Here is a 51,321-nt window from a genome sequence, read left to right as displayed (position 1 = left end):
TCGGACATGTGTCTGACACGCATTTTTTCCTAAAAATCTCGTGTCCGTGCTTTAGAGGTTGCGGCCATGGATTGCTGACTCGTGACTCATACCACTCATCATACTTAATGGTAACTCCTAAACACTTAAAATGCTACAGTACCTAACATGATAACTAAACTAAAATTTTCCTTGCTCAAAGGGGAAGAAGGGGGGCTTTAAGAAAAGAAAACCGCAAAAGTCCAAAAATAACCAAACAACATGTATTTGCATTTAGAGAATAAGGACCAAATACCATACAACAAAAGAAAATCGAAGGCAAAGTGTTTGGGTTACCTGTTCGGCGGAGGAGAAGGAAATAAACGAAGAAGTAGGAACAATAAACACCCCACGCGAATACCAAATGAATGGAGTACAAGAAATCTTGAGAAAGCAGAGCACTTACGAAACAAGTCACTTAGGGTAGTTAAGACCCAAATCCAATACGACAAGCACTATAAATAAAGGCAGAGGACACCAAGTATACACTTTTGTCTCATCTTTATTTCTGTTATCTTTGTGCACATACTCACATCTTGACTATGTCATTACCGTTTAGTACACAATGATCCATATACCATTGTGGTATCTCCCTTATAGATATCCACGAGTGTACATATCCTATATTGAGACATCATCTATTCGGTAAACATTCCCGATCCACTCGAACCAAACAAATACTTTTTTCGTGAGAACGATAATCCCTTGGACCAATGCACTTATGTTAGTGTAATCATAAGTGCTCTGATGCAATCATCTAAAGATTTCTTCCAGGTGATCTGTGCTCCAACAGTTACTCGAACACTTGTCAGTACTTTGCAATATTTCATTTTATTTTGATCAACTGACCACATTTAAAGAAGCTTATCGACTGAAACGAACAATGAGTATGTACATAATCAGATTTGACTAACTACCCAATTTTTCTTGTATATAATGAATAATAATAATAATAAAAGTTGGTAGACCTTTAAATCTGAATGAAACCTAAGGCCTAGACTTAGCCTTTTATGAGCTTTAAAGATAGGGACGACCGCCCACCCGATCCCCTCCCAGAGCCGACTGTGCTTACCCGAACTGCAATGTTTTATGTTTTTTTTTTTTTTGCAAAGTGATATTTTAAAGATGCAATATCATTCGGACAAGACCACACAGAATTTTCTCTTGCCGTTAAACTTTTTTAATCAAATGAATCCCTTAATATATTAAACAATGCAGGCAACATACTTAACATCGTGTAAACATCATAACAAAGAAAATAATTAAATGATTTTTTTTTTCAATATAACCTCATTCATATTATTAAGTGCTAATCAATAAATTTTCAAAATTAAACTTGAGAATCTTTTCATGAAATTACAAATTTAGTGCTAAATTTTCAATTTTACAAAAAATAAAATAAAAATGGTTTAAAGCAATGCAAGGACTTTACAACACAAGATGAAATTTGAAGGGCCGATCCAAACATTTGAAAGCACTTGGATCTCTTAAACTAGGAAAGGTCAATGGATATCACTATTGCCTATGTCTTTTATCAAAGAAAAATAGATAGAGAATTTAATGCCGAAAAACTTAGCATGCCATCATGGCATTTCCGTCCAGTTCCATTTACAATAATTCAAAACCATCACCTGTATGACCATTACCATAATATTCATTATCAGTGTCCTCATCGTTACTGATTCCATTGGCATAATATACTTCATCATCATCATTTTCGTTATTATCAGTTTCTGTTTCACAATTGGCATCAAGAACATTATTATGCGAGGTCCAATCAGGGGGAAAGGTCTTTTGTAGAGTTTCTGTTAGTTCCCCTCCTGTCCTCTCAATCTTGCGTAAACATCTTGACCAGTGGACCGCAGTTCCCATGTCAACGGTTATCTCAGATTCAATCATCTCTTTACATATAGACAACATACCACTATAAACGTATGATTGAGATAAGGTGGCTCTTGAAAGCAAAGATGTCATAAGACAATGGTACACTGCTTTGTCTGGTTTCAATCCAGCCACTTTCATCTCTTCAAAACACCTCAGAGCCTTCTCTGGAAAAGAGGCACGTGCCCAACCATGTATTAGAGTGGTGTAGGTTTTGAGGTTTGGTTTTATACCAGATGCTTCCATTTCTTGGATAATCTCTGTTGCTTTCTGGCAGGAAAAATAAAAATCTAATTAACAGGTGATGTGTAAATAAATTACTACAATTTGACAAATATCTTAAAATTTATTATTCAAAACTATGCTTTGAGGAAGTTTAGCACCCCAGGATGAGTATTATGAAATAAGTCTTACATAAACCAAAAGGATCTTTTGAGAAAGCGTGAAGAATGAATTGAAATGAGATGCATAACAAGAAATGATTCCCCACACAATTCATGCTTCTTATGCTAAATGATAATGAAGATGCATGAAATGAGACACTTATACCCTTACTTTTAGTCCAATACAAGTAATCACAAACTTAATTATATTTCTGAACAAACATCATACCTGCATGTCTCCAGCTTTACAACAAGCATTTATAAACGACGTGTAGGTATGGATGTCAGGTTGAACTTCTTCCTTTCTCATCTGTTGCATTAGGTCTGCAGCCTCCCAAACATCACCTCTCCGAGCCCAACTAAGAAAATAAACTAGGTTAATAAAGTATAAAGCAGGTTGGGAAGCCACTGAAGGATGAAAATATTAAAAATTCAGGTGTATACTGTTATGGAACCAGTCATATGGAATTCCTAGATAAGAACCATATTATATACACATGAAAAAAAAGTAATAGAGAAAAATAGGCAATGCCATAATTCAAGAATATACGACCAAATATTAGATAAAAGTGAAAATATCAAGTTTAATTCTGTCAGATGAAAATTATTCATACCCATCAATGAGTATGTTATAGACAAAAGTGTTTCTTGGAATCTTTCTTGCACTCATTTCTTTTGTGACTGCTAGGGCACTCTGCATTCTGCCTGACTTGCAACATGCCTTCAACAATGCCTCATAAGTATATACATCAATCTCCAGGCCCTCATTCTTCAATGTCGTGAAGTACTGAAAGGCCTTTCCAGTATCACCCAGTGCAGCATAACCTTGCATAAGAGTTGTATATGTATGTTCATTTGGGCTAACGCCTGCCAGATTCATTTCATCCAATACTCCTACGGCCTTTGCCATCTACATGAAATGTAACATAATTTACAGGAAGTGTTACATAATGAGGGAGGAGATGTATAACAAATCAACAAGTAATTTTAAATATAAAAAAGGAAAGGTGCATTTTTTTCCTAATAAAATACAAAGGTTTAAGAGGACGAGCTTGGAGTAGGGGTAAAGCTGCTCGTTGATGGCTAAGAGGTCAAAGGTTCGAAACTAGAAAACAACTTTTTTGCAAAAATGCAAGTGTAAGGCTACGCACAAGGATTTCCCTCATTCCAACCTTTGCGACTCAGAATTTGATGTCTGCATTTTCTATTTTGTTTCATGGATAAATGAGTTTTTTTTTACATGTCCTTATCATGTCACATGACTCACATCACACATCAATCTCCATGCTAGAACTCCACACGGTATGTAAGGTTAGGATTTAATGAGTTAGGTTTAGGGTTTTCTTGGGTGGATTAATGACAGAAATAGAAATTGAAGGCTCATTTGGCATATGTGAGAATAAGGCTGGTATTAACTGGTAGGGAAGGATTTATAGGTAAAATTGGGGGCTGTTTGGCTTGTGAACAATATTTGCAAGATTAACATTTATATTAATAGAAAGAGACAAACCCAAAGGAGAAGAACGAATTTCATGACCTGCTCAGTGGCTGTGCTCTAAATTTTATTACGTAAATAGAGCTCTTTCACAAGCTTTTACAGCTGTACCAAATAACATAAAATAATAATCCGTAAAGCTTGTTGAAAATATAGGAATTCACGTAGGGGGGGAAGAAAAGAGAGAATAAAGACTGAAAAATCTAAAATCTATATTGATTTGATATGAAGGATGTGTTACAAAAGACAAAGCACTAAGCTCTGTTTATACTAAATAGAAAACTCCTAATCCAAATACTAGAAAAGAAGATTTGTAAATTATTGGATTATAACATATTTGTACAAGAGTTCTCTATTTAAAGAGATTAAAAAACCTAATGGGCTAAGCCCAAATACACTGATAGAGTATTCTATTACAAAAAAATAATAAAATAATTCTATTATTTACAATACTCCCCCTCAAGCTAAGGAATGGATATTTATCATTCCCAGCTTGGTAGTAAGTTCCTGAAATCTATCATTAGGAAGACCCTTGGTTAAGACATCAGCCAATTGACGACTAGAAGGAATTTATGGAGTAGTGATCAGTCCACTGTCTAATTTCTCTTTAATGAAGTAGCGATCAATCTCAATATGTTTGGTTCGATCGTGTTGAACTGGATTGTGGGCTATACAAATAGCTGACTTGTTATCACAAAGTAACTTCATAGATCCTTCATATCTCACCTTGAGATCATCTAAAATGATTTTCAACCATAATAACTCACAGATACCTTGAGCCATAGCTCGAAATTCTGCTTCTGCACTTGATCTAGCAACCACATTTTGCTTTTTACTTCTCCATGTTATAAGATTTCCACAGAGAAACATACAATATCCCGAAGTAGACCGTCGGTCAGTCACAGATCCAGCATAATCGGCGTCTGTATAAACTTCTAAGGATAAGTCTCCTCCTCTCTGGAACAATAGTCCTCTACCTGGTGTGCCTTTCAGATATTGGAGAATCCTGTCCACAGCTTGCAAGTGTTTCTCCCTCAGATCATGCATAAATTGGCTAACAACACTAACTGCATAAGCTAGATCAGGTCTAGTATGAGCTAGATATATCAATCTGCCCACTATTCGTTGATATTGTCCTTTGTCAACTGGAGAGCTCTCATTTTCACTTCCTAGTCTGTGATTCTGCTCAATCGGAGTACTGGAAGGTTTACACCCAAGTTTTCGTGCTTCTTTAAGGAGGTCAAGAACATACTTCCTTTGACAAATAAATATCCCTTGCTTCGAATGAGCAACTTCTATCCCAAGAAAATATCTCAGTTTTTCAAGATCTTTAACTTCAAATTCAGCAGTCCGTCTTTTTTTCAGAGCACATTTCTCACCTATATCATCCCCTGTTATAATAATGTCATCAACATAAACTAGAAGCATAGTGGTCTTCCCTTCCAGAGAATGTTTAAGGAAAAGTATATGATCCCCTTGGCTTTGCTTGTATCCCAATGAAAACATGACTTTGGTAAATCTTCCAAACCAAGCACGCGGGGATTGCTTCAAACCATACAATGCCTTCTTTAACCTGCAAACTTTATTATCTCCATTTGTAGAGTTAAATCCTGGTGGAATCTCCATGTAAACCTCCTCTTCTAATTCTCCATTGAGAAAGACATTTTTCACATCAAATTGGTTCAAATCCCAGCTAAAATGAGCAGCGAGGGACAATAGAACTCTTACAGTGTTCATTTTGGCCACTGGAGCAAATGTTTCTTCGTAATCAATGCCATAGGTCTGTGTGTATCCCTTGGCTATCAATCGAGCTTTGTACCTTTCAAGAGTCCCATCAGAATTATACTTCGGAGTATACACCCATCTGCACCCTACTGTCCTTTTTCCATTTGGCCTGTCAACAACTTTCCATGTATTATTCTTCTCCAATGCATTCATCTCCTCATGCATGGCTTGAACCCAATTATCATCTTTTAATGCTTCATGTACTGATTTCGGGATTGAAATGGAGTCAAGTGCTGTAATAAAACTTCTATGCTGCATAGAAAGATTCTTAGAGGAGACAAAATGAGAAATAGGATGTTGGGTACAAGACCTTTTCCCCTTTTCTTACAGCAATGGGTAAGTCATCAGAATTAATATCAGGCTCAGGAATAAAAGTAGTAGTGTGTTCAGTACTTACCAGCGGTTCGGGCGATTGCCTGCTGTTGGGGCAGTGTGGGTTGTTTCTTCCTTTGGTACAATAGTTTGGGTGTCCCAGCTTTGCGTACTTTCTGTCTATCAATAGGAGGCATGTCACATGAGGAATCAGATGAATTTTCAACCTCAGCAATTAAGTCTTCCTTCTCATTGTCATGTAGTGTAACTACTGGAGTAGAAGATATAGGTAACTCAGATGAATTTTCAACCTCAGCAATTAAGTCTTCCTTCTCATTGTCATGTAGTGTAACTACTGGAGTAGAAGATGTAGGTAACAGAAAGGGAGACTCAGACTCGAAGAAGATGGATGAAGCTTCTACACTATTCTCCCCCTGAAGCTGAGGGTGTAGAAAGTAAGACTCAGATTCATGAAAGCTAACATCCATAGAGACAAAGAATTTACGACTTGGAGGGTGGTAACATTTGTATCCTTTCTTGTTGGGAGCATAACCAAGGAAGACACACTTAAGGGCTCTAGGCTCTAATTTACTCCGATGTTGTTTATGGATATGGACTAAGGCAACACATCCAAAGATACGAGACTGGAGACTTTGCATAATTGGAACAGAAGGAAAAAAAGAGGTCATGAGATCAACAGGACTTACATAGCCAAGGACTCTGGAAGGCAAGCGGTTGATCAAATAGGTTGCAGTTAATAAGGCTTCTCCCCAGTAAGAGTTGGGTACAAATGTCTGAAATAATAATGCTCTGGTGACTTCAAGCAAATGTCGATTTTTCCTTTCAGCAACCCCATTCTGTTGAAGGGTATCCACGCATGTGAGCTCATGAATCATACCTTTGTCTGAAACGAATTGTGACAGATGCTGGTTGACATACTCCGTATCATTGTCAGATCTTAATCTTTTAATACTTTTACCAAACTGTGTCTCAATCATTTGATAAAATCGAATAAACAATTCTGGTACTTCTGACTTATCTTTCATCAAGAATATCCATGTCACCCAAGTGCAATCATCAATAAAAGAAACAAACCACCTAGCACCTGAAATAATATGTACTTTAGAAAGGCCCCAAACATCTAAATGGATAAGAGTAAAAAGCTCAATGCTCTTTATTGAACTTGAAGGAAAGGGCACGACGCGGTGGTGTTTCACAAGCTCACAAACATCACAATGGAAGGAGTCAATTGCCTGATCCTTAAACAAAGAAGAAAACATTGACTTTAATAAGCCAAATGACGGGTGCCCCAGGCGTTTGTGATGAAGCCAAATCTGTGAGAATGAAGTAGACGGGTGATGACTCATCAATAATTGATTCCCGGTATCCCTTGTAGCATGCTCTGGAATGAGATAGTACAACCCACCTTGCTCCTTAGCAACTCCAACCGTCTTCCCCGTGGTGATATCCTGAATAACACAATGGGTAGGAAAAAAAATGACAGCACAATTCATGTCAGTTGTAAGCTTATAAGTGGAGATAAGATTGGTAGAGAGCTGAGGAACATAAAGAGCATTCTTTAAAAATAAGGAAGGTTGAATTTGAATGTTACCAGAACCCATAACTGATTTGTGGGATCCATCAGCTATAGCTATAGTACGGATACCACTAGTAGGGTGATATGAAAGAAAAGAATCAGTAAGACAGGTCATATGATCAGTTGCACCAGAATCCATAATCCATGAATTTTTGAAATCAATGCAAGATGTAAGAAGAGATGTAGGGTGTGTGATCTTACCAAACATAGTTGATCAGAAAAATAAATTTTTTTTTTTTTTTTTTAGCAGTACGAGTGAACAGTGCGCATGAACAGTGCGCGCGAACAGTACCGGTGAACAGTAGCGATGAACAGTGCTGTGAACAGTGTTTTTTTTTTTTGTTGATCGTCTGATGAAAAAGAAACCTCCGTAGAATGATAGATCTGAGAAAATGGAGTGAAACAGGGGTTCTCAAGGTCCAAAAGGTCCCCGGAAATTTTTTCCGGCGGCGGCGAGAGGCAAATAGGGTTTGATTTTTTTTTTTAAAAGCGGTGATTTGCGGAAGCAGAGCCCTCAGAATCGAGAGCTCTGATACCAACTAGAAAAGAAGATTTGTATATTATTTGTACAAGAGTTCTCTATTTAAAGAGATTAAAAAACCTAATGGGCTAAGCCCAAATACACTGATAGAGTATTCTATTACAAAATAATAATAAAATAATTCTATTATTTAGAATACAAATTAAATAAGAAAACAAATCATCAAATATAAGGATACATGAAAACCAGTCCTAAGAGAAAAAAATCTAAGATATTCTAAATTACTTTAAGATACAATCAAGATATCGTAAAATGTTTTCTCAAGCTAAAACTTACTAAGCTCTAAGCATGTAACAAATAAACCTCCTTAAAAAGGAAAATTAACCACACAATATAATTTGGGCTCCATAAAAAATGGCTAGAAAGGAAACTTAGAGATATTGGAAATATCAGAGATGACCATTGCTGGAATGACAACTTAGCAAGATGACTGGAATAATTATAAGCCTAAAGTGCGGGATGAAGTGTTGCATGACCAAGGAAGAAGAGATTTCACTGAAATGATCATCAGCACAAATTTCTTAGCAAGTAAACATACACAACAAAAACTAAAACTTCTCCTCCCAGTTCATCATGAACAACATTTAGAAGCTTCAACCCACAAGAAAACATAGGAAACCCAAAAAAATTGAAAGTGAAACTGAAGCTAGGGAAAATCATAGCCACGGAGAATTCATGGCTGGCATAACTCATCAGTGTCATAGGAGAAATCACCATTGGTATGATTCAAAATCCATCACTGTACAGCTCATAGGTAAGAAAAAAGTCATTGGAATGATTGCCGGTGGGAAGAGAACATTATGACAAACACTGGATGGTTTGGATCACAAAACAAATATAAGTGCAGCACATACAACAAATCTACAAAAAGAAATAATTGAAACCACATAACGGAAGAACCCCTTGTGATACACTTAACAAGTCTATGAACGGTCTACCAAAACAAACCAGTCTATAACAGATCAAGGATAGATCTGCAATATCAACGTGGCAGTGGTGCCAGAAGCTGACAGCGTATGGTCAGAGAAGGAACGATGAAGGCGGGTGACGAAGACAGCTGCTGGAAAGAGTATCAGATGGTGTCATCATTGGCTGCAAAGCTCACAGTTGAAAGCTTGTAACAGTTTCAAGCAATGGAAGCAGGCTATGCAAGCCACAGTTGTGCCATTTCAACTACATAGCAATCAATTGAATAGGAAAGCTTCCAAATCTCAAAACTTAAAGAAATAAATTTTAAAAAATAAATAAATTCAACCTTCAAAAATGTTAAATGTAGTTGCAAAATAACTGTTATGTAATATGTTTATTTAATTTACAGCAGTTAACTCTATAGCTATTCATTTTTCCTAGTAAAAATTACAAATAAACATATGATAAAAATAGGGAAAAGTAGTAAGAACCAAGTCATGTCATTCACGTATTTAAATCAACAATTGCTTGTCAACCACAAGTTACCTGACGTTTCTCAACAAGGCCAAGAATAAGAGCATTATATGTGTGTACAGTGGGAATGCAGCCACTCCTCCTCATCATATCAAAAATCTCCAGGGCTCTCCTCACCTCTCCAGCTCTTGAAAAACCATGTATAATGGGCAAAAATGTGCGTGTTGTAGGTCTATGCCTATCCCTCTGCATTTGCTTCACAATACAAATGGCACGATCCATATTACCCATCCAACAAAAAGCTCTTACAATGTTATTGTAGAGTACTACATCAGGCTTCAAACCATCTTTAGTAATCTCTTCAAATATGTAAAATACATTGGCCCAATCTTTTAACTTCAAGAATCCATTGATCAACATAGAGTAGGTCTTCATGTTATGTTTTATGCCAGCCATTGTCATCATTTTGCTAATCTCCAATGCTTTAGAAACTTTTCCTATCTGCAAAGGAAGAAGATAAAACAGATTTGTGTCAGCAAGCCAGAATTAATGGTGGGGCATATATTTGTTTGCTTGAACAAAATTAATTTACCAACTTTCTAAAAAGATGGTAGCCAAAGTATGCGTTAAGCAAGGCAACTACAATATGAGATTTGAAGGAAGGATCACATCATATCACAAGCAACATAGACATTTGGGTTTAAATCAGCGAGTTTATTCGCCTCATATAAATGAAAGAAATGAAAGAAAGTCTTATGTAGTAGTAAGGCTTGCAATGTTATGAGGAGCTGAATGTTGGCCACTAAAACATGAGCATAAAATGGGAGTACTGAAATGAGGATGTATAGTCATACTAAGATGGATGAGATAAAAACTGGAACATATTTGACGAAAAGTTAAAGTAATACCAGTGAAAGAAAGGATGAGAAAACATCGATTGAGATGGTCTGGCCATTTTTTCGAAGACCCTTAGATGCTCTGGTAAGAAAAGAAACTTGACACTCAAGAGTATGACATGGAAGGAAGGAAGAGGTGCCGAAACTCTACTAAGAAAGGTAGTAAAGTAGGATATAATGAAGTGGGAAATAAATTGGTTTGTGGTTTGTCATAGGATGGAGTGGAGAGAAGTTATTAGTATAGTGGAAGCGTAGAAATTTTCTTAGTTTTTATTTTTCATATATATATATAGGATAGGATCCTTTGACACCGGAGTTTTTAGTTTGACAACTCATATGAGTCATTGATCTTGTCTTGATCTAACGACTCTGGTTTGTAAGATGTGACACCCGTTAATCTGCCTTGATCTAACAACTCTCAGGTGAGTTGTTTGACACCGGTGTCAAAGGATCATACCCCTATATATATATATATTTTCCTTAATATGTTCCTTTTTTCATGGGTTCATCGATTGCTGATCCCAACTAGTTTGGGATTAAGATGATGTTTGATAATCTTTGTCAGTACAGCCAATCAACTATAATTATTCATCATCTTGATATTTCATGTCAAATGTTTAAAAAATTGAACATCAACAAGAATGTAATAAAATCATACATATATTTGAACTGTTATATTAATCTTAATATTGATGGAGTATTACAACGAGAAGTTTTATTAATATGATCTACATTATTGGATCTTTCAAACAAATGTTCGAAACAAGCCAACATTTGCAAGAAAACAAAGCAGTAATAACAGGCAAAAAGAGATAGGTGAGCTGGATAACATAAACGATCAAATTAATGTAATACATGAAATATGTCTTACCTTGGAGTAAAGATTAATAAGACAACCATAGCTGACAACTGAGGGAGAGAAGCCACATTCCTTCATCAAAACCAAGAAATGTTACTGTGCCATTCAATGTCAAGTGCAGTGGTGCACAACAGTTTAAGATATCACATCCTAATATATCAAGGTGACTATAAGCAATATATATCAAATGCTGACTTGAAAAAAAGGGCTACAAATTTCAAACAAAAATCGGATACTCCTGTCCTAAGAATCAAGAAATAAAAAAACAAGTTAACTTGATGAATGAAATATAGACCATCATTAAATAATTGGAAATAATTTATAATATTTTTCTCAATTAAAATCAGGATAGTGAGAAAGATAAGTTTCCTTGAAAAGCAAGTTGGAAATTTGAAAAAATCAATCTGTCATGAATCGGTTCAAAAATGGCTCGACTCGCCTCAATCAACTACTAGCAGATGGAAGAACACAACAAACAAGGCAAGAGCAAAACAGTCAACTGGGGCCAAGAACACAGCAACCCATACAGGAACATAGCCAGAAACACCAATCTGATCCAAACAATAGAAAACATAGGGATGGAAATTCAAAATAGAGGAAAACTTAAGAGGACAAGATTGAAGCAGTGATAAAATTACTTCTTTGTGACTGAAAGATCACGTATTCAAATATGGGACATAGCCTCGTTACAAATATGTAAGAGTAAGGCTGCGTATAAGGATTGACTTCACTCCTACCCTCACTAGTCGGGTTTAATGGGGAGTGGACTTTTATTTTCTTAGGATAGGAGAACTTGCTCAAAAATTCAAATTATGATGCAAAACTCAAGAGGAAAGCTAGAGTACAAGCAAAAGAAGCAAAGAAGAAACTTAACCCTTTCAAAAAGAATCCTATATTACAATCTGGAATTTTTATGTTAGAAATTTATGTTTAAGTCGTCCTTTGGTTTTTTTGATCTTCTAATGGAGTAGGACATTTTCTTTTTAAAAGATATTACTGATGACAGCACATAGCATATTAAGACTACAAAGTCTATCAACACAAAATAATCCTATGAACAAGCTATACCTTAAGCCTTTCAAACACAACCAAGCATTTATCTTCATTGCCAATCATTGTATAACCATCCATCATGGTATGATATATGTCAATGGGAGCATCTATCCCTTGTTCTTCCATCTCCCTCACCAAGGCTTCAGCTTGATCCATATTGCAAGTTTGACTGTAAAACACATCAGGATATCATAAACGAAAACAAAAGGGACAGAGGAAGAAAATTGAATACAAAAAACAATCATTTGCTCATAAACAAAAATTGGGCAACTTTCAGAAACAGAAAGCTAAGTAACAATAAATACCAAGGCAGAAACATTAGTTACAGTGTTACACTAATGAATAATTGAGTAGTTGATGGCTAACCACATATTGAGTTAATTAACCACTGGAATGGTAAACGTTTTAGTCTTGGTAAACATTGTGATAGAGCCCAATTGCGTAAGGCCCAACTACGCAAGGTCTATGTAAGGGACCCAAACAGGAGACGAGCAGTGAATGAAGCCCAGGCCATGCAGCTGGCTAATGCTGAGTCAGCAATCTGTTAGAGGTGAGCAACGTGCAGCTGCTTGCAAGTTAGTTAGAGGGCAGTATTAGTAGTGAAGTGAGAGGGGAATAGAGGCACCAGGGGGTCAGTTGGTTGTGTGACTTTTCTGAGACGTTTGCAAGGGCAACTCTCATTATTTCTTTTCATGTTATTTCTTTCCTTCAAACATTGATCCATAGCAGCACTATGGAGAACCAGATGTAATGTTTCTTTATTTGCTTGTAATTCTGGAAATATCAATATAAGAGGAATATTCAGAGTACTGTTGCATTTCTTTTACTTAAATTGTACCAAATTGGTATCAAAGCTCCGACTGGGAGCTGGGGGTAAGGACGAGGACGAGAAACATGGAAGCTATGGAAGAGAGAGTTAGACGAGGAGAACAGTCGCAAGAGGAATTGATGCGAAGAATGGACACCAATGACGCGAATCAAGCAGAAATCATTCGGCAACTAAGAGAATTAAGTGCAGGGATAGAACAGCTCCGTTCTGAAGAATTTCGTCAAAGACCCAGGAACGAACCACAGCACAGGGGAAGAAACGGTTCGGAAGGATCTCATGGGAGTCACAGGGGAGGAGGATACATGGATTCTCGCGTCAGAAAATTGGACGTTCCAATTTTTTCAGGGGAAAATGCTTATGCGTGGATCAGCAAAGTTGAGAGGTACTTTCAGGTGAACGAAGTTGAGGAAGAGGACAAGGTACCTACGGTGATGTTGGTCTTAGAGGGAGAAGCTCTGAATTGGTACCGATGGTGGGAGCTAGACCAACCGGCGGCCAACTGGGTGCAGTTCCGACGAGAGGTGTTGTGTCGCTTCCAGCCGGAATTACTGGACAATCCATACGGCCCCTTGTACTCACTGAAACAGACTGGAACGATGAACGAATTCAGGCGAGAGTTTGAGACGGTGATGGGAACCATGAGGTACGCTGATGAAGAAATGCTAAAAAGGACCTAGTTGAGTGGACTTAAGCTTAGCATCAGGCAAGAGGTTCTGATGAACCCTGGGCTGAATTTAGCCTCCATGCTCAAACTGGCCCAACGAATAGATCAACGTAACTCAGCATGGGTTGACGAAGGCATGGGCTACTTTGGGCCCAAAGCCACGAATGGCCCAATTCGGGTTAATAGCCAGCCCGTACAGTACAAAGGCTCTTTCACTAAATCACAGCCACACACGTTAGTGGACGGAGGTCAACACAGCAGCGTGGGAAGTACGAAGCCCCATAACCCTGGTCGCGTGAACACAGCATCCGGGTCGCAAGGAAGCTCGACGGCGAATCATGGTGGATTTCGACAGATCTCGAACGCCGAAGCCACGGATCGACGAAATCGAGGGCTTTGCTTTCGGTGTGAAGAGAGGTGGACCCCAGAGCACCGTTGCGCAAACCGACAACTCCAGCTGCTTATTCTGGATGATGGAGAGGAAGACGAAGCGGTCAACGGTGCTAAAGGGGCTGAGGCTGAACCGGAAGGGATGCGCGAAGAGGAAGAGCATTCGTTGCAGCTGGGGTTGCACAGCATGATGAGGCTCACGTCCAATCATTCGATGAAGGTCTAGGGTGAAGTCTACGGAGAAAAGCTGGAGGTTCTCATCGACTGCGGGGCATCAAGCAACTTTGTTAAAATTGAGGTGGCACAGCGTTTGGGCCTTAAGGTGGAGAAGGTACCCATGTTCCAAGTGATAGTGGGGGACAGTCACAAAGTGGAATGCACTGGGGTGTGTAGGCAGGTTAAAATCCAGCTCCAGGGCCAAGAAATTGTACAGGATTTATTCCTGTTTGCTTTGGGGGGCGCGGATGTTGTTCTGGGGCTAGACTGGTTGAAGAAGTTAGGAGAGATAAGGGCTAATTTCAGGGAAATGACCCTCAAGTATGGCGAACCAGGTAAGGAGACCTTCATCAAGGGGGATCCTTCGTTATCCCGAACTCTCTCATCTCTAAAGGCCATGACTAAGGCCCTTCTAAACACTGGTCAGGGGTTTTATATCGAGAAGGAAGGGGTTATTCAGGAAGCTGAGGTTGAGGGCAACCTGTTTCCTCAAGGGTGGGAGGAGTTAGCCACCTTATTGGAGGATTTTGAAGATATATTTGCAAAACCAACGGGAATTCCCCCTCAACGTACCCGAGATCATTCCATAGTGTTGAAATTAGAGAGCCAAGTGCCCAATTGTCATCCTTACAGGTACCCAGACTATCAGAAAACCGAGATTGAGAAGTTGATTGCTGAGTTGTTGACTGATGGCTTCATTAGAAACAGCGATAGCCCTTATTCTAGTCCGGTTATCTTGGTTAAAAAAAAAGACGGCAGCCGGAGGGTGTGTGTAGATTACAGGGCACTGAATAAAAATACGATACCTCACAAATTCCCCATACCGGTGGTGGAAGAGTTGTTGGATGAGCTTGGGGGCTCTAGCTGGTTCAGTAAATTGGACCTGAAATCCGGGTACCATCAAATCAAGATGAAAGAGGAAGAAAACAGCTTTCAGGATGCATGAGGGTCACTACGAATACTTAGTGATGCCCTTCGGACTCACAAACGCGCCATCAACCTTCAATGCACTGATGAATGAGGTACTAAATTTTTTTTAAGGAAATTCGTACTGGTATTTTTTGACGATATCTTAATTTACAGTAAGAGTTCCTTGGAACATATTGAACACCTGCACACAGTGTTCTCGGCCCTGAGAGAGCACAAGTTGTTTGTAAACAAAAAAAAATGTAAGTTGGGGCAGAGGAGAATTGAGTATCTGGGTCATTTCATCACTGAAGAGGGAGTTGGTGCTGACCCCAACAAAATTCATGCCATGGTTAATTGGCCATGTCCCAAGAATGTTAAAGCATTGCGGGGATTTTTGGGACTCACTGGCTACTACCGAAAGTTTGTGAAGGATTATGGTAAAATTGCTCAGCCTTTGACTCAGTTGCTTAAAAAAGATGGGTTCAAGTGGGACTCCACAACAGAGGAGGCATTCCAACTGTTAAAAACTGCCATGACCAGCATGCCCGTGTTAGCATTACCAGATTTCTCAAAGTTGTTTACAGTGGTAACTGACGCTTCTGGCAAAGGGATAAGGGCGGTCCTTATGCAAGAGGGTAGACCATTGGCTTACATTAGTGAAGGGTTCTCCAAGGCAGCTTTATCTAAGTCCGTTTATGAGAAGGAACTAATGGCCATTGTGTTTGCTGTAAAGAAATGGCGTCCATACCTGTTGGGAAGGCATTTTGTCGTGAAGACAGATCAGAGGAGCCTCAGGTTCTTATGGGACCAGCATGTTCTAGGAGAAGATCAACAGAAGTGGACATCCAAGTTATTGGGGTATGACTTCGAAATTCAGTATCAACCAGGGAAGGAAAACGTAGTGGCAGATGCTCTATCAAGGACTATGTTGTACTCTTCCATTTCTCTAGTGCAGTTACCAGAGTTGGAAGAAGTGGATAGGGAAGTACAAGGTGATTCGAAGCTGCGCAAAATCATACAGGAGTTGGCCTTGAATTCTGATGCGCACTTGGGTTTTAAAATAGTGGGAGGAAGATTGTTCTACAAAGACAGGTTAGTATTATCTCCTTCCTCTAGATTTATTCCTATAATCCTACATGAGTTTCATGATTCCAAGGTTGGGGGGCATTCGGGTTTCTCCCGGACATATAACAAAATATTGGGAGTTGTTTATTGGGAAGGGATGAGAAGAGCAATTCAACAGTATGTTAAGGAGTGTGCAGTTTGTCAGCAGTACAAGGTACAGAACCTGTCACCCGCGGGTCTCCTGCAACCATTGCCCATTCCCACACAGGTTTGGTCAGAAATTTCAATGGATTTCATTGGGGGTCTCCCAAGAGCTTTTGGGGTTGATACCATTTTTGTAATGGTGGACCGCTTGACGAAATATGCTCATTTTATGGGGCTGTCTCATCCTTACTCGGCCAAGCAAGTGGCAGAATTGTTTGTGAAAGAAGTGGTTCGTTTGCATGGTTTTCCATTGGTAGTGGTGTCTGATAGAGACAAGATTTTTTTAAGTAAGTTCTGGGCGGAGCTTTTCAAATCAGCAGGTACTAAGTTGCATTATAGTACAGCGTATCATCCACAATCCAATGGCCAAACGGAGGTGGTAAATAGGGGGTTGGAAACATACCTTCGTTGTTTTTGTGGTCCTAAACCGAAGAGTTGGCCTAGGTGGCTCCATTGGGCTGAGTTTTGGTATAATACGACATACAAAGAGTCAACAGGCACCACTCCTTTCAAGGCACTTTATGGTATTGATCCTCCTCAATTGCTCAGAGTGGGTAATAGTTTTTTCAAAGTTGATGCAGTATCGTCATTGTTGGCGGATAGGGAAGTGATTTTGGAGGAGTTGAAGGCATCTCTAGAAAAGGCCCAAAATAGGATGAAAATTCAAGCGGATAAGCACCGGAGGGATGTGCGGTTTGAAGTAGGAGAAAGGGTGTACCTTTGAATCAAACCATACAGGCTGAAAACACTAGCTACCCGAATCAATGAGAAGTTGAGTCCTCGCTTTTATGGACCATTCTCAATTACAGCAAAGGTTGGAATGGCTGCCTATCGGTTAGACTTACCGTTGGGTTGTAAGGTCCATCCAATTTTCCAGGTGTCATTGCTGAAGAGGGCTGACCCAAATATTCAGAATCACCAGCCATTACCTGAAGGGCTGACAGCAGAATGGTAATTAAATGTGCAGCCTGAAGATATTCTGGATTGGCGTAGAGATGTGCAGGGGAATGTCCAAGTTCTAGTTAAATGGCTTGGCTTACCTGCATTTGAAAATACTTGGGAGAATTTTGTGGCATTGGATGCTCAATTTCCAGAACTCCACCTTGAGGACAAGGTGCTTAGCGTGGGGGGGAGTATTGATAGAGCCCAATTGCGTAAGGCCCAACTACGCAAGGTCTATGTAAGGGACCCAAACAGGAGACGAGTAGTGAATGAAGCCCAGGCCATGCAGCTGGCTAATGCTGAGTCAGCAATCTGTTAGAGGTGAGCAACGTGCAGCTGCTTGCAAGTTAGTTAGAGGGCAGTATTAGTAGTGAAGTGAGAGGGGAATAGAGGCACCAAGGGGTCAGTTGGTTGTGTGACTTTTCTGAGACGTTTGCAAGGTCAACTCTCATTATTTCTTTTCATGTTATTTCTTTCCTTCAAACATTGATCCATAGCAGCACTATGGAGAACCAGATGTAATGTTTCTTTATTTGCTTGTAATTCTGGAAATATCAATATAAGAGGAATATTCAGAGTACTGTTGCATTTCTTTTACTTAAATTGTACCACATTGCTACTTAGATTTTTTTTATTTCCCTTAGTTTTCCCTACTAAAACTATATATAATATTAAAGATAACAAAAAAAAGAAAAGAAAAGGGAATGACACAAATAAATTGAGAGCTAATCCTCCATGTAGTAATAAACTACCTACAACATAAGACAACTAAAGGTTTTGTATCATAGATATAAAAATGAAACCTTCAAAGAAATATGAATACTCACCAGTGTGCATAAATGATGCTCCCATAAATGACAGCATTTAAAGATGGAAGCTTCTCTTTGGCCTCATTAAACCAGTGATCTGCAGCACTTCCAAAACAACATCAAAGTGTTATCTCCATCATATAAAGTTGATGATTCAATCTTCACTCATTTATGAACAAGGCCCTCGAAATTATTTCCGTAAATCAAACTAGATCAAAACTCTCTCACACCAGCACCAGAAAAAAGACAAAATGTAAGAGCAGGGTTATTTAAGTATGAAAAATCAGAACAAATAAGCAAGTTCAAAGTTAATTCAATCACTTAAGAGAAAGGCACCAAAACTAACCATTGCAATACACTTCAAACTTTGGAGGCTAGGGGTGAGAAGACCAAGTGAGTTCTACTGTAACTGATACATGCAACTATATAGTTTACCATATTTTAGTGAAGAAAAGAGAATAAAAAAGCCAAATAAATGAGGTAGTTACTAATGGCATCTGACCTAGATACCATGATTAACAGATTAACTTTCACAGTAAAAGTATACAACTCAATGGCTTCTTTATAAACTGGAAAAATAGGTATTCTACTTATAAAGTTCATTGGCAATCTGTTGATAAGATTCCATTGTGAAATTAATTTACTATCAGTTTTGAGAGTTTAATTTATTGTTTGGATTCAGCTTGTCTGTTAGGTAATAAATAGAAATTATTTTCCTTTACTTATATACCACAGAAATCTGAATTTCCATTTTTCTTCCACAATAGTAAACTTCTCAATAAAAATTTAGTATAGAAACTATCCTTTATAGATTAACCCAAGGACTTAGAAGTGGAACTCTTGAAGTCTAGGAATAGCCATACACGAGAACCTTTAATTTTTTTCTCATTGACATGGTATCGAAGCTCAATAATCATGCAGTCCAAGTTCAATCCTTGCTGGCTCCATTATTCATATATCTATATTAAAAAATCTCAACACAACTAAAGTAGACATGTGCATTATCCATATTTCAAGCTCAAAGAACTCTTACATAAGAAATAGTGTTGTAAATAAAATAATATTTACAATTATTATTTACAACAGATAGGTAAAAACTATGAACCACGAACACTTCAAAAACCTTAAAAGTCGGTGTCAAACACCCCGACACGATGCGACAGGCTCCGGGCACGTGGTCAACATTTCCAACATGTTGACCAATCCAACACGCGAATTTGACCGTGTCCAACACTGTCAAAGGGCCTTTTTGTAATAAAATTATAATTTTTAAAAAATTAAAATACATTAATAAAATTATAATTTTGAAAAAATTAAAATACATTTAATAAAAACTTAAAAAAGTGTTATTCTAGATGAAAATGCTCAATGAATATAGTCTACATAATTTATGGTTTTCTATGGATATTCTATTATTTTTTCTTTATATTAATGTAATGGAATTATGGAAATGATTTATTTATTTTTTTGAATCCTTTTCGGTTAACTGATGGATATTATCAGTTTTGTTTCATTTGTTTGTTAAGTTATTGAATATAAAATGTAATATACAATATATATATTAAAGATATTATTTAATATTAAAATGTATCCCAACGTGTCAAAATCTAGATTTTTTTAAAATTGACGTGTCATAGTGTCGTACAGTGTTTTGTCGCATGCTGCGTATCGGGGTCAATGCTACATAGGGTAAAGAGGCAAGTTAGAGACAATCATTCATGATCTTCACCTAATAGCTTAAGCTTTTAAGAGAGTTGGTCTTCAACAAAATAATTAAATAAATAACTAACAACCAGAAACAATACTCATAAAAGATGCAGCAATGGGGGAAATTTGTCTGGTTTACTTACTCAGCATCACCCACTTTAGCGAATCCCCCCACAATTATACTGTATGTCACTATGCTCATTTCAATACCCTCTTCCTTCATCTTTTTAACACAATGTAAAGCTTCTTCCATGTCTCTACCAACTGCATAAGCATGAATAAGACTGCAAACATTTAACATGTATTAATTATTAAAGTCTGAAGAAAACCACAGTGCTTTTCTTTTGCATAAAAGGAACTTAATTTGAACAAAAAGAAAGAGTGCAGAGAGAAAGGGATGCAATATTCTCCTTAAACCAAAAGAAGAAAACAAAACACGGAAAAACATACAAAATACAGAACTAGCTTCCAATCCCTTTGAATATATACCACATGAAATCCCTAAAAGAATGTTAGGAAATCTCCAGTTGTGAGGGTGTATGTGAGGAAGAATTGTAGGGGATCAGAGCCCCAAGAGGGCAAGGTAATTGGCATGACTGGGGGTAAATAAACCAGTGAAGCCAGAGAGTAAAATTCTGTTGTAAGCAACAGAGAGTTATAAAATGATAGAAGAAAAGAGAGAAGAGGTTAAGGAAGTAGTGACTAAGAAGTAGACAGGAGAGATTACGGACCCCAGAAGGCTGTGTTACAGTATCTTTCTCCTCCAGTTCAGTCTTGCAATCCATTGTAAATCCATCTATTTCGCAGTTGATATCACACTGATATTAAGTGGTTTTAGTGAAATATTAAAGTACATAGTCTAGGAAACAACCTCTTTCCAAAAATGCAAAGATAAAGCTGAATACAATCGACCCTCATCTCATCCCTACCCTCACAAAGTCGGGGAGCCTTGTCCACCAAAGTTTGCCCCTTTTTTTATAGTCCCTATCAGTGCTGATCCAGTTCATATTAGAATCCTTGAGTTAAACACCAAAGAGAGGATGATATGAACATAGTACATCAACCAAAGTTCAAAAGGAGAGAGAAGAAAAAATAAAAGTGGATCTATTTGTAAAACATTACAAAGAACTTTATTTGAAAGGTTAAAAGTTTGAAATGACAGAAACTCAACAGTCAAATAAAAGTAAAAATTCTCTCTAAATCAATAATAATTTTATATTTATTCACCTTCAGAAAGAAAAATCAGTTCACTCAAATGTTCATCTCTGAAAAGATAACACATGCCAATCAAAATGTGGCATCAGCTAAAAAGTTCAAAAATGTATTTGGTCGGATTAAAATTATACCACAGTTCTAGTACAGAAGATCTTGTTTACAGAATTTGACCTTGTTTGAAGTATTTACCTACTGTACACATGTGAAGATGGCTCTATTCCTCTCGCCCGCATACTCTCAAATGTTTGACGAGCATGATGCATGTCCCCTCGACGCGCATAATATGTAACCATCAAACCATATTCTTTTCTAGCAGGCTGAAAATTTAATGAGAACAAAATAAAATCAAGAACGATTACTTATTATTCACATTACAGAAAATAAAAATGAAACCAGCAGTGCACGTGCACATTATAAATTTTCATGCAACCATCTTTATTTATGCACAAAAACATACATGTTAGCTTCCTTTTTTTAATAAAAGAAATTGTTATTAGATAGTATTAGTGATATAGCTCACTTAGCTTCTTAGTTTAGCTTTGTTAATGTTACTATACTTCTATTAGTATCAGATAGCTACTTGTATTTCTGTTTTGTATTCTGTTAGTCTGTTTAGATGTTTGTTATTTGCTGACTCAAATCTGAGTCCATATACTGCTCTATAAATAGAGCTCTATTGTATTAGTTTCATTATCTGATTATAAAGTGAATTCAATGGCTCTCTCTCTCTCTCTCTCACTCTCTCGAACTCTCTCTCTCGAACTCTGATATGGTATCAGAGCTCTCATTCTGAGGGCCTGATCAATTTATTGCTTCACTCATGGCTTCCGAAACATCATCCTCTGAAGAAAACCACAACAGTAACAACTCAAATCTCAGCTTGAATCGTACTCCTTCAACGGAGAAAATTCTAAATCTCTTCAACTATCAAATCTCCATAAAACTTACGGAAGATAATTTTCTGTTCTGGAATCAGATTGTAGAGCTGATAATAACAATCAGCTCCAACGATTCCTTGTAAATCCGAAAATTCCGTTGAAGTTTCTCACTGAAGAAGATCGAGACAATGAAACGATCAATCCAGAGTATGTAACCTGGCTCCCACAAGATCAAATGTTGTTGACTTGGTTACTTTCAATGCTTTCTGAATCTATTGTGAATGAAATCCTTGGAGTCAAACACTCTCATGAGGCCTGGGACAAGATCCATAAGTTGTTCCATGAATGATGAAGTCAAAAGCTAGAAATCTCATATCTGAGGTTCGCTCGATGAAGAAAGATGCGAAGATGATTTCAGAGTACTTGTCCAGTATCAAGACTCTTTGCAATTCGTTGAAGGCGATAAACAATCCAGTTTCTGTAGAGGATCAAATCGAGTACATACTCGAAGATTTGTCGTCAGATTACAATTCCTTCGTTCTAAGCGTTCACAGACGTGAAAAGGCATATGGCGTGGATGATATAGCAATTGAGTTAATGGCCTATGAACAGTTACTACTAAAGCAAAATGAATCACTGTTGAGTGACCTAGCCTCAACGAATGTTGCCTTAACACAGAACAAGACGGGAAAAGATACTTTGTTTGCCCCTGATTTACGAAATGAAGAACAGAGCATGAACCAAACTCAAATGCATCGCGATTCTAGTCCTTCCAATGCTGGAAACAGAGGGAGAGGAAGAGGACATGGACCTCGCTCCAATGTTCACTATCAGTTGTGCTCCAAATTTGGTCATGATGTTCGAAGTTGCTGATATAGGTTTGACAAGAACTTTATGCCAAATATTCCGCCTCCAAACTCGAACGAGTTGCAGTATTTCACTTCACAACAGTAGAAGCCTTACCAATATGTTCGTCAGCAAGCGAATCAAGCACCTCAAGCAATGGTTGCATCTCAACAGGCCTATTACCTCTTCTAATATCAGCACCTACTATTGAATGGTTCCCTGATTCTGGTCCTAGTCATCATGTCACTGCAAATCCACCAAATCTTCTTCAGAGTCAACAACTCTCTAGTACAGATCAAATTATCATTGGTAACAGACAAGGTTTGCCAATTCTTGCTATTGGTTAATCAAAATTTATGTCTCCATTTGATTGTCAAACTGAGTTGAAAATTAAAATTGTGTTGCTTGTTCCCTCAATAGTAAAGAATTTGTTAAGTGTTAGCCAATTTGCAAAAAATAACAATGTTTATTGAGTTCCATCCTTCCAAATGTTTTGTAATCGCAGGAGTCTCATAAAACTTTTCTAGAAGGAACTGTAAGAAAGGATGGATTGTACTGTTTTCCAAGTGTTCGTCTTCCTCAAGCCTCCACTCTTGTCAAGACTTCTTCAGCCTCACATGAATCTCTAGTTTCATTAGTTTCAAGTTGCAATAGTTCACAACTTCATACTTGTACTAAGCCTAGTGTTGTTTCTAATACTGCTTATTCCTTGTGGGATTGTCGTCTAGGACATCCTCATCATGTAGCCTTAAAGAATGTACATAACTCTTGTAAAATTCCTTTTGATAATAAAAAATGAATTGGACTTTTGTTCCTCTTGCTGTCTTGGAAAAGCTCACAGGCTCCATTCCCCTTCTTCCCAATCTGTTTATAATTCACCTTTTGAGTTGATCTATAATGATCTTTGGGGACCAGCTCCAATCAAGTCTGCTCTTGGAAATTCATATTATATATCCTTTGTGGATGCTAATACAAAATATTCTTGGTTGTATCCTATTCAACAAAAATCAAGGCAAATGTTATATTCAAACAATTCCATTCAATGGTCACCAATCATTTTCAAGATCCAATTAAAGCAATCCAAACTGGTAAGGGTGGGGAGTTTCAGTCATTTACCCAATACTTACAGCTCCATGGCATATTGCATAGAATAACTTGTCCACATACACACCATCAAAATGGCGTGGTAGAGAGAAAACATAGACATATTGTGGAAACGGGTTTGACTCATCCTCTCATGCATCTCTCCCTATGAAATTTTGGGACTATGCTTTTAATTCAGCAACCTTCCTTATTAATCGTTTACCCACTGCTTTCTTAAACTTTGAGGTTCCATACACCAAACTTTACAAAGCTGAGCCTGATTATAAATTTCTTAAAGTGTTCGGTTGTGCTTGTTTTCCATTTCTAAGACATTATAAAAAATATAAACTTGGATACAGATCCCAAGAGTGTGTTTTTCTTGGATATTCCTCTAGTCATAAAGGATATATTTGTCAACATAAAGATGGAAGAACCTTTGTTTCCAAAGATGTGATTTTCAATGAATACCTTTTTCCTTATGCAAAGTCATGGTCTTCTAGCCCTGCTACTTCTGCTCCTGTTGTCCCTCATTCCATTTCTCTTTTTGTTCAAGACATTTTACCATCAAACAATTCTTTTGTTAATGCACAAAGTACTGGTACATCACATTCTTCTTCTGCACAATCATCTCCTATCTCATATACAAATGTCAATCCATTGGACACCTCACCACACACACCTATTCAGTCTAACTCTCACACCTCAGATTCTGACTCTATATCTCTACCTAATCATACAAACTCAACTCAAGACTGAGACTCCCCAGCTCAATCACAGTTGGATTCTTCACCTGCTTCCTCATCATCTTCCTCTCGAGTCTTCTTCTTCTGAATTTTTACCTTCATCCTCTCTTAATCTTAACTCTCCTACTCATTCTATTCAAACCAGATCAAAAATTCTTGCTAGAGCTCAAGCTCTCCTCACTCACATTGAACCCACTTCAGTCAAAAAGGCCCTATCTAGTCCACCTTGGCACGAGGCTATGAAAGTTGAATACAATACTTTATTGGCTAGCCATACTTGGACTCTTGTTCCTCTTCCTCCTAACAGGTCTGCTATAGGGTGCAAATGGGTATTCAAGCTTAAAGAAAATCCTAATAGGTCCATAAATAAGTATAAAGCAAGGCTGGTTGCTAAAGGTTTCCACCAACTACCTGGATTTGATTACAATGAAACATTCAACCCGGTTGTTAGACCAGTAACCATTAGATTATGCTCACTTTGGCCCTAACTTATGGCTGGCCTCTTAGGCAATTGGATGTCAATAATGCCTTCTTAAATGGTGATCTTGAAGAGGAGGTGTACATGGTACAGCCCCCAGGCTTTGAAGACTCTAATAAAACACTTGTTTGCAAGCTCAACAAGGCTCTTTATGATGGGCTAAAACAGGCCCCACGAGCCTGGTTTGACAAACTGAAGAGTTATCTTATCTCCTTTGGCTTCAAGGCAAGCTATTGCGATCCTTCATTATTTACTCTTTGATCTTCCTCAAGATGCATCTATGTTCTTATCTATGTTGATGACATCATAGTAATCGGGACTGATCCTTCCTTCATTACTCATCTTATCTCAAAACTTAATGCTCAGTTTGCTAAAAAGGATTTGGATAACTTGGATTATGTCCTTGGTTTTGAGATCAAAAGGAATTCTTCAAATACATTGACGTCGTCTCAGTCAAAGTACATTCGAGATTTACTCACTAGAGCTTCTATGCAAGAAGCTAAGGGAATTTTTTCTCCTACGCCTAGTAGCTGCAAACTCTCTCGGTTTGGTTAACATTACTACCCTGATCCACATCACTACAGGTTAATTGTTGGTGCTCTCCAATATGCCACTATTACTAGACCTGATATTAGTTATGCAGTGAATAAAATTTCTCTATATATGGCCCAACCATTAGAGGAGCACTGCGCTGTTGTCAAAACAATCTTGCACGGACTGTTTCATTAGGCATGCAGCTCAAGGCAGCCTGTCCCACTAGTTCTTTGTCTCTCCGAGCTTATTGTGATGTTGATTGGGCCTCTGATCCTAACAATAGGAGGTCAACATCAGGTGCAAGCATTTTTCTTGGTACAAACCTTGTCTCTTGGTGGTCCAAGAAGCAAACTTTAATTGCCCGTTCTAGTACCGAAGTTGAGTATCGCAATTTGGCCACTACTTGTGCTGAAATCTTATGGATCCAATCTCTTCTCAGGGAACTTCATATCCCATTGTCTACTCCTTAGATTCTTTGTGACAATTATGAGCACAGTGGCTCTAACTCGCAATCCAGTTCTTCATGCTCAAACCAAACATATGGAACTTGATATTTTCTTTATCAGTGAACATGTTATCAATAAAGAATTGATGGTGTCTCATATTCCATCTTCTGATCAAGTTGTTGATACTCTTACAAAGGCTTTGTCACCTGCTCGATTTGCTGAACTGAGGTCCAAACTCAAGGTCTTGGATAGCTCATTCTTCACATCCAAGCCACCTTGAGTTTGCGGGAGGATATTAGTGATATAGCTCACTTAGCTTCTTGGTTTAGCTTTGCTAATGTTACTATACTTCTGTTTGTATCATATAGCTACTTGTATTTCTGTTTTGTATTCTGTTAGTCTGTTTAGATGTTTGTTATTTGCTGATTCATATCCGAGGCCATATACTTCTCTATAAATAGAGCTCTATTGTATTAGTTTCATTATCTGAATATAAAGTGAATTCAATGGCTCTTTCTCTGATCTCCTCTCTCTCTCTCTCTCTCGAACTCTGATAGATAGAAAAATAGAAGGTACATCTGGAGAAAGAATAATAAATTCTCCTAAAAAGTAAAAACATAATTGGTGTCAACAATCATCAGTGGATGACGAGAAAAATTCATATAAAACAATAACAGATACAAGTCTTTTACTCATAAAACCCAAAGACCCGTGCTTGAACAATACCCTTGCCAAAAGGTGACAAAAACAATCTCTGAAGACAGAAAAATCCAAGTCATCATCATTAGACATATTTAAAGAATAATAAACAGCATATATTACTACTAATGATAGCCTACCTTCATGACAATGAGCACACATAATAAAAACAAAAGAACAAACACTAGATGAAGAACAATTTTACTTTCTACAAGAATTTATATCTTCCTATTTAAATTAAGGGTAGATGACAAAAATCTTTTAATAAACCAAAAGCATAACAAAGAAAAGAAGTAAAATGAAGGTAATTATAAATCCACTATTGGCTCTAAGCTAAAACAAAGATATTATTCTCTTATATTTCACACAAGAAATATAGAAACTTAACAATCATTATTTCTAGTTTGTCATAGTTTCTGATGTCCTCTTTAATAACATTATGATGTAAACATTAATTTTCAATTATTAAAAATGAAAGTAGATTTTACAACAATGCTTACTCCCTATCTCAACGAAAATAGAATTCTCCATAGCTTTGGAACTACAAAATACATATCATTGCACATATTAGTGTCAGTGTGCAAAAAAAAATTGGACCATACAGAGTGGTATAACTGAAGAAAATCAAGGAACCTATTATCTCTCTGGCATAGTTACCCTCTAGATGCTAGAGCCCTATCTCTATGAAAACCCCTTTCCCTCTGACGAGAAATACCAAAAACAAAATCCCATCTTTTAATTTTTAAATTATTATCACTGGCCCCTTGTTTTAACATGACTTTTTGCAATGTCTCGATGCTTAACCCTTATTAGTTTAGTACACAAGGCAAAAACTTCAAACTTATCCCAATGGAAAAACTCATCCTTGTATTTTTCACACACCTCTCCCACCCACTCATTTTTTGTTTTGGTTTCCCAGGGTGTCCCCATCCATTTGGATGAGACTAACCCCCTTGGTGGTGTAGAGCCTGAACCACTGCCCCAACGTGTTCGCCTAGGAATTGAACCAAAAACCTTTTAGCCTCCGTTGACAGCACCTTTAAGGGTACACCAAAATGACTCTTACAATTGAAGTCTTGGCATAATGATTGTTGTTATCAACATGTGATATGGAGATCACAGGTTCATTTCATGTAATCAACCTCGTGCAAAAATGCAAAGTAAAACCACCTACTACAGAATCATATGCACTACTACAGTAACTTTTCTACTGATAGAGACATATATGAACTGCATACATATACTTAAGTTAAGATGATGAACCTTCTTAATTCTGTCGAAAGCAGTTACAACCGCCTGCCAATTCTCTGGCTCGGTCTCCAGAACCTTCTGGAACTCCTTCCTAGAGCCATCCCTCTCTTCATGCCACTTGGTACGGTGATATTCTCCCTTATCATCATTCCCTTCCAACCACCTTGCTCTCTCCATTGACTTCTCCTTCAACCTCTTCCCATCATCCAACTTCACCGTCAACACTCTCCCGTGAAACTCCACGCCGTCGAACTCCACCGCCTTCATCGCCGACTTATCCGCCGCCTTCTCATCGCCGCCCCCATAAATGACAAACCCGAAACCCGCATTCCTCTCCGTTTCATGGTGTCCCTTGATCAGGATCACGCTCTTAATCGTCCCGAATTGCCGAAAGAACTCTGAAACCTCGTTTTTCTTGAGCCACAAGGGTAGGTTCCCGACGAAGATTTTCCCCGGTTGCCGGAACTGAGTCCAATTATCGGAGTTTCCGGTGGTTTTTGCAGTTTCGTTCTCCTCGTCGGTGTTTGCGGTTTCATTTTCTTGCTCCGCTTCGAGCGGCGGCGGCGGAGGAAGAGGAACAGGAGGAGGGGGAGGGGGAGGAGAGAGTTTGCTAGTGAGCCACAGCTTGTTTGTGAGGGAATTTTGGGAGGAATTGAAGGGGTTTTTGAGGGGGTTTGAAATTGAAGGGGTTTTAGGGTTTGAGTTGTTGGGTGAGGTTGTTTTGAGGGGGTTGGAGGGGCGGCGGAAGTTGCCAGGGGCGGCGGAGTTGTTGGAGTCCGGTGGCGGTTTTAGAGAGAAAGATATGGTTGTGGCGGCGGAGGAGGAAGGGTGGTGTTTGGGGGAGAAAAGGGTGGTGTTGGTTGGTATGGAGAAGTGTGAAGTGGAGAACGAGAAAGATTCCATTGTTTTCGTTTTGGGTTAACTATAGGAGTGCACACACACACGACACAACCAGAACCTTGCAACCTCGCGCTATGCTCACTCACTGGTAAGTGGTAACTACATACACTGTCCAAGTACACGAACACGAGACTCGCAAGATATTTATTTTTTCCTCTGAAAAAATAGTTTTTATCTCTCTGTTTATTTATTTTTTATTTATTCACTCCGCTGCAAAACTCTTTAAAATTTTAATTTTTTATACGTGTCTATACTTTACAACTCAAGTTAAAAATAAATTGTTTCATAAAGTAATTTTCATAAACTCTGTTTTTAATTAAAATTATTATAATGGTATTAAAAATCTTTATTGTTTAGATAAATATAAGAAAAAATAAAAGACAATTGGAAGAAATGAGGACATCGATAATTTGTGATTAGAGAATAGAGTAAAATTTGTAAATATAATTCTAAAATAAGGATATAATTAGAAAAAAAAAAAAAAAAGTTGGCAATCGTGCATAGTCTTCGATAACAATGGGTAGCATGCATCACATTAGTTGGCAAAGCATGTGCACATGGAATTTACACAACGGATGATATAGAAGAAGGTTGCCGCAAGCGATTAGTCTTTAGATTAGATTGCACTCTAACTACGTTTTATTCTAAATCTTGGATTAGTATTACATTGGGCCGTTTGGTATGCAACATTTCGTAGGATTTCCGGGAAACTGAATTTTTCTAAATTTTAAATTTTCGGATATTATCGTAAATTGAATGTAAAAATCATATTTTTGAAATTCGAGATTCCCTGACAAATAAAAATTTCTTCTGTACCAAACGCCCCTAGGGGAAATTGGGATTTTCTAACCCTGTTTATCTAAATTAATGGGTTGTCACAGTGAATCTTTTGATAAGTGGTCCTTATTTTTTTTTAGGGAAGGTGTGAAAAATTAATTTATGGTTTACTAATGGATAACTATAACGTAGAGAGCAAATAAAATTTTTCTAAGCTTTTAGAAGATAAATGGACCAATCTACCCTTGCCTTTTGTATTGTCACATTTTCGTAGGAAGCGTAAAATGGTCTTTTTCATATAACCCTGCTTAAAGTTAAAACTTAGAGGACATTTTCTTTAGACCCGCACTTTATTTCCTCTTCGCCTACGTGCATCTCTTTTACTCTCCCTCTTTCTCTGTTTCTTCACCTTGGCTATCACCTCCAAACAGACAATGTTTTTCTCTCAAATATTCATCTTCCTTCAAGACTCATTCAACACCGCTCAACCTAAAAGCGTGGCATTACCTTTTCTTTTTCCCTTCCTTCCCCCCTTACTATCCTTTGGCTGAAACTGATAAGAGCAGAATTTCAAAGAACAATTGAGAACAATATTATTCAATCGATTTCTGTAAAAATCTGTTACAACTGAAACTTATACCCACCCTTTACATGCAAAAGTCAATTCCCACTACTCACACCTGAGTAACAACCTGATACTCTCAGATGTTGACACCTAAGCACATCAACAATATGTTAATCGACACATCAAAGGCTCTCAGCCACCTAAGCTAGACACACGTGCTTATACTACAAGATCAATATGCAGATCAATATGCTTGGTAGTCCAAAGCCCATGTTGGAGCGCCCAAGATCCTTTGGGCCTATTCTTTTGAACCAATTCCTGCTGGCTTGTTATCTCACTTGCAGCTAACTGATCCACATCTGTAACACTCCTTCCCTCTACAAAAGGGACTTGACCACAAGGTCCAATGCGGGATAAAATTGTTGAAGGTCCTCCTCATTCTCCTATGTTGCATCTTTTAATAAGGCATGGGACCACTGTACCAGCCATTGTTTCACAGTTGTTCCATAATGAATTAAAATCCGTGAGTTAAGAACAGAAACTGGATTCTGTATGGGCTGATTCTCATGATAGTTGGCAGGTAAATCAAGTATTGGGACATTTGGATTACCAATATATGGTTCCAAAACATAAATGTGAAATGAGGATGAATCCTAGATGCTGGAGGTAACTCTAGCTGGTATGCAACTCGGCTAAGTACCTTTTTGATAGGAAATGGCCCAAAATAGCGTTTGGCCAGCTTCTGGTTACTCCTGTGTGCTAAGGAGATCTGTCTATAAGGCTGCAATTTAACTAGAACCAAATCTCCCACAACAAACTCCTTATCTCTGCGATGCTTGTCAGCAAGAATCTTCATTCTGTTCTGGGCTGCCTGCAGATGGTGCTTAAGGCTATTGAGAAGCTCATTTTGGTGGTTCAACATATCATCTATAGCAGCTACTCGTACATAACCTTGATCATAAGAAGGAATCAAAGTAGGTTATTTTCCATATAAAGCTTGGAAGGGTGTCATACCTATGGATGAGTGGTGTGCTGTGTTATAGTGCAATTCAGCCCACCCAAGGTACAAGGACCACTTCTTGTTTTGATCATGGCAAAAAGCCCTCAGATACTGCTCCAGATATCTGTTTGTGACCTCAGTTTGACCGTCGGTCTGTGGATGGTAAGCTGAGCTCATCTTCAGTGTGGTTCCACTCAGTCTGAATAAAGAAGCCCAAAATTGGCTAACAAATACTCGGTCCCTGTCAGACACTAATGATTTTGGAAAGCCATGTAGTTTAACTACAATGTCACAAAATAGCTTGGCCACAGAAGAAGCAGTATAAGTAGCTGGAAGAGGTCCAAAGTGAGCATACTTTGTTAACCTATCAACAACCACCAAGATAGCAGAAAAAGCATTGGAAAAAGGCAATCCAGTAATGAAATCAAGACTAAGATCCTCAAACACTCCCACTGGAATTGGTAGAGGATGTAGGAGACCCAATGGAGGGGTAGTTGTTGTTTTGACATATTGACATGTCTGACATTCCTTCACAAATGCAATGACATCCTTGCGCATGTGAGTCCGATGAAAACAAGCTGACAATCTTAGAAAGGTACGGGTGATGCCTGCATGTCCCCCTACTGGTGAGGAATGTGCCTCTCTGATCAAAATCTGCTTCAAATTCAAGGTAGGACTAATCAAATACCTTCCTTTGTGAAACAACAACCCATCACGAAAGGTGAATGAGTGATCCATGTACTTGTTATCCCCAATCTGCTGCTGTATATCGATCAGATATGGATCAGAAGTATTTTCCTCCTGAAGTTGATCCAAAAATGCATAAGTTGGATTGGAGACCAAACACAGCAGTGAAGCTTCAGCAGGTGTGCTATCTTCAAAGCATCTTGACAAGGCATCAGCTACAACATTGGAAGTTCCACTCTTGTACTCAATTGTGAAATCAAATCCTAGCAACTTGCACACATACTTTTGCTGCTCAGGTGTGGAGACCGTTTGTGTCAACAACTCCTTAAGGCTCCTCTGATCTGTTTTGATGACAAATCTGGATCCAAGCAAGTAGTGCCTCCAACGTTTGACTGCTTCAGTAACAATATACAATTCACGAACATAGGTGGAAGCAGCTTGCATTCTTGATCCCAATTTCTTGCTAAAATAGGAAATGGGCCTGCCTTCCTGCAATAAAACAGGCCCTACACCAGAATTAGAAGCATCAGATTCTATAATGAAGGGTAATGCAAAATTAGGGAGACATAGCACTGGAGTTTCAGTCATGACTTTTTTTAGAATCACAAAGGCATTCTCCACTTCGGAAGTCCAGTGAAATGAATCACACTTGAGAAGATCAGTGAGGGGTGTGGCTAAAGAAGCATACTGTTGTACAAAATGCCTATAGTATCCAGTTAAGCCCAAAAAGCCCCTAAGTTGCTTGAGGGTGCGTGGAGTAGGCCATTGAACCATTGCTGCAATTTTGTTTGGGTCAGCTTGGATACCATCTCCAGAAATCAGATGGCCCAAATACTCTAACCTTTCCACCCCAAAAGAGCACTTACTTAATTTGACATAGAATCCATTAGTCAGGAGGCACTGTAATGTTATTCTCAAATGGCTGAGATGATCCAACAAGGAAGCACTATACACGAGTATATCATCAAAGAACACAATGAAAAACCTGCGAAGATGCTCCTTAAACATGTGATTCATGGCAGCCTGAAAAGTGGAGGGTGCATTGGTTAAGCCAAAAGGCATGACCAAGAATTCATAATGGCCCTCATGGGTCCTAAAAGTTGTCTTAAAAACATCTGCTGAATGGACCCGAATTTGATGATAGCCACTGCGCAAATCCAACTTGGAAAACACCCTTGCTCCATATAGTTCATCCATCAATTCCTCAATGGTAGGAATAGGGAATCGGTCCTTGACTGTGATGTTGTTAAGCTGTCTATAATCTATGCACATTCGCCAAGTTCCATCCTGTTTTTTAACCAGAAGCACAGGAGAAGAGTATGGACTTCGACTTTCACGGATGTAGCCAACATTCAAGAGCTCAGCTACCTGTTTTTCTATTTCAGCTTTCTGATGATAAGCATACCTATATGGACGCACAGATATTGGTGGAGCATTAGGTAACAAATGGATGGTGTGATCACATTTCCTAGGTGGGGGTAAAACTGTTGGAACTTGGAAAACAGCACCAAATTCAACCAATATATCCCAAAGTTCCTGAGAAACCTGCGATTTCAAGGCATCTAACTCAGTAGAACCTTGTTGTGGTGCCCCTAAACAAAACAACAAAGAGGAATCTGGCTGCTTCACAGATGTGCCTTGGAGCACTACCCTCTGTTTGCACCATTGGAACTCCATAGTCATGTAAGACTCTACCCAAAGTAACCAGCCAACCAATACCCAAAATTATGCCTAATTCCTGAAGGTCAATCACCCACAGATCCACTACAAACTGATGCCCTTGGATTAAAAGTGACACACCAGTACATTTCCTGTCACAAGTCATGATCTCCCCATTACCTAAATGTACTCGCATTCTAGCTATTTTTGACATTGGTAACTCCAGTTTTTCAGCTATCTCACGATTAACAAAATTGTGAGAGCTTCCTGAATCAACTAAAACAGCCACAGTTGTGCCCTTCAGGTGAATGTCAAATTGTAAGGCTCGTGGATTACCTTCCTCAGCCATAGAATGCAAGGCAGCATCTCCTCCCTCTGCAGGCAAGGTATTGGATTGCCAAACAATCTGCTCATCTGAATCAGCCTCCACCTCATCTAATTCCCCAATCATGAGAAGCATTCTAGATTGACATCTATGTCGTGATGTCCACTTCTCATCACAATAATAGCAGAGACCTTGCTCTCTCTGTTTCTGCATAGTTTCATGAGATACCTTCTTGTAAGCAGTAGGAGATGCTGGTAATGCAGGTAACTTGGAAAGTGGTGTTGGTTGGGGTAAGGGTGAAGCAGTAATTAATTGAGAATTATTCACTGTGGAACGAAATGGAATGGGTTTGGAATGTGTGGAAAAAGAAGTGTGAAGTTCATCATGATGAGCAGCATAAGACACTGCTAACTGCATCGATTGATGAAGAGATGTAGGTTAATGAAACTGAATTGCTCTCCTCAACTCAACCTGTAATCCAGATAAAAAAAACTAGCAAGGACCTCATCAGGAAATTCAGTAACCTGATTAATTAGAGCTTCAAAGTCACGAATATAGTCACTCAATGAACCAGTTTGAGAGAGTTTAGAAAGAACTCCTCGTAAATCCATGTATGCTTCTGCTCCAAATCGCTGTGTCAACGCAATCTTAAAATCATGCCATGATTTAAGAGTACCTCCTTTGTAGAGCCATTGATACCAAGGTCCAGCAATTCCTTCCATCTTCAACCCAGCAAGTTGAATCTTATACTCTTCAGGCACCTGTTGAAGTGCATACAACATCTCCGCCTTGAAGAGCCAACCATGAGGATCAGCACCGACAAAAGGAGGAAATTCCATGCGCACAAACTTAAAGAATGAACGTGGATCATTATGATCCCCACGAATATCATGGCGAATAGTGTGAGCCAAGGAATTCGATGATTCCGAAGCATGAACATTGTTACGAGGTGCACTGGAATCATAAGCACGAGTCTCCAATCCCATCACAACAGCATGAATTTGCTGAAGTTGAGTATTGAAGGTTGCAATCTGTGCTTGATTATCATCCAATCGCTGCTCCATGCGAAGCCTAAAGGCCCCAAACTCTTCTGCAAGTTCTTGCACTTTCATGGCGGCAAGGGTTTGGAGAAGAAGATGAAAGCACCAATTGATAAGAGCAGAATTTCAAAGAACAATTGAGAACAATATTATTCAATCGATTTCTGTAAAAATCTGTTACAACTGAAACTTATACCCACCCTTTACATGCAAAAGCCAATTCCCACTACTCACACTTGAGTAACAACCTGATACTCCCAGATGTTGACACCTAAGCACATCAACAATATGTTAATCGACACATCAAAGGCTCTCAGCCACCTAAGCTAGACACACGTGCTTATACTACCAGATCAATATGCAGATCAATATGCTTGGTAGTCCACAGCCCATGTTGGAGCGCCCAAGATCCTTTGGGCCTATTCTTTTTGTAATACCCCATATTTTTTATTAACTTTAACCTTATGCCTTTTAGTTAGTTTAAGCTCCTCAAATTAACTAAAAGGCATAAGGTTAAAGTTAATAAAAAATATGGGGTATTACATTCTACCCTCCTTAAAAGAAGTTTCGTCCTCGAAACTTGAATGTAATAGAGTTAGCCTTGCACTTGTCCTTGTACAAGTGCGGCGGTAACACTTCCCAAATTTGATTATTTTGAACTTCCGCTGTTATTTATAAAATTATTGAATTTATTTATGCTATTATGAATTGTTAGAAATTTGGGGTGTTACAAAATGGTATCAGAGCCCCTGGTTCGACTTGGGGTTTGCTTTTGATACTGACTTGAGGGATCAAAGATCCCTGAGTTAAATAAATAAAAAAATAAATAAAAATAAGGAAATAAAATAATAGGACATAAGATAAATAAATAAATCGAGAGAGATGGGTAGTGAAGGGTTATTTTTCTTGTCCTTTAAATATGATTTACTTCTTTGAACTTTTGATAATTATATGTTTGGAATTATTTTGTGATTTAAAATTATTATTGATAATATTCTTTATTTTTTATTTTTTATTTTTTTATACTCTATCTTTTGTAACTCGTTCTTATTTTAATAAAAGTAATTAGCTTTCTTTTAGAGTTATTCTTAAATTGATTAAAAAATTTCTAGCAAATGAAAGATAATATATGCAATAAAAATATCTATTTGTTTAAAGAAGATATTTAGTTTCGAAACTTTTTTTCTAGCTTGGTTAAAGTTAACAAGTCATTAATTTGCAGTGTTTTAAATTTATTGTATTCTATGTTGTCTTGTTTGCTTGGTTATGCATGACTCTTTGTTGTTTGCTTACTTTTTGTAAGGATTTAAAAAAAAAAAATTAATTAAGTTTCGAGGGCGAAACTTCTTTTAAGGAGGGTAGAATGTAATACCCCATATTTTTTATTAACTTTAACCTTATGCTTTTTAGTTAATTTGAGGAGCTCAAACTTTTAAGTTTCGAGGACGAAACTTCTTTTAAGGAGGATAGAATGTAATACCCCATATTTTTATTAATAAAATAATAATAATAATAAACTATAAATTAGTAGTAATAATAATATAGATACATATAAATAAATATTATGGTGACAGATAACAAAGTAGAATATTAATTTTATTTTTTGATAAAATTATTTTGTGCGATATGAGTGATATTGGAAAATAATTTTGATACTTTGTAATACTCTAAATTATTTATAATAACATAATATTAATATATATATATATATATATATATATATATATATATATATATATAGATGATAAATTGTAATTAATTGGATTATTAATTGATTGATGATTTAAGCATTTATGATTGATTGGTAATGATTGATTGGTAATATTTGATTGATAATGATTGATTGGTAATGTTTGATAGGTAATGTTGATTGGTAATTTGATTAGATATGATAAGTCAGCATTGAGTCAGTAATGTGTAAGCCCTAAACTTCAACTATAAATAGAGGCCTAGCCTAAACAAACTAATTCACTCTCCAACATTTCTCCTCTACTACTCTCTCTCCTTACTTCAAAAGTTTATTTGTTTTATTTTCTATATATTTTTGGTTACCAACCGGTTCTCTGCCCCAATTTATTCTCTTCTAGAAGTTAGCGAAAACGGAGACCAGGTAATCCTAATCTTTAGGTAGTTATATGTTTGATATGTGTAATCCTAATCTTTAGGTTATAATTTTGTTTGAAGTTTATTAATAGTAATACTTATCCCTAGAGAGTCATAGATTATATTGATATGAATTTTGGTATATGTAATCCTATTCGTAGGTTATTTCTTTTATAAAACTGGGATGTAATCTTAATCCCTAGATGTTCTTAGTATTTCTGTATGAATATTTTTTATATATATAGGTATTTGTTTTTTTTTTAAATTTAAATTACTACATATGATAATTATAATATGGATACAAGTTGGAATGAAAGAGAATTCTGAATCAGCTTGCAATATATGATATAAACTTTTATTTTAGAAATTATAATTATGTGCAATGTATGATATAAACTCTTAATTCATGTGCAATATATGGATCTTATTGAATAATTATGAAAATTATGGAATTATACTACTCTTTAAGAAAAACTTTCCAAATATGTGTTTTAATGATTGAATTTAAATATTTATATTATTAATAACTATGATAATTGATGTGATGGGATTATTTGAATGACGATGATTGGATTTAGATTTTTCTATGATGAATGTTGAAGATTTGAATTATTATATCCTTGAATAAATTGGAAAGTTATGATGATGATCGGATTTGGATTTTACTGTGATGAATGTTGAAGATTTGAATTATCATATCCTTGAATAAATTGGAAAGTTATGATGATGATCAGATTTGGATTTTACTGTGATGACTGTTGAAGATTTGAATTATCATATCCTTGAATAAATTGGAAAGTTATTGTGATGATCGAATTTGGATTTTACTATGATGGATGTTGAAGATTTGAATTGTTATATAAATTCGAGAATTTATGATAATAGTTGTTTGAATTATGATACTTTGGAAAATTATAGTGCCCTTGAGTAACTCATTTAGAGATGATAATACTTAAAGAATAAACAATTATGATTGAATCTTTCCTGATTGTGTGTGTTTGTAATAAATTAATGGTGGGAGGATAGCTTTGGGATGGTACCTCCCAAGGTGATGAACACAACTTTTGGGCTTTATGCCTCCGATGTGAAACTGATGTGAAAAAGATTATATCCGTTCTTCCCAAAGTGGTATCTGGTAACAGTGGTTTTTCCCGGGGTACTAGTAGCAACTTTGGGAAGAGGTGTGCACACTAGGAAGATGTGAATTGATTATGGCCAATTTTGATTATACGTGGCTGGTAACAGTGGTTTTTTCCCGGGTCACGGGGTAGACTGGCAGGGTTTCCCGGGTCTACCATGGTTCTCTTCCCACTAAGTACAATGAACTTAAACATGATTAATAATGAAACGTTATTTGATTTGATTATGATGAATGTCATTGAATTGTGAATATTACCATTTATGTAATATTATGATTAATGTTGTGCTAAATATGTTAGTTGACAATTATCCTTACACACTAAATGGACTAAATAATCTTAAACATGATTAATAATGATATTAATACTTTATTTGAGTTATGATTAAATGACTTATTTGAATTATTACTTGATTATGATTAAATGACATATTTGAATATTGCTTGAGTTATGAATAAATGACATATTCGAAATATTAATTGAGTTGATTATGTTGATTATTCTTAAATAAATGTCTTGATTGATATTGGGTTATATTATCCTCGTTTTGTATCTTGATTGGGATTACCAGCTTTGCTGACTTTTGTGTTTGTTTGACTGCAATGATCCTGCGGCTGCGGGGGAGCAGATTTTCAGTGAAGCATGTTGCAAAGGATGGGGCTAGCTGTGGGCAGTGAGGATCACGACTCGGATATTTCTAGCTGTCATAAATATTATGTATAAAAAAAAAACTGTAGTCTTAGATTTTTATTTGAATGTAATAGAGTTAGCCTTGCACTTGTCCTTGTACAAGTGCGGCGATAACACTTCCCAAATTTGATTATTTTGAACTTCCGCTGTTATTTATAAAATTATTGAATTTATTTATGCTATTATAAATTGTTAGAAATTTGGGGTGTTACACTTTTGAACCAATTTCTGCTGGCTTGTTATCTCACTTGCAGCTAACTGATCCACATCCGTAACAGAAACCCCCTCAAATTTGGCTTCAATCTCCTTTACCTCTTTGCATGTGTAAAACGGGAACAACTTGGAACAATGAGTTAATTTAAGAATTTGGCTTGTAGAGTGACTGACGGCTGGCCATTTTGGGAGCTAGGATAGAACTGAGCAAAGTTGATTCTAAGACCAAGGGGAAACTTATCTTGAGGAATAGTCACCCATAGGTAAGCTTATGAACCTCTCCCTTTTTTGTTCAAGTGAAATTCAAATATATTGTGTCTCAGCTACATGTATTCTCTACGTCTAACTATGGAAAGTCACGAGTTTATGGGTTTCTTGGTGTATCAATATGTGTCGGTATGTTTTTTGACTTAGTATTGAATGCATGTGGTTTTAAGGAAAGTAAACGGCTTTGGGTCACTACTTAGTATGTACATCTTCCTTCCCCTTTTCATATTCACTCATTGAGACTTAGTATTTGAATATCTGGAGGGTGTTGGGTCATGACAGCCCGTCGAATATGTGGTTTAAGGGCCGGAGATAAAATAACGAACATGTGGGTGATTTACTGTAGAAGTCCTAGAACGTGTAAGTCCTACTCCAAAAACCCCAGCGTTAGACAGGTTGTTGGTGGTGGAAATATGATGTAGGTCCAAGATTAATTCAGTCGTGTCTTGGCGCAACACTACACACTATTGATTCTACGACTCTTGTTGGGTATTGGGATTCACGCCATCCTAATTATTATTAATCACAGAATAATGTTGTCGCTTGGAGTTGCTATTGCAGGTTTCCTATCCGTTGAATAATATTATTTTTGTACTAAAGATTTAGTGCATCCCACCAATGAAAATATTATATGTCAGACAAATTTTTTTTTCTCTCTTTTGATATGTAATGTTTTCATTGGTGAAATATTATATACTGAATCTAGATATCTCTTTTGATATATAATGTTTTCATTGGTGGAATATTATGTACTGAATCTAGATATAATCTAAAACTTATTTCTGTTGGTTAAGGTCATGAAAACAAGTGTTTTCAGCCATGGGAGGCGAGACACAATGAAAGCATCAATAAAGGAGGATAATTGGGGTAAATAAATTGAGAAAGGGGGAGATAAAAACAAAAAGAGAAAAAAAAAAGAAATTTTGATACAAAATAATTTGTATTCTTCGATTAGGTTTTTCTTAATTTATATAAAGAAATAACAACCTAGCTACTACTTGATACTGATTGAAATAACAATACGGGTTAGTTTTAGTGGGACATGTTTGATAAACGAGATTTTGGGTTCAAGTCATCGTAAATGCAAAAAATTCTCTTTGAAAAAGCTAGCCCTACTATGATGTGCAGTGGTGGAGCTAGAAAAATTGGAAAGCTAGTGCCAAAAATCAACCAATCATGGAGGAAGCTAGTGCCAAAATCAGCAGTTATCGAGGAAGCAAATCATTCACTGTTATTGAAGATCAAAAAAAGCTTCTGATTTTGGAAACTAGCCGGTGCCAAGGCACTTGCTGGTTCCAATGTGGCTACGTCACTGATGATGTGGATGTTCTCGATTCGAACCGGATTGCCTTCCGTGGAGGAAATTTTTAATTTATTAAAAAAATAAAATAATAACAACCAGATAAGATAAAGACGAGAGTTAAAATGCATTCAATAATTAAGCTATGTTAATCTAATTTAATCTATCCTAATCTAGTTTATTCTAAATCAACTAGATGACTGTTGACATTGCTCTCGAGCTTCTAAGTCAAGTACTCCAAACAGATATTTGAGCTTCTTTCCCACTCTTGGGTCTGGTTGCATGTGGACCCGCCACACACAACCTGAAGATAAAATGCTATTAGTGTCAACTTGATTAGTTGATGGAGACCGACAACCGTCTGATCAAACAATTGTTGCAAATATGCCAGCAATCAAAGTCTTTACGAGTATTCTAGGAAAAAAAATAAAAAATAGTTTTCTCCAAAAGGATACCAAAGCATTTTATTTTTGTATTTCATGACATTTTTGGTAACTTCATTCTTTCCTTTACAGTGGAATACAATAGCTAAATCTTTATCTAGAGTGACCAATAATTTTCTTTGCACATTAAACTGAAATATGATTAAATTAAAATTTTAACAATGAAGTCATGGGGTGGCACACTTTGTAGCCGAGCGTGCCTTAAGATTGGGTCGCAGGTTCGGTTTTTGGAATAACATTTTAGGGTTAGAGTTAAAATCTTCGCGTTCAAAGTGTTAGTAGAAAAATAAATCAAATGGCGATAGCTTGAGTTGGTATATGGGAGCTGAGTAGTGAAAAGAAAATGGATTCTGTTTGATTCTCATATATCATTTTTGGGAGGGGTTTAAAATCTTTATTCCTGACCCACTCTGCATTTCGGATTAGTCTTATACCCGATTCAAAGAATCGAAATTTGTGAGGATACCGAAGGGAGACTACTCATCTAAAAGAGATAATTAGGGTACGTTTCCAAAAAAAAGTTAGGAGATTAGTCTCACATTGCCTCCAATTTAATATAATTTCCACTCTTCCTAGCTCTATAACCCAAAGTGGTTGAGTGGGGATAATATTTTTTTTAACAATGGTGATTTAACTTGAAAGAAAAAAGTATTTGAAATGTTATTGAATTGTGTAAATAATTTGTACAAAGAGGTCTCTATTTATAGAGAATGAAAACCCTAATACTTGACCTAATTCTTGACCTAATGGGCTTGGCCCAATACAACAAATACTAATAATAATAATAAAATAACAAATATTTACAACACTCCCCCTCAAGCTGAGGAATAGATATTTATCATTCCTAGCTTGCTAGTAAGTTCTTGAAATCTGTCTGAAGGAAGTCCCTTTGTCAATAGATCAGCTAATTGACGCCCAGTGGGAATGTATGGAGTGGTAATCAACCCGCTATCAAGTTTCTCTTTGATGAAATGGCGGTCGACCTCAATATGTTTAGTCCGATCATGTTGAACTGGATTATGAGCTATACAAATAGCGGACTTATTGTCACATAGCAGCTTCATAGGTCCCTCACATTTTATTTTAAGATCATCAAGTATAATTTTCAGCCACAGTAACTCACAAATGCCTTGAGCCATAGCTCGAAATTCAGCTTCTGCACTTTATCTGGCGACCACATCTTGTTTCTTACTTCTCCATGTCACCAAGTTACCGCAAAGAAACATGCAGTAACCAGTGGTAGAACGACGGTCAGTCACGGATCCAGCATAATCAGCATCAGTGTAAACTTCTATAGAGAGATTGCCATCACGTCGGAATAACAATCCTTTACCAGGAGTAGCTTTAAGATACTGCAGAATTCTCTCTACTGCCTGCATGTGTTTCTCCTTTGGATCGTGCATAAACTGACTGACAACACTAACAGCATAAGCTAGATCTGGTCTAGTATGAGCCAGATATATCAATTTCCCAACTAGCCGTTGATATTGTCCTTTATCAACTGGAGGACTCTCTTCTTCATAGCCTATCTTGTGATTCTGCTCAATGGGAGTATTAGAGGGTTTACACCCGAGCTTTCCTGCTTCTTTGAGAAGATCAAGAACATATTTCCTCTGGCTAATAAAAATTCCTTTCCTTGAATGAGCTACTTCTATCCCTAGGAAATATCTCAGTTTCCCAAGGTCTTTGACTTCAAACTCAGAGGCAAGCCGTGTTTGCAGAATTTGTTTTTCTACAAAATCATCACCTGTGATAATAATATCATCAACATATACAAGGAGCACAATAAGCTTCCCATTATGAGAGTGCTTGAAGAAAAGAGTGTGATCTCCTTGACTCTGTCTGTATCCTAAGATCATCATAACCTTAGTAAACCTTCCAAACCAGGCACGAGGTGACTGCTTCAATCCATACAAGGCCTTTTTTAATCTACAAACTTTATTTTCTCCCTTCACAGAATCAAAACCAGGCGAAATTTCCATGTAGACTTCTTCTTCTAACTCACCATTGAGGAAAACATTTTTCACATCAAATTGATTTATATCCCCATTGTAATGGGCAGCAAGGGATAACAAGACTCTCACCGTATTCATCTTTGCAACTGGAGCAAATGTTTCTTCATAATCAATGCCATAGGTTTGAGTGTAACCTTTGGCAACTAATCGAGCCTTGTATCTCTCAAGAGTTCCATCAGAATTATATTTCAGGGCATAAACCCATCTGCACCCTACTGCTTTCTTTCCATTAGGTCTATCAATAACCTCCCATGTTTTATTTTTCTCCAACGCATTCATTTCCTCTTGCATGGCTTGAGCCCAATTCCCATATTTCAAGGCTTCATGTACTGATTTTGGGATTGCAATAGAGTCTACTGCTGAAACAAAGCTTTTGTGCTGCACAGAAAGATTAGCAGAGGAAACAAAATGGGAGATAGGGTATTGAGTACAAGAGGGACAAGATTTCTTGGGACAAGCTCTTTTTCCTTTTCTAAGAGCAATGGGTAAATCATCAGAATCAGTAGTAATGGGTAAGTCATCAGAAGTATTAACATCATGATCAGAAATATGAGATTCAGGACTTACCAGTGGTTCAGACGATTGAGGTTGCTACTGAGGCAATGTGGGTTGTTTCCTTCTTTGATATACCAACTCAGGTGTCATAATCTTCCGTATCTCTGGTGTACTTGATGTATCAATCACAGGAGAATCACTCACAGGAGGATCAGACACAGGAGGAACAGGACCAAGAAGAGGATACACTGACACAGGTAAAGGAGTAGACACTAAAGATTCAAACTCAAAGAAAGGAGGTGATGAGATTTCTGGTGAAGGATTCTCCCCCTGAAGATGAGGACCTTGGAAAAAAGACTCAGATTCCTGAAATGTAACATCCATAGAAACAAAAAATTTCCTACTACTAGGGTGATAGCACTTGTAGCCCTTCTTATCAGAGCATAACCAAGAAAAACACATTTAATAGCCCTAGGGTCCAACTTACTGCGATGATATTTATGAAAATGAACAAGAGCAACACACCCAAACACACGTGGAGGAAGACTCATAATTGGAATAGAAGGGAAAAAAGAAGTCATAGAGTGAATAAGACTTACATGGTCAAGTACCCGAGTGGGTAAACGGTTGATCAAGAATGCTGCAGTAAGAATAGCATCTCCCCAATAGTATTTGGGTACATGTGTTTGACACATTAATGCACGAGCCACTTCAAGAAGGTGGCAATTTTTTCTTTCAGCAACCCCATTCTGTTGGGGGGTGTCAACACAAGTAAGTTCATGAATCATACCGTTATTTCTTATAAATTGGGAAAACTGTGATTAACATATTGAGTACCATTATCTGTTCTTAGTCTCTTGATTTTTTTACCAAACTGGGTCTCAACCATTTTATAAAATTGAAAGAACAGTTGTGGTACCTCATACTTTTCATGCATTAAGTACACCCAAGTTACACGAGTGCAATCATCAATAAAAGAAACAAACCATCTATTTCCAGAAGCATAAGGGACTTTAGAGGGACCCCAAACATCAGAATGAATAAGATCAAAAGGTTCAACACTCTTAGTAATACTAGAAGGAAAAGACACACGATGATGCTTAGCAAATTCACAAACATCACAATGAAAAGACTCAACAGACTTAGACAAAAACAATGACGGAAATAAAGATTTGAGTAAACTAAATGGAGGATGACCTAAGCGCTTATGATGAAGTCAAATCAAAGAATCAACAGTTGATTGACCATGAGACATCAAGATGTGATCTGTTACTTTATTTGCAGGAGATTGTGACACCAGATAGTACAGCCCACCTTGCTCTTTAGCACTACCAATCGTCTTCCCCGTGGCGAGATCCTGAAAAACACAATGGGTAGGATAAAAGGTTACAGTACAATTCAAATCTTTTGTAATTTTATGAATCGAAAGAAGATTCGTGGAGAGTTTAGGAACATGAAGAACATCCTTAAGATGTAAGGACTGCTGTAAGTTTATGTCACCAGAACCCGCAACTGATGTATGAGAGCCATCAGCTACGGCTATTGTATGAGTTCCAATGGTAGGATGATAAGAAGTAAAGGAGTCAGCACAACAAGCCATATGATCAGTAGCACCAGAATCAACAACCCAAGAATGTTTAAAATCATTACATGAAGAAATGAAAGAATAAGTTTTGGAGCTCATACCAGTCATAGTCAAAGTACTAGTATCATATGGCTTACTCAAAGAATCAAGGAGGGTTCAGAGCCGTTCCAACTCATCTGGACGAAATGCAGAATTTATTTTAGAGGAAGTAAAATGTTGTTCACCATGCATCCTATTCATCTTTTCTAAGACAGTTTGCTTTCCATGGAGGCGAAAGCATAGATCCTTGATATGACCTGTTCTTTTACAATAAGAACACCATCGATCATCTCTCTTAGGTTCAGAAGTTGCACCATCAGAAAACTTTGTAAAGGAACTCCTTTGAGAAGAGGCCATACTGCACAAAACTTGTCAAAGAATAGCACCAAGAAGCCAAAAAATCATAAACAAATACTAAACAACGTCAAATCTGACCAGAACAGTAACACAACGGCCGAAACAGTAACACAGTGGCTGGAACAAATACCAAACAACGTCAGATCTGGTCGGAGGCAAGAAATTGGTGAAAGAACAAACTCCAAGAAGCCAAGAAATTCGGAAAAAATACCAAACAATGTCCGATCAAAGTGGAGAGCACAGATCCAGAGCCGGCTTGGAGAGACGATCAGAACCGTGGTGGTCCGCGGCCGAGAACCACCGTCACACGCCGTCACGCGCCGGTGAAGCTGGCGGCGCGTGGAGGCGCGTCTGACCTCCGATGGTGCTGGGTTTTTCAGGCAAAGGTCGTCCGGCGAGCGCGATGGTTTCTGTGGCTGTTCGGAGTGAAGGGTCCAATCGCGATGAACAGGTTCTGTACGGTGGTTCTAAGTTTTGAACGTTGATTCTGTGAACGTTTTTTTCTTGTTGTGTAATAGACAAGAAAAAAGAAAGAGGAACAGTGAAGCAATGGTCTTCTCGGTCCAAGAGGTCCCCGGAAAATTTTTTCCGGTGGCGGCTGATGTCAGCGAGAGACATAAAAAAGAATAAAAAGGTTTCGTAGGCGCGGAAGCAGAGCCCTCAGGATCGAGAGCTCTGATACCAACTTGAAAGAAAATGGTATTTGAAATATTATTGAATTGTGTAAATAATCTGTACAAAGAGGTCTCTATTTATAGAGAATGAAAACCCTAATACTTGACCTAATGGGCTTGGCCCAATACAACAAATACTACTACTAATAATAATAAAATAACAAATATTTACAACAATTTATAAATTTTAAGTAATCAGTGAAGCTGTTTTAGTCAGAATTAAACCCAATTAACATATTTATAATGCGTCTATTGGTCAACTTGAGGTAGAAATGTCCATAGCCTAAATTACAAAACGATTTGGCTAGAATAATTATAAAGCACAAATATATATTTCACAATCACAAAGTGGTAAAACTTATATTTTATTTATGACAAACAAACATTCATGTCTATCTCAAAAAATAAAAAATAAAGAAAAACAAAACAAAAACAAAAGAAACAATCCATAGTTTCTTCTTTCTAGCCATTCAGATGGGTCAACTTTCACCTCAAACTTTACAACCATTTCATGATGAGTCGATATTGGAGGTTATTGAGAAAGTAAACACATAAAAAAATTAAATGGTGGAACAACCATCTCAAAATGCGTACGACGTGATTATCCCTATCTAAAATTAGCTGGTGGGATTCCCGAAAAAGGCCTACTACAACTGCAAGTTGCCATATTAGTGAATATCACTAAGCACAGAATAGTATTGAGAGAAAGAATGAAGGACGGAGAAAGCAAAGAATTCTCCACATAAGAGGCTGATCTTCTTGAGAGGAGTATTCGTAGATCTAAAGAACAAGAAGGAAGGAGTGTTGTTTCTTATAAAGATTCTCTGTTACATTTAAATGGAGGGTCAAGTGAAGAGAAGGAGACAGAGGTTCTTGAGAACCTAGGATTTGAGGAGGATGAAGAATCCCAGTTCATGGAAGAGTGCAACCAATCTGTTGATGATCCCTTCTGCCCCTCATATCGTTTTGAAAAGGAGATTCACAAAGAAAGCTGCAAACCTTGGAGGATGGCAGTTATTGTGAAACTTTTAGGAAAGCGTGTGGGGGTGAAGTTTTTTCAAAATAGGTTGTTGAAGATGTGGAATTTAAGCGGCTATTATGAGTTCATTGATATGGAGAATGATTATTTTTTATTTCGGTTTGACAAGATTGAGGACTACAATTTTGTTTTGCAAGAGGGTCCTTGGATTGTAGCTGATCATTATGTAATGGTTCAACATTGGCGTCCCTTCTTTAACCCTCATGATGATGATTTCAAGAAGCTGGCTGTATGGCTACGTATTCCAGGTCTCCCAATTGAATTCTATACGTCTAAGCACCTATGTAACATAGGTAATCTTTTCGGGAGAACACTCAAGATTGATAGGAATTCAATTCGGAAAGATATCATAGGAGATAAGGAGTTCACAGATCGAGCAAAATTTGCCCGTATTTGTGTGGAAGTTGATCTTCGAAAAGGATTCCTGTCTAAATTCAAAATAGGCAACCGTGTTTTTCCAGTGGGCTATGAAGGTTTGCACCTTGTTTGCTTTGCTTGTGGTAGGTATGGTCACCGCCGTGATTCATGTCCTACCCTTGCTCCTGCTTCGACTAGTACTATTAATCAAAGTACTCAGATTTATACAACAATGGCAAACACCACAGTTCAGCATAAGGTGGCGATGGAAGGGGAGGCTTTTGGTTCTTGGATGCTTGTCCAGCGTAACCAGCGAGGAAGAAAGAAGGTCGTGAATTCAGCTATGGATGCTGCAATCAAGGAGAAGGCTCATGAAGTGCATTCAATTTTGAGCAAAAAATCTGCACCTGGTGTAATTGCCAATAATGGGGGGAAAAAATCTGGTGTTGTCATGCAAGTTAATGCCAATTTAGGAGGAGTGAATACAGGTGGTGTTAAGAGGGAGATTTTATAAAAAAAAACGGTCCCTAATTATGGCCAGCCAATTGGCTCACGTTTCGCAATCATTGTTGACGTTAACAAAGTTTCAAAAGATGATAACGTTGCAAGGATGTCTAATCATCAGGATTTTAATGCAATTAATTTGCAGAAATCAAGCAACATTCCTGATTTGAATCAGTTAACCATCATGGATACGTCAGCACAAAATATTCCTCAGCCAGCTAAGCATATGGGTGATCTAATTAATAGTCTGACTAAGCCTTCGATTGGGGCCCAGGAAAAAAAGAACCAAGAAGATCAACTCCTGCAGAATGGGAGCGTTAAAGTTTCTAGAAAAAATAAACAACAGATACCGAAGAAGACTGGGGCGGTGAAGGAATCTTTTGTTCTAAAGAAAAAACAAACGGGTCTTGCAGTTTCTTCTAAGTCTTTCAAGCTTCCCTCTAAACCTCAATCTTTATCGAGGGAATCTAAGGAGAGAATTTTTTTGAGTTTGACTAAAGGTGATACAAACATGTTTCTCAATGATATAGCTCGTAACGTGAATCCTTCTCCAAGCTCGAATCTGGCTCTTAGTTCCATTTCCGGGAAACAGGAGAATGGTCAGCTTCTTGAGAGGGGCCAGCAAAATGGAAAAATCTTAATACCGGACGAAGAGTTTAAGGAGACTAATGAACCCCCTGATGCTTTGGTTAAATCGGTGTTAGGCAATCAGGCTCACAACAATTTGGTGGATTCAGATGGTGCTTCCATTTCGGGAGATTTAAGTGTGCAAACTGTTCCTCAATGATTGGTGTTCATACCATTCTTTCTTCTTCTCTGTATTTGTTTTTTATGAATATTGTTTCATGGAATTGTAGAGGGGCTGGAAAAAAGGGCTTTCCCCCTAATAAAAGACCTCACAAGAAGATATCGTATTTGTATCTTAGTGCTTTTGGAAACCCGTATTGGTAGACTGCGTGCAAAGCAGGTGGCTAAAAGCCTAGGGTTCTCAAATTTTTTTATTTCTGACCCGATTGGTTTTTCAGGAGGCATATGGATTCTTTGGAATTCATCAGAAGTGAATATCCAAGTTCTGCATACTGATCATCAATTTATTCATTCAAAGATAAGCTGGCTTAATTATCATAAGCAGGAATTTTTCACCTTTGTTTATGCTAGTCCTCGGCGTCAAGAGCGTCATGCTCTATGGGATGCTTTGGAGAATATTCAGCCGCAAAATAATAATGAATGGTGCATTATGGGTGATTTTAATACTTACATTCACTCGGAGGAGAAGAGGGGGAGTTCAGTTCACAATTGGAGGAGCATGCAGGATTTTCAAGATTGTCTTATGTCTTGTCATCTTAGTGATCTGGGGCACCAAGGTCCGAGTTTTACTTGGAGAAGAGGTAATCTTTTGGAGAGACTTGATCGTGCTTGTGTAAATCAAAGCTGGAACATGTCATTTCCGAACAGAGTTATCTCTCACCTTCCTTTTTATAACTCTGATCATCGTCCAATCCTTCTTTGGGATGGACAACCAAATTTTAGTAATGGAGGGGCTCGTCCTTTTCGTTTTCTAGCGGCTTGGTTGACTCATAATTCTTTCTCTGACCTAGTGAAGAGGTGCTGGGCAGGTGGTCACAATTGGAAAGCATCTAGTGAAAACTTTCGAGAGAAAGCCACATCCTGGCATAGGGATTGTTACAAGGAGGAGGAGAAGTTAAAAAATAATCTTCATTCTCGCCTCTGTGGAATTGATTATAGCTTAAGTCAACATCCTTGTCATTCTCTGGAGAGGCTGCAGAAAGAGATCTGGCAACAGTTAAATACTATTTATCTTAGAGAAGAGATTACATGGTACCAAAGATCTAGAACTGACTGGATTCGGTTTGGTGACCGTAATACTAAATTCTTCCATTCAGCAACAGTTGCCAAGCGTAGGAGGAATAGGATTGATGCCCTTCAAAATGATGTCGGGGATTGGATTGCTGACCCTTCTCTTCTCATGAGTATGGCAGTGGAATACTATGATAATTTATATAAGGAAGATATTCCTCTCCGGCCTAATTTTCCCATTAGGAACAAATTCCCAGAAATGGAAAGGAGAGTTATGATGGCTCTTGAGAGCTGCCCTAGTAGTCAAGAGATTAAAGGAGTAGTGTTCTCAATGGGGCCTTTTAAAGCGCCTGGTGTTGATGGTCTTCATAGCATATTTTTTCAAAGCCAATGGGATGTAGTGGAGAGCTCTGTTTGTAATTTCATTAAGGGAGTCTTCAATGATCCTAGTCGTATAGAAGAAGTGAATCAGACTCTTCTTTGCTTGATTCCTAAACTTGAGAATCCTCATACTTTCAAGGATTTTCGTCCGATTAGCTTGTGTAATGTTATTTATAAAACGGTAACAAAAATTGTTGCTAACCGTTTAAAATTGCAGATGGACAAGCTGGTGATGCCTAATCAGTGCAGTTTTATCAGAGGTAGACAAGGTACGGATAATGTCATAATTGCTCAAGAGCTAATCCATTCAATGAGGAAAAAGAGAGGATCTAAAGGTTGGATGGCGATCAAGGTTGATCTTGAGAAAACATACGATAGGATCAGTTGGAATTTCCTTCAGGATACCCTATTTGATGTAGGGCTTCCTGAAAATTTGATAAGACTAATTATGTTGTGTGTTTCATCTTGCACTATGAATGTTCTTTGGAATAGGGCTTGTACTAAAGAATTTCGGCCAACTAGAGGCTTAAGACAAGGAGATCCTCTTTCTCCTTATCTTTTTGTCCTCTGCATGGAAAGACTAGCCCATCTCATTTCTCAGGCAGTGGATCACAGGAGGTGGAAGCCAGTGAGGATTAAAAGGGGAGCTCCACAAATTTCCCACTTATTTTTTGCTGACGATCTCCTTTTGTTTGCAGAAGCTTCTCAGGAGCAAGTGTTAATAATTCAACATGCCTTACATATATTTTGTGATTCATCTGGTAAAAAAGTCAATCATAGTAAGACTAGAGTTTTCTTTTCTCAGAATGTGGGTCATACTCAAGCAAACCATCTTAGT

General features: G+C 37.7%; 1 protein-coding gene across 1 annotated transcript; it reads right to left on the bottom strand.

The window, feature by feature from the left end:
- Positions 1–1,401: 1,401 nt before the first annotated feature.
- On the bottom strand, positions 1,402–29,081 carry LOC133298101 (pentatricopeptide repeat-containing protein At5g04810, chloroplastic). The gene is made up of 10 exons (XM_061497336.1): positions 28,124–29,081; positions 21,343–21,470; positions 20,082–20,222; positions 18,250–18,336; positions 12,219–12,372; positions 11,163–11,222; positions 9,468–9,896; positions 2,897–3,192; positions 2,512–2,641; positions 1,402–2,169 (listed from the first exon to the last, which is right to left on the bottom strand). The coding sequence occupies exons 1-10, from the start codon at positions 29,012–29,014 to the stop codon at positions 1,627–1,629; spliced, it is 2,859 nt and encodes a 952-aa protein (XP_061353320.1). The 5' UTR covers positions 29,015–29,081; the 3' UTR covers positions 1,402–1,626.
- Positions 29,082–51,321: the final 22,240 nt, after the last annotated feature.

The sequence above is a fragment of the Gastrolobium bilobum genome, unplaced genomic scaffold (assembly GCF_033153095.1).
Source record: "Gastrolobium bilobum isolate Gb01-03AN ecotype WA unplaced genomic scaffold, APGP_CSIRO_Gbil_v1 utg7053, whole genome shotgun sequence".
Lineage (NCBI taxonomy): Eukaryota > Viridiplantae > Streptophyta > Magnoliopsida > Fabales > Fabaceae > Gastrolobium > Gastrolobium bilobum.
Note: the sequence above shows the minus strand (reverse complement) of the source record. Positions and strands in the feature narration are given on the sequence as shown.

Coding starts and splice junctions, on each gene's coding strand:
- LOC133298101 (XM_061497336.1), bottom strand. CDS start 29,014: ATGGAATCTTTCTCGTTCTCCACTTCACACTTCTCCATACCAACCAAC. Junction 18,337..20,081: donor GCTAAAGTGGGTGATGCTGA/GTAAGTAAACCA, acceptor TTGTTTTGGAAG/TGCTGCAGATCACTGGTTTA. Junction 9,897..11,162: donor TTATTAATCTTTACTCCAAG/GTAAGACATATT, acceptor CTTCCTTTGCAG/ATAGGAAAAGTTTCTAAAGC.